At 37.4% G+C, this 72,089-nt stretch overlaps 4 protein-coding genes across 4 annotated transcripts; 1 reads left to right on the top strand and 3 right to left on the bottom strand.

Moving 5' to 3' along the window:
* Positions 1 to 274: 274 nt before the first annotated feature.
* On the bottom strand, positions 275 to 11,716 carry LOC103713947 (uncharacterized membrane protein YuiD). The gene is made up of 5 exons (XM_008801007.3): positions 11,304 to 11,716; positions 9,131 to 9,287; positions 6,045 to 6,095; positions 4,144 to 4,236; positions 275 to 633 (listed from the first exon to the last, which is right to left on the bottom strand). The coding sequence occupies exons 1-5, from the start codon at positions 11,456 to 11,458 to the stop codon at positions 574 to 576; spliced, it is 516 nt and encodes a 171-aa protein (XP_008799229.1). The 5' UTR covers positions 11,459 to 11,716; the 3' UTR covers positions 275 to 573.
* Positions 11,717 to 13,997: 2,281 nt separating this feature from the next.
* On the bottom strand, positions 13,998 to 25,321 carry LOC103713945 (glycosyltransferase BC10-like). The gene is made up of 10 exons (XM_008801005.4): positions 24,605 to 25,321; positions 24,384 to 24,500; positions 24,197 to 24,297; positions 21,218 to 21,289; positions 20,999 to 21,080; positions 20,807 to 20,887; positions 19,972 to 20,010; positions 18,267 to 18,332; positions 17,897 to 18,043; positions 13,998 to 14,779 (listed from the first exon to the last, which is right to left on the bottom strand). Exons 1-10 carry the CDS (start codon positions 24,875 to 24,877, stop codon positions 14,600 to 14,602), a joined length of 1,158 nt encoding a protein of 385 aa, XP_008799227.1. The 5' UTR covers positions 24,878 to 25,321; the 3' UTR covers positions 13,998 to 14,599.
* Positions 25,322 to 32,247: 6,926 nt separating this feature from the next.
* LOC103713944 lies at positions 32,248 to 39,068 on the top strand. The gene is made up of 4 exons (XM_008801004.3): positions 32,248 to 32,418; positions 32,595 to 32,801; positions 35,974 to 37,275; positions 38,600 to 39,068. Exons 2-4 carry the CDS (start codon positions 32,619 to 32,621, stop codon positions 38,825 to 38,827), a joined length of 1,713 nt encoding a protein of 570 aa, XP_008799226.2. The 5' UTR covers positions 32,248 to 32,418; positions 32,595 to 32,618; the 3' UTR covers positions 38,828 to 39,068.
* Positions 39,069 to 41,089: 2,021 nt separating this feature from the next.
* On the bottom strand, positions 41,090 to 62,688 carry LOC103713943 (calcium permeable stress-gated cation channel 1-like). Its single transcript, XM_008801003.4, has 13 exons — positions 62,527 to 62,688; positions 62,156 to 62,433; positions 59,549 to 59,895; positions 57,567 to 57,713; positions 55,624 to 55,759; positions 54,523 to 54,624; positions 50,572 to 50,691; positions 50,341 to 50,421; positions 49,734 to 50,074; positions 48,214 to 48,459; positions 45,910 to 46,234; positions 43,622 to 43,855; positions 41,090 to 41,620 (listed from the first exon to the last, which is right to left on the bottom strand). Exons 3-13 carry the CDS (start codon positions 59,860 to 59,862, stop codon positions 41,378 to 41,380), a joined length of 2,289 nt encoding a protein of 762 aa, XP_008799225.1. The 5' UTR covers positions 59,863 to 59,895; positions 62,156 to 62,433; positions 62,527 to 62,688; the 3' UTR covers positions 41,090 to 41,377.
* Positions 62,689 to 72,089: the final 9,401 nt, after the last annotated feature.

The following is a 72,089-nucleotide window of genomic DNA, read 5'->3' as shown; positions in this document are numbered from 1 at the left end:
ATTCTCGACAAAATACAGTGTTAACCTAAAATACCATCTGCAGTATAATCTAACAATTAAAAAAAAATCCTATTAGGATACAAAAGAAGCCATCGTCAACTAAGGCAATCAAAGCAATTTGGGTTCAAAATGCACGGTAGTAGTTGGGTCCAATGTTTCTCATTAGGGTTGGATAGTTAGGAGGCAAAACAACTTGTGTGGCTGGGAGCAAATTGGCATTTGAACTGATCCAACCCACGGAAGTTGCACTCTATAATACTCACCACCAACCAAGGGTTAGAACCAAATATTTATAAAAAAAGGGTAAGCACAAATATTGTACCATCTTTCATCATTTGGTGGCTTTGTGCTTAAATTTTTGCAGGGAGAATCAAGAGTTTTACTATCTATAACACAAGTGCAAAAGCTTATTTTACTGAACAGATTCAGGAGTTCATCAAGAATCTATGCCCACACAAAGCTAATATTAATGAGGGAAGTATCACTTGTTGGTAAGCTAGGATTGATTTCAGTTATGTAATTGACCCCCATTTCCATCAGAACCAATTATGGCAGACAAGGTCAAATTTCTTCTCATCCTGAATATCTCATCAGGTATGATACAAAGCAGCCCAGGACAGCACCTGCACAAACCTGCACAAAAAATTGGACAGGTTAGGTACTTTAATGCCGCTTATACGTCTTAGAAAGCTTGCAGTAGGCTAAGAGCACGAATTGCAGAGCAATTACAATCACCACATAATATGTTGGTTATCACCTAGTTTCAAATCCATGGTTCACACTATTAACAAGATAATATTCATGCATTTTCTTCAGGCTCTAATGAATAGTGTAAAAAAGAGGTTAGGTTTTGAAAGAATCTGCCTGATAGAGAAATTAACTGGACAAGGTCTACAATGTCATGGACATGATGTACCCTAAATTCACAAATATCTTTGTTGTGTTTTCATTCATAAATCTCAATCTGTAAACACAGAGTGGAAAGGAGGATTGTGATGTTGAAAAATTACTCACAGTGAATTTGCCTGCTTCCTCATTCGGCAAGAAGCAAAAGGTTTGATTGATTACTTGCAAGTACTTGCTGTCTATAATTGTTGCCTTGCATGGTAATGGACATCTCCAAACAAGAAACCAATGGAATTTCTATTAGGGATAAATTTGCTCATAGTAATTGATTCCTGTGGTCTCGTAACTAAAAATTTCTAAGATCTGTGGAACAATCACCTATCGAAAATTGAATTTAACACGGAAGTACAGGATTTGTAAGTTTGAAAATTCTGAGGAATCCATGTAAGCATGCTGGAAGCTTTTTGTGCTATTCAGTTAGCATTGTGAAGGCATACAGGTTTTAATTTAAATAAGCCTCTTTGTATTGATTTAAGCTGTCTCCTCAAGGACGCCAATGAAAGAATTCAAAGAGAGACCACTTAAGGGGAGGTTGATGATTATTTTTTAATTAATTTTTTTTTTGTAACTAGCGGCTGGATATGTAAAATGCAAGTTAAAAATAAACTAATAAAAAATTCAGGATATTGGGGGATAAGAGAGAAAAACACATGGATATTGGGGGATAAGAGTAATGCCGTTTTTGTTTGTTTTCAAATTTTAAAGAGTCCAATGGATTGGGGATGTGGCTGAGAGATGGATATGAGATTTTTTTAAAATATAGTCCAACTGATTTGAGATGTTTAGGAGAAACCGTCTACATTAGAGACAGAGGGGCAGAAATAAACAGAGACACTGGTGTGCAGAAATATGATTAAGATGTTAGACATATCTAACTTCTCAATCATATTTTGTTCAAATATTCATGAAAAAGGAACTAAGAGTATGGTGGTCAAAAATTTGACAGCAGAATCTAAAATAGCATATTCTTTCCTCATTTAATAATATAATATAGATAGACCAATATTCAGCCGTATTTCTTGCATATGGGCCATATTTTATTTGTTTGATGTATTATTGGGCCTTTAATTGAGCCATAATTGTGATAAATGAACCAAAGCTTATCAAGAATATTTAATTCCTTTCTTGCGCTAATTAGTAGCCAGCTTCCTTATTTTAATAAACTTGTTGCTGCAGGGACTGAGGACAATACTTGTAAATATAACCAACCATACTTTGCAGTGATATACTTTAAATAGGCCCATGCATGTAACAACCAAAACCGACTGGTTACTAAGAACATTTTGTTCCTTTTTTCCCTAGTTAGTGGCCAGCCTCTTTACTTCAATAAATTTGTTACCACATGGACTGAGGACCGGTCCTTGCAACATTCTTTTCCTAAATATCCTTCTCTCATGTCCCTCCTTTTCTCGCTTATCTTCTCCTCTGTTTGTCTCCCTCAAATTGCTCCTCTTCCTCCTATCTATTCTTTTCTTTTCAAACCTATAGTGGTATGGGTAATATCGATTAACGTTAGAATATATATTATTCGAGATACAGTTATCTATACTAAATTACTAAATGAGAGAAATATGCCACAAAAATTCAATCTATCAAAAATATTGTCCATATTGCCCTTATTTTTTATAAAAAAAATAATATATAATTTAAATTATAAAGGAATGTTTACGTATTTGAAGATCACTGCCCTTCTCTCTCTCTCTCTCTCTCTCTCTCTCTCTCTCTCTATCTCTCTCATAATACCTATGATCTCATCTATACTAACTTGCCATGCTCTCAAATTTCTATTTCTCACGTGTTTGTTTTAAATTTTATCTTTAACTAGAAATTGCTTTCTTATCTGAACAAAATTCATACCACAAAACATTGAGATATATCATCTCAATGTATCCTCTCTTTCAACTACCCTCCTCATCTCCCACACCGATAGACCTCTCTTTGTGCCCTTCCCCAACCACCAATCCCTCCTCCTTGTCACCCATCCTATTGTGCATAAGTTTTCAGTGGCTAACGCATCATATATTTTCTCATCATCATTTTGAGTACAACCTATACAGAATCTAAAGTTAGGTATTTTTTCTCATATGTTAAGGTCATATTGCCATTTAACTAAATAATATGGAAATTGAAAATTAGATTACATTATATATTTTATATGAAAACTATGTTCATTATCGCTAAGAAGGTGTCTTATATTGAGTTGCAATTGTCATAATTTAATAAATCTTAAGTCTAAATCCCAAGATAAGCAAAGCGACTACTTATAAAGTAGGTTTTAATTGGTTTCCGTCAGTTTTGGATTAACATGAACTAGGGATTTTTGGTATCAGCATTCATTGAAGCCATCTGTTTGATTTCAGCTACACATTGTGAGGCTTCATCTTTTAATTTATGTCCTTCCCATCTTCATCATCTTTTTATTTTACCTTAGTTATCTTACATGCAATAGAATTTAACATGCTCTAAAGCATGTGAGACTGTAACTTGGCCTATAATTTCATTGAAATGAAAGTGTGTAGCAAAGCTGACTTAAATGTGGAATGGGAAGCAGCAATTCTTGATAATGACAAACTTATAAGCAAATAAGCAGTTGCATGAGATGATATAGAATATATAGTATTGTTCTCACAATAAGATGCTTAAATATTTCCTTCTTTAAACAACATTTTCAAGATTGATGATGATTGTATGAGTGCTTCTTCCATGAGAAGAAAGTAGTTGGGTGTAACCCCCTAAAAAACAAACAACATTTTTGATATAGAGATTTGAAAAATGCAAATGCAAAAATTCATAATGAATCCTGAAATCTAAGAAGAAGTTTATGGATCAAATTAAGTATTTTCTTTTCAAGCAATTTTCAGCTTTTACAAAAATTACTCCTTCAATCTTACCAATGCACTCCCTGTATAAGATGAGCAACAGAGTGAACTTGAACCAAGCATGTTTACACAAAGCTATGCAAAAATCAGTGTACCAACAGCAAGAATAATGCATACAAAAGAAGTGCAAACACTAAACAGAATTTCAATATATCATAATATATGTATATTGCAACTTGATTGCTATCATCAGCATTACTCGTTTACTGCCTGTAATTGCTCATTTCTTTGACAAGGGTACAAATATAGCCCAGCGTAAAGCAAGTCTGAGAGAAAATTGCAGAACAGCACCAATAGCATGTAGAAAGAAACTGTTCATCAAATAAAACTGCAGTAATAGAATGCATCTGTCACGTACCTGAAGTGGGGTGTGTCCAAGAGGTTCACGTAAAGGCCTAACACTAGATAAAGGGTGCTCCGGTGGCAGTTCGCATACTATTTGATTCAACAACTGCAGCAATGACCACAGAATAAATTTCCTTACAAAATTATTTTACAAGTCATCTATTATTTCGGAACATGATCAGATTATGGATCTATTAAATGTTGTGTAGAAAGGATGACCTAATAGCAAACAAAATCACAAGTTTAAACTAACATAAATCAATAACACTAGGACAATCCACGAATAACCTGATGCTGAATGTTATCTTAATAGTCTCTGTTCATCTTATGAAATCAATGTGCCATGAAGCACATTACAAGAAATACTATAACTTGGAACAAAAATCATATATGAGAATTTACTTGACATGACATTTAAATTTATTTTCATATGTTTCAAACCAAAGGATTTTCAAGAATGTGAGACTAGAGTGCGATGGGCATCCACCAGTTCAGTAATTATCAGCAGTTTTCTAGTAGCAATGATGCTTCATAAGGCAAGAAGAGGAGACCACCTAAAACTACCATGGGGCTATACTGTTATAATTTGTTATCTTTTAAAATTTCTGGAAATGCAATCAAAAAGCTCACTTTATATCTGGTATGAATCTTGGAGTAAAAAAGTTAAGTTTGGTTCCAGCTGGCCAACAAAAAATATTATAATATGCTTCCCAAATGCATACTATCATAAATTCACGTATTTATGCTTCATTTTGAATGAGACATCTATTTAACACTGTAAAATATGCCTTATAAGATGTAGAAATTTTATTTTTTTAATATAAGACAGCAGATAAGGGACAAAGAGGCTACAGTTTGCAAATATCTCAGTCTGCTTCTTATGTTTAAAGGCTTTGGAGACACCCTCACTGAACCACAAGTTTTCAACTGAAACACTTTGGCTTTGGCCAAATTTAATATAAAACCACATGAGTCTAAGCAGTTTCTGGTATTTCATATCTAGTTTCATCCAATATCGAGTGATGGACTCCATGTTTGGTTATTTCAACCAATTGTGACCAAAACAACTCAAAACTACTCACAGCAGGTCATTGAGAGTAGTTATATTTTTCTTTTTATTTAAATTGATTTTTATAATCCAGCCTCTAGAGAGCATTTACCTGAGTCAGACTTCGATTTTGTATGATCATGGTTGGGGGTTCTAAGAAATGTTGGAGAACGCTAGATAGCTTCAAGTCTACTTTCCAACATTTCTCACAATACAGGTTTCACAAACTAAGATCCTGCAGATATTGTTTACAGTCTATGATGTTCCATTATACCTCATGTAAAGACATGAAGTTTTTACTATAAAGAAATACAAACAAATTCAGTATGAACATTAAGACTATTAGAACTGATACTGGAATTTCTAGCACAGCTTCTTTTGGCGACATTGGTGAACCTTAATTGGCTGAATAAACCAGAAACTTTTTAAAGAGACATTGTTGACGATTGTCAGTCGAGTCATAACATATAGTTGTTGTGGTTAATGACTTAATGTTAAGTTGTCAAGTCATGCAAGTCAATTACTTAGAACCTATATGCCATGTAGTGAATAATCCAGTAATCACGCATAAAAACCAGTGGCGCAGATATTGTTTAATGTTTATCATCAAGAATTATTGCTGATTAAATTTTTGAATCAGTAGTAACATAAACACATGACATCATTTGATGTGCATATACGAGTTCAGATTGGCCTAGCAAAGATCAGATGGAACTATGGAGATGGTAATATTCCTTGCATATTTCTGCATGCTGAGAAAACTACAAAATACCCTCCATATATTATGTATAACGACTGGAGAGTTGTTGACTATGTGTTAGAGCTAGTTCCTACTAAGAGTAGTTTTCTGTCTTAGCAGAGTTTACCTCAGCTTGCCGGCCAGCATGCAATCTAATCCCAGATGCATCATACATTACCTGCAGGAAAATGTAGATGATTGAGATTGAAAGCTAATCAAAGAAGATATTACGTAGTTTTTGCTGTTGCAGAAATTTCAGAAACAACAGGGGAAAAAGCATTTGTAAGTAGAAATTGCAAAATCACAAGGACGGACATCTTCAAACTTTATTCTATGATGATTAAATATAACAAATGGGATGTTTTTATGGAGAATTGTAGTCACAAACTGAACAAGAAATGGCAAGGTCAATTGAGGAAAGAGCATTGCAAATTACATCAAAATAAAATTATTGTCTATCAGAAAAATATGTAAATTTCTACCATTAAGCACTTCGCTGCATATAGTCCCAACAATTGCTGAAGTCACCACATTCAAGAGCTCTATAATTTTCATTCTCTTCTCTGTACTGTTACGGAGCTTGATATTAAATTCCTAAGCTTCTCCACCAAGAATTTACCCTAGCTTTGAGAGGATGCTTCTAAGTGAGTTTTGTTTATGAATGATGAGACAAAATGATTATTGTCAAGAATATATTTCTGGGTTTATCTAATATGTGTATCATCTCTAATAAACTTGAACTTTGAGACTATGAAATAAATAATATTAAAAGGTTTCTATCAAGGTCCGCCGTACCGGTACCGGTCGGCGTACCGGTGGCCAGCCGGACCGGTACGGTACCGGTCCGGTACAGTACGTACCGGCCGGTACCGGTGGTTTCAAAAACCACAGCGCGAGGCGCTGGGGTTCCAAAAAAAAAAACGTACCGGTGCAAACCGGCCGGTTCGCACCGGTACGAGGCCGGTACCGGCCGGTACGGGCTCCGAACCGGCCGGTACGGGCTCCGAACCGGCCGGTTCGGCTAAAAAATCGGAAAATACAGGTTTTTTAGTGGTTCCGGTACCGGTCTAGGACCGGACCGGTACGGGCCGGTACGACATTCCATGGTTTCTATCATAGTAATGTTCAAATTCAGGTTACTTAGGCTAGGGCCAAGAATTTAAGATAGCTTTATGCGCGATATACATTGTTGACCCATCCCTTGAAAGCTTAAGCATTTGGGATCAAGTGGTTATTTGGCATAGTGTCATACCTAAGGTTACTGGAGATCTCGGGCGCAAATCCCCTCCAAGTTGGTTATTTATTTAGTTAACCCAGTTATCATCTTGACTTAGTAGTTATCCTGGTTCGTTAACCCTTCCACATATATGCTGCTGGCTGAATGTGAAAAAGAAAGAGGCAGAGGGGGTTGTCCTATATTACTTAAACAGTCTTATACTGTTGCAGTCAAGTGGTTAGTTAATGACTTTTTTCAAATCATAATGCATATAGCTACTATGCTGCATGATGATCAATAAGTTGAATGGGGATTCATTGTGTATAATTATATGTTATAAGCATTATACAAAATTTTTCTCGTCTTAGCATATATATGTGATACACTAAGGTATGGGATTAAACATATAAGCAGAGGTGCCAAATACATAAATCAGCAATTGGAACTACCAAGCTATGCACTTCATTCAAGAAGGTCAAGTTCACATCCCTCTCCCGAAAACTCTTCCAACCTTTGTTGCAATAAAATTGAAGTTTCAATTGGTGGCAGAAGAACACCTAAATCAAGGATAAGCTCCGGACTAAAAGAAGTCAAAACAAGTTTGTCGGTGACAATGCCCCCTCAAAAACGAGGGCTGAATTATAGCTTTAAAGAGCTTATTTGATTTCATATTTATCTGATATCAATTAGGGGCTAATGCAATAATAAGTGTTCATGAGAGAGAAAAGAGAGAATAACAAAGGGAAAAAGGAGATGAAGATGGATGAGATTTTTAGAAGGAAAAGAGGACAAGAGGATGTAGAAGTTTGAAAATATAGCTATTCTCTTATTCCAAACCTCCAAAATCTCATATAATAATATTGAACACCATTTAAAGCATACCCTAAGAAATGACTAAAAAAAATATCCCTAATGTAACTACATTGGTTGCCACCCTCTCTGGTTTATAGGAGATGACAGGTTGAATGGGGCATGCAGACATCCATCTCAATGGGAATGGTCACCTGTGAATCAATAACTTTCTAAAAAGGAAGATAGGGTCTATGGCTACAATCACATTATTTAAATGATCCACCTCTAGAAATGGAATGATCTTTTTAGGAAATGTGGCTGAGAGAATATTGAATAACAGTTACCAAGGTATAGTGAGTACAAAGTATGCAGTGGAGGCCATTAAGCCCCTTCATCAATAATTCTCATGTTTTTGGCTTTTTGCAACTCTAACTAGCTTAACACTATTGAAGCTTTTCAGAGCATAAAAGAGGCTCATTGAAAGACTTTGAACATATATAAGAATCTGGTGGAGCTTTTCAGAGCATAAAAGAGGCTCATTGAAAGATTTTGAACATATATGAGAATCTAGCACCCTATATTTAAGCATTGGATCCAAAAGTGAGCAAAAACACACCAAAAAGCATAAGATAGAAAATGCAGCATATAGCAATTTCTAGTGACACTGTTATGGATGGCATCATATGCTTGTTTCCTATGGATATCTCTCTATACCTTTTCTACTTGTTTCATCCAGAAGGCTTCTCACATGCTGCCCCTTACAAAAAACAAAAGAAAGCCTTTTCAAGACAATATTTGGAGGCAAATCATATGGCATTAAACTGGGAATAGATTGCTACAAAACATGCTCATTTATTCCCATCAACAAAGTGTACATGTGTCAGTACACATTTGCAAAGCCTTAATTATGTAAACTAAATACAGCAAGAGATTCACAAGCATGAGAACAAAGTCACAAACTAATTGCCAATCTTATTCATTTCATTTACTATATAGGTGTCCATTTTGCATAATTCCAGGTTCATTAAACATGCAATGGTACGAAAGAATGTAAATGTTTGATCGAAGCTCAAATATTAATCAAAACCTAGTTTAGTATGACCACATAAATGTTATGATTGGTGTACATTAGTATTTATAAACTTATAAATACTAGCAACCATGCCCACTAGAAAAAGAAACGGCCATAGTTATAAAGTACATACAATGGATGCCAAAATCACAGCAAGAGCAAATGAAGAGCTGCCAGCTCCTTCTTGTAGACCTATAGCCACAGCAAGAGCTACAACAGTAGCTGAATGTGATGAAGGCATTCCACCTGACCCAAGCAACCTTCTAGAATCCCATCTCTTCTCCTTAAACCTGTATGTCTAGGATGAAAATACCAAAGACTTATAAATAAAACATTTACTTTCAATTTGAAGAAATCCAAGCAACCAAAAAAAAATCTACAAAGCAACTTATATTACTAGGTAAATCATCTAAAAGGATCATAAAAGAGGCTTTCCAAATTTAAATGTTAGCAATATAAATGACAAATTATGGTAAAATGATGCCTTTTTTTTTAAAAAAAAAGTGTTGCTAAAAAAAGATAGATAAAAAGATGGCTAACAACCGATGTGAAAAATGGAGACATGAGAAGTTGAATTTTTATCGCATCGGCTAATGAACACTTAGATGACACATAGCAAACTATGCTACCAAACAATTCGGAACATTCTCTCTCCTAAAATATATACAAAGATATGGATCAACAGAATGTTTTGGGAATTGTAGACCCAAAACGATCGCCTGAAATCATTGAGATTGCTCTTAAATTGCACTGTGATAGCACACTGCTGGAATATGATACCTCAGTCCTTGCATACAACATATATGCATGTACATTTGCTTCTGCAGACATCATATTGGAATGCGGAGCTCTAGAAAAGCTTGTCACACATATGAGATGGAGAGTATCAAAATATATTAGGAACTAGACATTCCCAAAGCAATGCCTCAAAGAATCACATCCTCGTACAAGCATTACTAGCTAAATTCTTCCAAGTTACTGCTGTGATAGGCCTCCAAAACTTGCTTGGAGACCTTTAAATGTCCAGAAAGAAATTGCCGAGAGAAATGAAAGAAAATACATTGAAAATGTTAAACTGTAATGTGGACTTTGTATGCCCCGTCGTCCTAGACAGAACACATTTGAAATGGCTAAGAGTTCATGAAACCACTCTAATGTCTGGTAGAATAAGGGTTACAGGGGGATGATATTAGTGCAATCAAGTTTAGTAACCATATTTGTGAACAGTTGCATGAAAATCATAAAAGAAAATTTGTATTTAAAATCTTACTAATCTGAAATAAATATTACTAAATTGAACTAGATCACACTAAAAGGCATTCAAAAGGTGAATGCAAATTTAAAATCTAGAAAAATTAAAAACATGAACAGCACATGGAGGACCCAAAGCGGTAGTCCAAATGCGTGAAACATATGTAGCTTAGATAGAAAAATAGGAAATGTTTTTTTTCTACATGAACCTCCAGACAAGCAATAAGCATTCCTGTGGTGTAATTCATTACGAATAATCATTCACAAAGGGGAGCACCCACCTATGATAATTAAGTTCTAAACTTTAGGACCTTTTAAACGATTCCTCTTGAGAAATATCCACTATGATAAGAGTTCTATGATATCATGTGAGACAACCAGGAGGGAAGCTCTGAAGTGAACAAACCCACTCATGTTGTAAAAAGCACATTAATGGAGTGAAACTTGCAACCCCTTGGATACTCCTTATAGAGACTGAATAAAGAGAGATGCATGTCAAAAGATACTTGGCGGAAGATCATCAATTACCTAATATTGGTTTAATGACCACAGACACAAATTGATGGAACGGTGAAACGAATAAAAACAACTCTTTCAGGCTTCCTGATCCATGAAATCAAAGGAAACAAATGCCCCAAGACTCATTTTTGTTAGAGGTTTTTTTATAATTTATTGGTATAAACATCTAAGGGCCCAAGAAAACGAGTCTCAAATGTTTCTTCACCCAAGAAAACTATAAATCGACCCATATATAACATTGAGTTCTGTCATTGAGAGAGCCCATGGACTAAGCTACATTCGTTGGCAACCAATCTAGCTGAATGAATCTCCCAATATAGAAGATAGAATGGGTGAGTTCGAAACATGAAATCGGCAAGGTTCGAATCAATTGGATGTCTCGCCAGATAGTCGATAGATAACGTACACTATCTACATATACGGACAAGACGACGGAATTGAATTGAAATTTTATCCAGTCATAGACGGAGAAGCATGAGAATGCAACAGAGTAGATGGATCAAGGAGAAGAAAGAACGGGAGGACGAGCGACGCACCAGGTGGTGAAGAGCTTGAGGAACTGTGCGAGAGAGAAGGCGAAGAAGGCGGAGACGAGGGGAAGATTGGAGGCCAGGGACGAGGTAGAAGAGGGCGGCGCCATCGACGTCCTCGACGACGATGCCACATCCGCCGCGGTCAACACCTCGTTCATCTTTTCCCTTCCTTTCCTTTTCCTCTTTATACTACGACGATGACGATTTTGCAAGGCTGGCCGGCGGTGGGAGACCGATCGGCGTCCGATTCCGCGCTGCCCTTTTCTCCCTTCTCGAGATCCTACAGCCACCTCGCCCTCGCTCGCTCCCTCTCTCTCCCCCTCTCTCTCTGGTCCCCCTTCTTGGCTTCACCGCGCGTACCTACCGCTGCCCACCGAAACCTCGCCCCGGCTCGTATTGGCTTCTCTGCTCGCCTCTTCTGTTGGGAAGGAACATCGCATCACTGAAGCTGTCAAGTTTTCTTATATATAATTCTTTTACTGCTCTTAAAAATCCTCTCGCTGAAATAATTTTTGTCTGAAAAATGACAAAAGTGAAAATCTCCAAAATTTATAAAAAACATGTTGCTAGAGAGCAAGCATAATGTTCACACACTATACCCTTCCTGTCATGTTATATTCACTTGGGCATTCTTATCTTAAGAATACTTGAGTTAGAAATTAACTTACTATTGACATCTAGCCCTTTATTGTATACTAGTAAAATGTTCCTGTGATGTGAGAGAAAATTTAGAAATAAAAGATTGAATAATTGATATATAAGAACTACAATAATACTAACTTTACTGGTTGTTAAAAATTAATTTTATTTAAAAATTAAAAAACATTTTTAAAATAAAAAAATTAATTTTATACTATCATTTGAGATGTGGTAAAGCGCAATATTATAGTTATAAAAATTCTAGACTAACTAAAAGAACAATGAAATCAACAAATATGATGTGTTTAAGAAAATTAAATAAAAATATAAAAAATCAAAAATAAAGGAACAAATGATTATAATCTAATCAATCCGACAAAATCTATGTTTAGTTTAAAGTTTTAATTAGGAATGGTTCGAGTTTAATTAGTTAAATTATTCAATCATGTAATTTAAGTTATGATAAGATATAGCTAAAGTTTTGAATTAGAAATCTTTCAATTTAATTAGTTAAATTATTTAATCAGGTGAATTAAGTTATGAGAGAATATTTTGTTAATTGGCTAGCTTTAGTTGATATCCTTACTTGAACTAACCTAAATTGTATCCAAGTATGCACTCAACACATCAAACGTGAATTAGTCAACCCATTTTGAATCAAATTTAGCTCTCCATCGAAGCATTCCCAATCAATTTGATCTATAGTTAGTTCATTTTCAATAGTTTCAAATTAGCTTATTATTCCGGAAGCTTCAAAACTTACCAATCAAACTTAATTTGTATTCATACCAAAAATATATATTATATATTTTGGACTCTATAAGGTATAATTCTTTTTTACAATTTAATTATTGCTTAAAATAATATAAATTAAAAATCACATATTTCGATGGTTTCTAGGTTATACATCACGTAAATATAACAATGAATGATTAAAATAATATAAAATAATTTTAAGCATTAAATAATGATTGTCAATCTATATATATTTTTACATATATAGATTATGATTAATTAGATAGGTTCTAAATTTAAAGGCTCTATCATAAATTTTAGCATACTAGCATAATAAATATTATTAACTTTTACATTCATATGATAAAGGGCTAAAGACCATCAAAATATATAATTTTTTATTCTAAATAATCATAATAATATGATCATGATTAACAATATGAATTTTGATTTAGATTTTTCATTATTGATCTGGGAGATGAGAGGACTAGATAGCCCCTTTTTACATTATAAGCGCCTCAGGCTCAGCTTAGTTGTGTCAACTTTAACATGTTGCAGGATCTATTTTAGCATTAAACAATCATTTTTGCAGTTGTCAGATGCAGGCATCATTATTAAAAAATAACAATTCATATAATAGACAAATCAAATAGATAATAGAATTGGCCAGGTGGCCTAGTCTGTCAATTATCAAATCGACAAAATAATAACAATAATATAGAATTGCAGCATTTCACTTGAAACTGCAAGTGTCACTGTAGATAAATGAAGTCACAAGTAACCAAATAAACCTGAAAAGGAATCCAACTTCCATTACAAGGAAAAGCTTGTTGGACCCAGCAAAAAATAAAATCAATACAACTTAAATAAACCTAAATAAAATTAAAACAGGTATGATAAAAATGCCGTTTTAATCATTTTTGGCCTTTCAGGTTTTCTCAAAAAAAAAAAAAAGATGCCTTCTTCTGATTGGACCTTTCCGAACTTCATAACTCAAAACATTTGCATTAGTGAAAGATTTTAGTCCTGACCTGGTCATTCAAACAGAAAACAGAGCCGCCTATACTCGTTACCAATAGAAGTGGAAAATTGCCAACAATGATAATTTACCAATAGATGTGCAGTCCAAATAACTATCCTATACTCGTTAACAAATAGAATTTAAGTATACAGGCTCAAGGTCCACCGAGACCAACAACCACGTTCTGCTCATAGAAATTTTTAATATCCTTCAAACTTGGGAAGTGGCAGAGCTGCCTCATTAGGTCAGCCCCATTTCATATACTAAGAGACGCAGCATAGTTAGGAAACTAAAGTCAAGAATTTAAAGCCGATCAATCAGTTTGTGCCCATTTACCACCAGAGGTATAGTCTCAAAACCAAGATATTAGGAAAATAAGTAACAGCAAATGCAATGTTAAACATCAAGCTGTTTGCCTTGAAGCATGATCAACTAGCTGAAGAAGAAAAAAAAAATGACTAGCGGCAGCAATGATTGAACTCATACAGCAGTCCTTGTCCTAACAGCTTGGTAGGTAGGTAGCCACAAATCCTCTCTTCATAATCTAGTAATACAATAAATCCGAGTGGTGGTTTTACTTCTGCCATGTTACACTATAAATGTTGTATACCGTGTTGTCCCGCATCATCTTGTCCAAGAACAGCTCTGATTGATAAATAACTGTTTTAGATTTTGCACCCAACTCTTCAGACTGCACGTTTCTTGCTATCCCCTGCCTGTATAGCGGAATGTGTTGCCACTTTGATGGATGTAGATTATTTGGCAATTGTAGGTCATCCCTACTTTTGCTGCTGCGATGTTAGTGTCATGTAAGTTTAAGTTGCAACGGTTGAGATGGCCCAGCTGGGTGAGTGCCATGCTACTTGCTGTATAGAATTAGATATATGGAAGAGAGAGATTATGGTCATGATGAATTAAATAACAAAGTAGAAGCATCAAAAGGCCCAACTAATCCGTCATTCAGAAGGCGCACGGCAGCACCCCGCGAGAATTTCCTTGCAAACAAGAAACATGGAACAAATGTAGCATTGCACTCGCACCATTCTATTCGGTATTCTGTCTCGTAGTATACATGGTTGATATCCTGCAAAATTGTGAAGCAAAGAATCAGTGAAGAGTGATCCTCCAAAACTTAATCGGAGTAACCATAGATTTGTATGAGTATAAAGATACAGTCTGAACAATTGCGGTGAAAATAATAAAAAAGTACATGGATAATAGCTGAACAATTGCGACAGAGATGAAGTCAACAAAAAAAACAAAAAAAAAATCAAGAATAAGAAGCATGTTCACTTCATGTACATACTTGATACATACTGAACACAAATATTTCATCGATTAGCCTCCCAATCAAGCTCATCCATGGTCATAACAGAGAGCTAAAAACACCCTCAGATATGGCCATATTGATCATTGAAATATTTGCACCACTCCTTTAAGGTACTTCGATGAAAGGAACCAACTTCACTGATTCCTAGTAATGTCAAAATCCTTGTTTGAATTACCGTTGCATGGAAAGTTTAAAACCAAAAATCCTTGCTGTGTGAGACATAAAGGTGGAAAAAATAAGCTCAGTCAAGAACAAGGAGCTTCATCACCAACCTCTTCACTACTTTGAACAAGAAGTATGGGAGAGCATGCTGGAGTTAGCATGTTTTGAGGAAACCAATTTAGGACGATGCCTCTCAACTTTTCCAAAAAACCCACATAGTTTTGAGTCTTTTGAATCTAAAATTATGACCATCTACAAGATCATATTTAATATGTTTCAAGGAAGCTGTCACAACAAAGAAGATTATGAGGATTTATAAGATCATATCTAACAATGTTTTGGGGATGGGGAAGATGTCAGAAGAAGAAACCATGGTATTTTCAAGCAAAGTCTTGATGTGGAGAGGGGCAATGCACACTGTATACACTGTTTTCTGCATATGTTTCTATTCTCAGTCGAAAGTTTTCTGCATGCAGAATTGAACCTCGTTTTTAGTATCTTTTTGCTAAGGAAGGTTTTTCCCCCTTTATTTTCTTTCATTTGATCTACTTTAGCTCATTGTCTTCTTGAGGACTATAAGTCTATTTTCTCTCTAATTTAATATCTTTTTAAACTTTAAAATGGAAAAAATAGAGATTTCAGGGTTTTTCTAACTTACCGGTGAAGTTTGCGATCCTGTTGGAATGTGGCCTCTGGACTAATCATTGATGTCTCAAAAGATAAATGCAGTTTCCTACTCCTTGCATTTTCCCTCTTACTACTCTCTTACCCGTCAAGGGAAGTTATGGAGGGTCACTCCCACATAGCATTAGCTTAAATTGCTTAAGTGAAAGGAAAGATTTCCCTTCTTGCGAACCAGTCGATGAAGATTAATGCAAAGGCCACATGCCAAAGTATGATTAGTCAAAACTCCGGCACTAAAGTCAAAAAAGTAGAGGTTATCAATTTTCAAGCTTTATTGAATCATCCTTGGATTCATTAAGCCAACACCATATAAAGTTATAAACAAGGTTAGGCTGGCAATCTAAGGCATGATGTTTGGTACAAACAACAGAAAGACAAAGATTCTGCCTGTCATCACATATGATATGTAACAAATACATTCTTAGGGCCTATATTAATATGAATGAAATTGGTATCTGCAGTTTTACACAAAAAGCCATATTTGGTTAGTTCCCACGAGCAATTAAAAAGTATGAGTCCAAAGAATGAAACAATTAAATCAGCATGCAGCATGGTAACAATATCTTATATGTGATGCCAGCTATGACTGTCTCAAATGGAGAGAAATATCATGGTCATTGAAAGTCTTATTGCACTATGATGATCATGGCTAAAATTTAGCTGATCATTAACATTCATAAAGTATAAAAATACGAGCAAACCAGCAACCATCTTCTATCCGCTTTCATCTTATACAACCATCTATTAGATTTAAGTTTTGATACCAATATTTTGTACATGTGATTTTTCCATAGTCGTTCATGCTCCAGTAAATCCATCATCAAAACAAAACTATAAATATAAAACACTATTTACAAATTTACAATTGCATGAATTTTTCTAAGATATTCATAAATTTTACTATATAAGACATTGATGTAAACATGTTAGAACATATATTGCAAATTATGCAGAAATATGCCATAAGAAGGCATCACCATAGCTTACCAAGGTCAGCCGAACCGGGCCGAACCACCCGGTTCAGGCAGTACCGAAACTAGGTCGGCTCGCTAATAGAAAACGGTTCCAGCCTGTTTATGCAGTACCGAAACCAGGTCGGTTCGCTAATAAAAAACGGTCCCCGCCCATATGGGCCGGAACCGCAATGGGACCGGTTGAAACCGATCCTTTTTGGACTGAAACCGGCCTGAACCTATCGGAACCGGCCAGAACTGGCCGCAATCGGTGCGGTGTTGGGGCATTATTCGAATGGGCCCCTTCATAGCCGTATAATCAGCCAAAGGGCACATTTCGGAGCTAGAGCTTCAGCAAGAGATCCGAGAGTGCTTATAACCCAGCGCACGTTCCTTATGGGATGAATGTACAAGACTATAATGCCGCTTGGTTAAAGGGGTGGGTTGATGTGCCTTCTGACTATGCTTATGATCTGGATATCTACGAGAGTTATTGCCACTCGACCCGATTTTAGATATCGACATATATGTTGTACTTTAAATATATATAATTGATTGTATTATTTTATATTTTTCATGTCACTACTTGAATTGAGGATATTTTATGTTGTTTATTTTATGATTTGTATCATTTTAAAGCAATAAGATGCATCATCTAGATTAAACCGGGATCATAGAAACATCAAGACAACATCATAATAGACTTAAATTTATAGAAAAAGTTCAAAAAGAGTGATTACCAATTAAATTTTTTGAAAACTGCAAAAAAATAAAAATTAGGGTATGCCGGTCCGTGAACCAGCATGCCCTACCGGTTCGGTTCCGCACCGAACCGGTGCCGGTTCGGTTCCGCACCGAACCGGTGCCGGTTCGGTGCCGAACTGGTATGGATCCCAGTATCGGTTCAACGAACGTTGTAGCTTACAAAGCATAAAGATACACATTTTAGACTAAAATATGCACCAACTAATGAAAAAAGACATTGATACAGTTATGGTAAAACATATATACACAAACGACAAAGATGAATTATGTCACAAGCAATTCAACAGCCATCGAAAATGGTATTTACCCTTATCTTCTTTATGTGCTGAGGGCTCGCATCAGCATATTCAAACGTCATAGGATGCCAATTTTGTTTTTCCTTATCGTTTGAAGATTGATTCCATGAAGTATAAGTCAAGGTTCTTCGCTCTAGTTCATCTTCAAGCCCACTCATCTAGGAAAAAACAAAAGAAGGATCTTTAGTAAAGAAATAAAAGAAAGAACCTTTTTCTGTTAATATAAATATTTGTGCTATTTATGTACCATACACCATCTAATATCCAGTATCAGTGATTACAAATTATAATCATGAGATGTAACAACAAAATGCAAATGTAATTAATAAAAAACAAGGAGTTTCTTACTAAATAAATAAAAAATGAAATATAAAAGCTTACAGATAGTAATGTCTGCACATAGTGTTCATCTGGAATACAATCATGTTGCTTCTGGGCAGCTGCTTTCTGCACACAAATAAACAAGCTTGTCAAAGATGAATCAAAAAGAACAAGACAATCAGCCCCTCAAGACACTAGAAGTTTAGTACAGAAAAATAGAGTTCAATATATAAAATAATCAAGGAAAAGGATTTAAGCCATTTCTCAGAGTGGACATACTAAAATCCAAAAAGAAAATTATAAACTAGGCAAGATAAAATTTTCCAACCAATATTAAGTTTTATCAGAAAATATGATCTGTGATACCATAGAGCAGATGTTCACAACTAGAAAGCCTCATTATGACACAAAGAACTTCAGAAACTTCTTGGAGAATGCTTTTAGGCTTGCCAGTTCGCGCTAGCATGAATTTCTTCCAAAGGCATACTAAAATTTAAGAAAGAAAATTATAAGCTGGGCAAGACATAATTCCAATCAATACAAACTTTATCAGCAAGTGTGATATCTGACACCATCAAGCACAAGTGCATCACCAGAATGCCAGGTTGTGGCTTCTTATGATACCTATGTCATCCTAGGCATCATCTTGGCTCACCTAGAATGCTTACCACTTCTTTTCCAGTCATCATCATACCTTTGTTACTTACGTACCTCTTCGACACCCCTCCCCTCTTCCTGATCAGTTTATTCTTATAAAAGTTTTCTTAACCCATCCTGGCTTTTACCATGATACCAAGCAAGACAAAATTTTCGAATCAGAGAGGTCGAAGCAAGTATTCTTATTTCTAGTAATTCGAGGAAAATATCATGTGTAAATTCAACAATTATGTAAAATTCAACAAGTAAATCCACATGCAAATAGAATGATTTTCCTGCTGGAATAAGTTCAAGAGGGTGTGGACCGATGTACTAGGAATTTCGTCATTCTACATGGTTTCTTAAATTCCAAATTCTGGATTTATACAACCAGGTGTTCATTGTGTAATTGTGAATCACAAAATGTCTGAACCATGAGCTTGGAAAGTTATAATCTGAGTAGAATTGTCCAGTTTCATATCATTCCCTCCCTATCACCTTAATAATTTATTTAAAATTCATTCTGTTACAAGCCAAACATCTGCTGAAAAAACTCAAATATCAAAACTTGATATTTTGAATTAAGAAAAAAAGTTAAAAGCATGATCTTGAAACAGGAAAAAAAAAACTCCATATGCAGCTTAAGCCATATGGCATTTTAGGATCTAAATTGTCAGATAAGCTTACCAAACTAGCATTCAAATCCATGCAAATTAATCATTTTACTTGGACACAACAAAATCATACTTTTATCATCATCTTGATCAGGAATATTTCATATAAACCTGACCCTATAAGTCTCATCAGCACAGATGCCGCATCATTAAGAAAGTACATCTTGTACTTTTGATTCTTATGATTTTACAGCATGCAACAGATGAATTCATTATGCACTCCAAAAATCCTAGTCGTTTCTCATAATAAAATTAAGAAAGATGTCAATATATTAAAGCTAGAAGGAATTTCATAGTATTATCATATTCAATGAAAACCAAAAAAGTTTTTCCAAAACATAATTATATGAATGGAATACCATATATCTACAGCTAAAAACAACCAAGAACCATATTTGTATCTCAAAAGGCCCTTTTGGGGCAACTACAACAATCAAGAAAAAGAGGTGACTCACAATATTTTGTTTTCTCCCGGGGTCTAGTGCTGTTTGTCGCTGCAAAAGGACAAGCAGGAAAGATTTAGATAATCCTAATGAGGTTCATAATCATATCAAAGCATTACATGGTACATACCAAAACCTTTTCATTCAAAAAGTTCGGAAAGTGCCATAGTGTCATATTTGCAACAAGACTGAGCAAAGGAGTAGAATAGAGTTTAGGCTATAGAAGGGCATTCTTGTCTTGTGAGCAAACCCGTCATAGACAACCTCTATAAATCAGTGAGAGGTTGAGTCCCCAGGGCAATCAATGCCAATATCTAGGTAGCAGAATGCTTTTTCTAATCCATCATATTACTGTCTAGCAGCAGATATATAAGTTCTATCTTGCAATTTTGGGAGGCAATTTTATTGCTATTTTCAGTTCGGGGTTGACTGACATACTTAGTTGAATTTAATTGCTTGGTTATATATATGTTGGCTGGACTACCTGTTTCAGAGGGAAAATACAAGCAACCTGAACTTTGATTGCCTCCATGTCATCTGAATCACATTTAAGATTCTATTCCAAAAAGACAAATTTAAGGTTGTTTACATCTGACACGTCTGGTAATTAGGTACATTATATGCATGTGGAAACGAAAAGGAGTAATGAGATGAGGCCATGGACGTGCATAAATATCTTGTTGTCATTCTTAGTTGCATCATACCATGATAATCGCATGCATAACAAATGAAGAAGAATAGTGGATATTTAATTTATGGTCAAATTTCTAAAATACATCCGATTAAATCCAAAAAAATCAGTATCACACATAGAAGAACTATCTTTGTTTATTAAACACTGCCTTACCTTGCAATATCTCTTGAATGCTGGAAAGATAACATTGTCAGCAATGACAACCTCGGCATGTTTTCTAACCAAGGTTATCCACTGAAATACAACAGCTAATGCAGTTAGAAGCACAATTTAATAGTTGAAAGAAAAAACCTAAATAATATTTGACTGCATATATTATAAGAAAAATGAAAAAAAAGGAAAAACCTGGGATCCTTTTCTCCATTTGTCTTTTGGAATCACAGGAGACATCTTGGGATTGTAGCGTCCTTCCTTTTTGTCAAGAAAGCTGGAGGGAAGCAATACAGCTTAAGAGATTTTATAAAGCTTGGTACCATCTATTTTTTCATATGTTAAAAGCTTGCCGAATCATAAGAAACAAAATTCAATATAATAAAACTATGCTCAGCCTTTGTCATTGACTACCTGTCCACGAAACTTTTGGAAGAAGACATCAAGTAGCTATATATATAGCTGAAGTTGTAAAGAGGAACACAGCTGCAATAAATAATATCATAATCAAACAACTGAATCCACAAGTATTAACTACAAAGCTTCAAGGTATCCAACTTTTAAGAACATTAAACCACAGTAGTTGGCTAAAAGGTTGGGCAAGAGGGGGGGGGGGGGGGGGGGAAATACTATTAGGAAGGTTATAAGGTTGACATGCAAAAAATATGAAAAGATGATGCAAAGAATGATAATAATTGAATCATTTCTGGAATGATTTAACTTAACTGAATCTGAGATAATTAGTTTAGAAAAATGGCATTAACCAATCAAGAATGATTCATCAGAAATTCAAGGGTAACAAGGAGGCAAAAAGAACATCTCCAGTACCTAGATAGTTTAACTTCTGTTTCTCCTTTTCCTACTTGATGAGCTGATCCTAAGTTGGGAAAGAAGTTCCTTTGTTATTATGTCTATTTGATGGCACTGATAGAACCTAAGGAGGATAGGGGTAATCACAACTGATTTGCAAGTCAATTTTCCAAAGAAACAACCTCAACCATAGCAAGATCTATCAGTGTCAAAGATCTTTCATTTTAACTTTTATGACATAAAGTAGTGAAACTAAGGCTCGCCGTCTCGGTATCGAATCCTATATGGTACCATTCTATTATAGTGTTAATATGCCCATTATGGTACCTAATTCGGCGTACTGAGTGTCAGCACGGCTTCTATACTGCATACCGATCTAGTACCGGTACGGTACGCATTGGTATCGATTAGTACAGCAAACCTTGAGCGTAACAAATCATTATATAATATCTATGATTAAAATTTAACATCACCTTCAATGTTCTAAAAAGAAGTCACAGTATGCCGGCATAATTACATACTTTGTGAAAGGCTAATGTTCAAATCCAATTATATGGCTTTAATCTTTAACCAAATAGACCAGTGTATCCATCATAGGGGTGACACCATCAAACATTGTTAGTTGGACTTAGGAAAGGACTGGACAACATCTTGTTTTTCAATCCACTAGAATATCAAGGCACTAAAATATAAGAAGGTTTAAAAAAGTTTGCTTCCTTTATATTTCTTGCGGCCAAACAACTTTGCACTCACTCAAAACTAGCAAACTTTGAGATTTATTTATCTTACAAATTTTTTCTTGAAAGGTCAATTGATCACTGGTGAGCAAACTGAACCTAAAAATAGATGGATGTAACCTACAGTTTAGACTTTTAGCCTTGTATAAGTCAATTTTAGGCTTTTAGCAGAAACAACACAGCTTAGGAAAACTGTTGAAACTGACTGAAAGCCTGAAATAGATTATTTTCGGCAATTAACAGACCAAAATTACAAAAATTATAGGTTTTAGTCAAAACTTCAATACTTATCTCACACAAGGAATGACACCATAAAAACAATAGATCACCATATTACTTCAAAAGAAAAGCAAAAAAAAAAAAGAAGTGAAGAACTGATGCTTCGTGATATGAGATTCCACAAAGAATCACCAAAGCAATGTTAATTAAGCTCCCTTAGGGGATACTTAGAGATGTCTTCTACTTTACCCATGCTATATGAAAGTATCAGCATAATTTTACTGGAGTTCTTCAACAAATTAAGCCTCATCTATCATAAATATGAATTGAGTCATGAAACCAAAGAAGCACCATTTCAGTTTAAAAAAAGAAGAAGAAAAGAAAACAAACATCAATTGGACCAAATATCAAGAGAAAAAGAGAAACAAATCTTTTTAAAAAGAGTCAATTGGAAACCAATAAAACCATTTGCAAAACAACCTTACTTTGAACGAAAGGGCAACATTTTGATTGCAGACTGCATGTTTCTAGGATAAGTTGTACATTAATTAACATACTTAATGGGAAAAAGAAAATTAACAAGGCAATATGTGGTGTAACTAAGTAGCATCCCTGCAGATTTTGACAATCTAAGTTTTTAAAAGAAAACACAAAAAAATATTGGTCCAATCCCTCTTATTGGCACTTGACTGGTGTTTGTCTGTGTATGAGTCAGCATACATGCCAGGGTATTCCTTGGCTTACGTGATACTTTGCAACTCTCACAACCTCAGTCACTGATCATAAAGTTGACGAAATCTGAGGGAGAACTTGGAACACCACACAAACACACATCCACCGCAATGTTCTTGTAAAGTTAGATGACAAAAGGCTTGTGGTTTGTCCCGCCCAGGTTCTACCTTACCTACAAAGGAAGGATTTGTTATTTTCATCTAGCCAGGTATATCAAATGATAGAATGAAATATTGAAAACCAAGTCATTGGGATAGGCATAGAAAAATGTCAAGAAAATAAAATTAAGCTTCTCTACCTCACCAAAGCATTGACGTTAAAGCTATGCACAAGAGGTTGGAAATCTAGGTGATAAACTGATTCACTAAACTTGAAAGAGTAGTAATAGGAGTTTCCCTAAATCAAAAGCTGAGGTTGAATTGCAAGTTATATCTAAAGAGATGATACTGGAAATAGAATAATGGTGGCTATGTTTTGTCAATTGCCTTTCTTGACCCATGAATCAGTTACCGGCTCAGCCATAATTCAATCTCCTGGATATTACTAGTACAAGCAGACAGCATCCTGCTTGTTTCATGCGAAGAAGAAAGTAATCCCCACCTTCTTATTGCACAAATATTCAGCTACACAATATCCTGACATGCGAATATTGATTCTATAAATATGAACAAGAAACAGAATGATCATATGGAATACCATGCCCCAAGCAAACTGCTCGAGGAAGGCAAAAGTTCACGCAGAAGTTTAAATTTTTAGAATTAAGCCTGAAAGAAGAATACGAACCTGTTATTTCAGTCTGCAACAAAGAATAAAGACTCGAATTTTAACATGATATAGCAAGAAACATGAATAATTATAGCACTAGCGCACCAAGGAATGGTGGACATAAAAGTACCTGTCAGAGATTAAAACAAAGCGTTGGTTCGCAGGATCCTCGAGGGCGGTTGCAAGCAACAAGCGCTCAGCTTCAATCATACTCGACTCTCCCCACGCCACCTGCACCAGACCACCAAACACGCCCCCCGTGTTAAAAGAGCAAAAAGAGGAAAAAAGACTCATCAAGAAAGGAGGAGGAGAGAGACCTTGACGCTGTCGTTGAGCTGACGGCCGCAGAAAATGGCGGATCTCGTGGTCGACTCATCGAAGACGAAACCTGGCTCGGAATGGATGTAAATGGAGTAATTTCCCTCCTCGGCATTCTGCAGAACACCAGCCAATCATCCATTGAAACCGAAGGAGAAAAAAAAGGAAACGGATTGAAAGAGAGAGAAAGAGAAAGGGAGAGAGAGTCGATCAACGATACCTGGAAGAACGCGTGCCAGAGGAAATCGAGGGGGAGATTGGAGCGAGCGAGGAACAGGAAGGCGATCTTGGGAGTCCCTGCGAAGGAGGAGGACCATGGAAGGGAAGAGAAGGCGGCGGCAGAGGATTGGGATTGGGAATTGAGGCGGAAGAGGGCGAGGACGCAGACAAGGACGGAGAGGGACAGCACCAGCTGCAGCCCCAGCCAGAAGTGCTGCCGGATCGACGGCGACGAAGACGGCGGCAGCCTCTTCTTCATCGTCGTCGTCATCATCGTCCCCGTCACGGCCAAGAAGAAAGAAAGAATCGATTAGGAGGAGGAGTCTTTCGCATTTATCGAAACAACGTCATCTAATTCACTTGGCCGTCATCGTCCCCGGACGTCACGTCTCTCTCTCTCTGTCTTTCTTCCCCTTTCTCCCCACGCCTCCCTGTTGCCTTCCCTTGCCGCCAAATAAACCCTTTCTACTCTTCTTTAATTCTTATACCGTTACTACTGGTAATCAACCTGGTATTGCTGGTATTGGCGTACCGTCGGCGTTGTCGCCGTATTTCTTTCTTCTTGTTTGGCGGTGATATAAACTATATAGGTTGGTGCGTGGTACTGCGGCGGAGACGCCGGTCTGGTTCTCTCTGCTTGCTCGATCCTTCGATCTTTCTTTCTCTCTCTTGTTTTTCTCGCCTCTCGCGCGTTCCACGCGGTTTCCTCGGCTCCGCGTAACTCAGCAGCAACCCTCGGTTAAACAATTTATTTATTTTACTAGTTAATAACGTCATCTTTGGTTTTTTATTAAAGAATTTATTTATTAAGCATCCGCCCAACGCACGATCACGGCCGTCTGTGCGTCTTTGACATGGGATCTTCCAACGTCCACCGCCCTTGTGGGCTGTTACGCTGCCTATCACGTGTCGGAACACGAGCATGCGATACTCCTTGCTGTAAGCCCTGTAACGACAGTCCAGGAATGGACGCTCTTGAGATGACCGCCTAGGATTGTTTTTGTCTCTTGAAAGGCCCGCTCTGGGCCGAAGTAAATTTTGATGGTAGTGCATTCGGTGATGAAGAGAGAATGAGTATTGATTTTGTGATCAAGAGTCATGATTCTAAGTTGATTACTGCTAAGAAACAAAGTGCCACTAGATTGACAACCATAAGAGCGGAGCTTAGGACATATGGAAAGATATCACCTACGCGAGACGGATATTGAGGGCTGAGCGTACCTTTTTTGAGAAGGACTCAGCGGCGATGATCGACTGGATAAAAAAGAAACGATAGAGGAGAGATGGAAATCCTCTGCTCTATAATATCCGTTGGATGATGAAGGACTGCAGCGTCTTTCAGGCTGTGTATGTGTATCGAAATACGAACATAGCCATTGATTGGGTTGCCGTCTATGCTACCCAATACTCTAAAGATCTTTTTTAGACACACCAAGGGGATACTCCCCTATCGCTTTATTATTTTCTTGCTTTTAATCCTGCTAGTTATACTTACGATAGTAATGATGATAATGACAGTGCAGCATATACTACTGTCTAGATTCATCTACGTAGGCCTGCTAATATTTTATAAGTAGTTTGAAAACATGTTAGTTACCATCAATATATTCTTTAGGAGTGGGCATGACGCAATGCCTCACAGGCGGCGTGTGGTCAAAATTAAGATATCTTCTACCAGACCATAATAACAATAATATATCAAATACTTTGAAGGAGATTGTTAAGGGGTCACGCGGCAATGCAGACTTTGAAAGGTGAAGCAGGAGTTGGGTCCATATCCGTGGTCTTGGTGACCAGACCCACGTAACCCACCGCCGGCCACGCGGCAGGCATCGCGGCTAGGCATGGAAGCAATATTGGTGGGACCCTTTGCTGGATATGCTGAAGGTGTGGTCGGCTGCGAAACCACAGATCCAGCTAGCGTGGCAGGTCACCAGTTCAAAAACAATATTTTTAAAAATAAAAATTAATTAAACATTTATATAAAAATAAAAATTATGCTACAAAATATTTTTAGGTCAATTCAAAATATATATATATATATATATATATATATATATATATATATATATACATATTAATATTTTTTGATGAAATATGCATATTAACATTAAGAAAAATATTATAGTATAAGTACCAATTCATTTTATCATACATAGCCTATTCCCAAATATCACTAGAGTTTTTTGTGCCCGTATATGAAAAAAAAATTAAGGTGGCGAAACAATCACTTCCAGCTCTTTAAAACTTTTTTGTAATTTTTTAATAAAAATAGGATAAATATTTTTCCTTTCACTTTTTTTTTCCCCTCCCTCTTAAAACAGCTCAGATGAGATCACAAAATATTCATAGGTTATACTATTGTTGGAATATTTTTTGGAAGAGCTTGTGTAAGATATGTTTGCAATAATATTGTACATGATCAAAAGTAGTTTTTCGATTTTTCTTTTACATTCTTAACGAGAAATTTTTTGAACTTTCACCTAATGAGCTGTATGTGTAAGTCTGACAAGTATGATATATATATATATACACACACATTAAGGCGGATGGATCATACTGGCGAGTACGGATACATCCAATAAAATTAAAAAATAAAATATTTTGGAGTGTCAAGAGTTATTACTGGATCTTTAAGTACGATGCTTTAACTGTTCTTGTTTTATAGTTTTGAGGGAAAAAAAAAAGAATAATATGATTTTAAACATAGTTAATAATATTTTGATCCAAATGCTAATTTTTTATTATTATATTTGACATGGACTTGGCATTATAAAATTGGCTTTCAAATAAATACAATTTTTTTATATTTTGTGGTACATGAAGAAAAGCATATTTGACGAATTGTAATTATTATTTTAAGAACACAAGGATTAAGTTGTCTACTTGGAATGCCATTATGTGCCCTACAAATAAAATGATGTGAAAGAAATTTTGACGTCGTTTTTGACCTATTATTGAAAAGAGATCACAAATACTTTGAATTACTTGCAAAAGATATGTTTACCATTCAAAGAGATGCTTGCTGATCAATAGATAAAAAAAATATTATTTATATTTTAGAGGTCACGTTTCTTCAAGGCAAAAATGTTGTATATCAAGCTTTAAAAAAAATGATTGCAAATTTTCACCTGTAATATCCAACAAATAAAGAACCAAGATGCCTTAAAATATAAAATCTTTTCTTGGGATTTGTTGTGGTTCAAATCTGGCCCGAGGGTGACCATGTCGGAAGAATCGAGGGAGCCGCCGGTCGTTGGAGGAAGAAGACGGGGGCCACCTCCTGTGCGGCGGTGGCTGTGGACCTGCACAAAGCCTCATCGATGTTTCCGGTGAGGGTCCTCCGACGATCAAGTTAGAATGGGATAAATTTAGTCCAACCAAAAAGTTCTTTAGAAGTTACATGACTGGGCTATTTGTAGTACTACCGGTGGAGAGGCCCAAGTGGCGGAAGCATTGTCCACCCTTATCATGAGAGGAGGGGTGTGGCTCTGAGTCGAATGGCACGCAGCTAAGGCTGGCCGGTGGCATATGGTGACGTCTGTTCTCGAGAACGGTAAGGTGTTGACAATCGTAGCAGGATATGGCCGAAGTAGTCATGGTGCTGTCCTTTGACTGTCGAGGGCCAGCTATCGAAGCGTAGCGCGGTGGCGTTGCAATGTATGGCCAGGTAGGAGGGTGTGGGCGCACATATGGGTGCGATTGTTCGCGAGGTCGAACCCGTTGAGAGGTCGCATCATGCATTTGGCGAGGCCGATTAGACGGGTGCTGAGAATAGCTCGGCTCTCGGGTTCCGAGGTGTGCTCAGTGGAGCGCCCCGAGCTCGAGGGTCAGGACGTACTACCGAAGTTGATTGCTCCGAGCTCGGTCGTGGCGAGTCGGTGAATATTGGAGATTGATGGAGCTTTTAGCAGAGTCCGAGGCCGGGCTGATTCTGGGCTAGATCGAAAATTCAACTGGTCGGCATTGGCGTATATCGGGCCAAAATTGGGCGGCCTTTTTGTTGTGGATTGAACGATCCATTTCGCCCCCATTAGGATTCTATGTTAAGTAGCAGGATTCCTGGGATAAGATTTTGAATTGTGAGAAGCCAAGAAGTCATTAGGGTTTACCGAAATACGAGAAATAAAAAAAAGAATTTCTAAAACATCTAATGTCAAAAATATTTAAAATTTAAAGTATGCACCTATTGTTGCTAAAAAATGCGACATTCGCATAAAAATAGATGGTGCATGAACTTATACTCCAATGATGTATGTTACTTGCCTATGAGTCATGGCATACGTCTCTCTAAGAAGATGTCTTCTAAGACATCTGAAGAAAGAAATAGAATGAATTCTATTCCCTATGTTTCGGCAGTAGGATCGATTATGTATGCTATGTACTGGCCTGATGTTGCTTATGCCTTAGGCATAACAAGCAGATTCCAGGCTGATCCAGGAGAGGATCATTGGATAGCTGTGAAAAATATTCTTAAGTACTTGAGAAGGACTAAAGATATTTTTCTAGTTTATGGAAGATCAGAGTTGAAACTAGAAGGATTTTCTGATTCTAGTTTTCAGTCAGACCCAGATGATAGCAAGTCTACTTCAGGGTATATCTTTACCCTAAATGGTGGTGCAGTGAGCTGGAAGAGTTCCAAGCAGCAAACTGTAGCTGACTCAACTACTGAGGCAGAATACATTGCTGTGAGTGAAGCCGCTAAGGAAGCTGTTTGGATGAAGAAGTTCATCACTGAGTTGGGAGTAGTTTCTGAGATTGCTGGACCAGTCTCAGTTTATTGTGACAACACTGAAGCTGTTGCTCAAGCAAAGGAACCAAGGTCTCATCACAAATCCAATCATATTCTAAGACACTTCCACCTCGTTCGAGAGATCATCGAGAGACAAGACATAGTGATTGAACGAGTAGACACAAAGAACAACCTAGCAGACCCGTTCACTAAAGCTCCACGACAATAGCAATTCGATCGCCACCTCGATTGTATGGGGATGAAATATAAGGGCGATTGGCTTTAATACAAGTGGAAGATTGAAAGAGTAGATGCCCTACAAGCCAATCGCAATATGAAAATGACCTACTTCCCTTATTCCCTTAGGAGGGATTTCCTTGTAAGACTTTTCCTGCGAAGGATTTTCTTTTGATTTTCCAAATCATGTACATGATATCTAAATATGAATAAAGGCATTGTGTTTTATCATATGCTGTGGATTATATTTGTGATAAACTCCTTAGATTAGGGCAATAGTTTTGAGGCTATGATGAGATCATACTAGTGAGACCTAAAATCCTAAAATCCTAATCTTAAATATTCTCAGTCATTGGTGCATTGAGGCGGGGATCAATATTACCGGAAAGACTGGCACATCTTATGTATGCTCGATGTAGAGGGTGATTGATCTCACAATCACTTGTCTGAGACACTAATACAAAGATGTGGGTGCTCCTTAGAGGAATGAGTTTACTGAATTGACCTACAAAGAGAAATCTTATGAATTCTTACTTATATGTCAAAAAATGATTCTCTTAGTGGGAGTTGTGCAACTGATCCTTTGACCTGAGATCACCATAGTATCTTGTGCACATAAATCCATATTTTTGGTTTCCACTCATTCATGACAATAAGTTGTGTACGAGGTCTTCTGGATATGGTGGATTGTGTACGAAGGTTATGAGTAGGTCAATAAGGAATTAATCACTTCTAGTAAGAGAAGATCGCATCCTATTTATTCTAATCATATGATAATTCAGGGAGCCTTTGATCAAAGCACAATGAAAATTAGAAAGAGTTTCTAATGTTTCATTATTCGAATTATCCTTAGAAGATTGAGAAATATATGAATATGAAATTGAGTTTGACATATATTCATACTCATATACATATTCGGAATGCAGTTTGATTAAAGGATTGAATTGCACGGTAACTTGCCACTAAAGGGTATTTTTGGTATTTCTACCAAATTTCATATTTTTCAGGTAGACATGACACGTTGCTAGACGCCTAGACGTCAATCTTGTCTTATAGCTTTGATCGAATTAAAGAGTTTAATTCGATCACCAATTAGAAAGGATTCTAATTGTTAAGTTCGGGTTCGCGCAGTTTGGACTTAAATCAATTAGAAGAGTTCTAATCAAGTTGGGTCAACTCGTACTCATACTTATTGCTGGCTAAGTATGGAACCCAATGGGTCACACATAAGAAAACTTATCAAGGGTCTAATTGGATTAGATCATGTTTGCAAGATAGACACCGTAGCAGGTGTTGCAAACCCTTAGCTCCTGATTCGAATTAGATTCGAATCTGATTCTTAATTGATCTAATTTGATTAGATCATGTTCTAATATGGGTTAGCCAAGAGTTGGCACCTAATTGGCTTGGTTTGAGTCTAATTGGATTAGATTTGATAAATCATTCAATCTAGACCGTTCGATCTTGATCTACAGTTGGATGAAGACATAATGGAGAGTTGGTTTAACCCAATTGGATTGGGTTAGAGGATGGCTATCATAATTGACCATTGGATCTTAATTTCACCATTGGATGAAGACATAATGGGTCAAGTGAATGGCGCCTTGCATTGGAGCCATTGGATCATCATCATGAAAGATCAAGAAGTGAGGCGTGATGGACATGTGATTGGCATGTGATGTTGACTTGGTCAAAATATGGCACCACATAAAGGACATATCATTTGATACACCCCTTCACTTGATCTGCGCCTCCTCTTATTTGATATGGCCCTTTAGATGATGCCCTTTCATGAGAGGATGTGTGGATGGGATGCATCCCTTGGAGATGCATCTCTACGCCTATTATAAATAGGCTAGCGCTCCATGGGTTTCATCATTTCAACTCCACCCCACTCCTCTCTTCTTTCTTTCTTACATTAGTTTCTTTCTTTCTAGCATTGCTTCTAGTGTATCCTAAGCCAAGACAAGGTGGTCTTCTTTAGGACAAAAGAATTAGAAGTGATTTTAGAAGGTTAAAAAAAATAGAAAGAAAGGAAAGCAAGCCATTAGAGTTCTTTAGAAGAATTCTGCATTAAGGATCAAAGTCTTTGGAGCTTAAGACTTGAATCAAGTTTTCGTGTGAATAAACGTTGGAGGGTGAACACTTGGGCACCTAGTAGAAATTCTGCACATCGGATTAGCGTTAAAGGTATTCTTCTATTTCTGCATTTATATTATATTATTTGATTGCTTCCATTAAGGTGATCTTGGCTTATAAGGGTTTCATGTTAAGGAACTTTATCAAGAAATTTTTAAAATTCCTACCTTCCGCTGCCCATTATAGCATGCTAGAACCCTACATACCATAGTACAATGTAATCATGATTCATAAGATAAAGATAAAAGTAATATTTCAGAAGAAAAAAATTCTCTATTATCCCTTATTTTCCTGAATTACGTTATGGTAAAATGTGTAGCTCGTGAGATGAAGTTAAAACTGTTTAAAGAAAAACTCATCAAGCATTATCCTCATCGTATTCCGGAATTTATCCATGTAGGTTGATAAAGGGTAATTATTGGTTAGATCAGCACCATCCAAATCATGTGCATTTGTGGCGATGCTTTGCGGGTTGGATGGAGTCATGGCGATGGACCTGAACCAACTAAAAATTGTCAAGAAGACCCGATCAATAAAATCCGGCTGTCGAAAGGCAAACGCGTTCATCCTTCCTCTGGAGGCTTCTTTATTTTTCCGTCGGCAGGCGGTCGGGCGGGCGGAGGAGAAAAGTGTCTGCTCCTGCTGCTTTGATTCCTTTGTCTCCACGAAATCAAACAAACCACCAGCCTCCTCCCTTCGCTGTACGGGTACGTATGAACTTGAAATAGAATTCATTCGTGCAACAAGACTGCGTACCGAGGCTGGGTTGGATTTGATTTGATTTGATTGGATTGGATTGGAGTGATCACCGGAGGAGCCTTGCGTTGCCGACCGATCTCTTTGGCTTATAAGTGTAGAAATATATATATATATTTTTTTGCAGAGGTGATTGATCGATTGATCGACGATGGATTTCGAGCTGCGGACGGCGCGGGAGAAGCTGGAGAGGGATCAGAGGGAGCGGAAGGAGAGGGCCAAGGCCCGGCTGGAGAGGGAGCGGAAGGCCAAGGCCGAAGCCGCGCGTCGGCGCGATGCCATCGAGGCTGCCCAGAGTGCCAAACGCCTCGACGCCGCCCGTGCTCGCCTCGAGGTCATCTATCTAGCTATCGATCCATCGATCTTTTCTTCTTCATTTTCCTATTCTTCTGTTTTTCTTGATCCATACGGTTTTGCTATTGCTAGAATAGAGAAAAGATTCTTCCTATTGTAGCAGGGATGCTCTCGGACGATGCCATCTTTATTTACTTCATAAACTTTGTGACCTAGGGCACTAGTTCTAAAATTATTTCTCATGGAGATGAGTTAATCGCAAGTGAGAGGATATACTTCAAATTAGGTACATTTTTTGCAGGGAAGATTCACACCACCTAGGGTTAGATCAGTGCCCGAAGAGGTTATTCGATCCAGTGTACTTTGGTCTTGATAATCTTAACATCACCTGGAATTTGCCAAGGCATCCGTAGAACCTATTTATAGCACCCCAACTGATACCTGATTGGCTCGTCCTATTCCAAAAAAGGATGGTCTGAATCTGACCTCTTGAGGTTGTTTAGCTCTTAACACCCCATCCATTCTGTTGGAAGTGGTTATCATCATATTTTTCCTGAGATTAATGCAATGAGTGCTGCTTTCATGCACACAAAAAGTCTATTCTGCCGCATGACATGGGGGGATTGATGCCTCTCACGGGAATTAGTGCGATACGTAGATGTTGGTAGAGTATGAAGTTGCCATGGCTGAGCAACTTTTCTTGTGTGCAAAATGGGTGCCCCGGAGCATTTCTATTTTATTGGTAACCAAAGGTACTGAATTAGCAAACTTTTAGGATAATTATAGGAACATGAATTCCTGTTTATGCAGATTGAGATGACTAGGATAGCCTCTTCATCAGCACCACTCTTTTCAAGCCACAGATTAGATATTCTGCCATTGCACTTTGCCTACATATTCTTTCACCTTTCCTTATTCTTACGTACCTTTTCCTTGCTTATCTATGTCAGCTAGCAAAGACATTTTTCCACACAGAGTTCTATTTTCTTGTCCACCTTTCCATCTGAAATATTGGTTTTTTTCTACTTACCTCTTGATCCTTTCCTAAGCTTTGTATCTACCTTCAAAATTCTACCTAGCCATTTAAGATCTTTCCGGAAGTATAGATCTCTATAGCATTTTTTTCCTAAGGAGGGCACAAGGCTTGATCCCAAGGTTTGCCGTCTTGGTACCAGATCTCGTACCGGTGCCATACTAGCACTGTGTTGGTACGATATGGTACAAAATTTTTTGGTGTATCGAATATTAGTACGCTATTTGTAGCGAATATTGGTACAATATCCGTACTGTGTGTTGGTACGCTATCCATACTGGGTAGTGGTATGGAATTGGAATGGTGCGCTCCATACCGCTTGGTTCTGGCTGGTATGGCGAACCATGCTTAATCCATTCTAGAATTACCTATATTGCCCACTCGTACAATTTACGCTATAATTGACTTAATGTGAGTAGTTGCAATGCTGCATAGACACAAATGCAAGAATTGGATTCAAACACATATATCTAAGTGTCTAACACGGCGAGAGGAAAAAGAGAGGTATGGTGGATATGTAGGATAACATATAAATTTGACTACATTGTATATTTATACCTTTAAATATTATTTGTTTAAACATTACAAAGAAAATATTAAAAAGATATTGTTTGTTAAGATCTTTCAATACATATGTTTCTCATTAGAACATCTCAATTAACTCAAGGATGTTGTCAAAACAATATTTTGCAAAGTTGTTTCAATACCTACATCCTTAAGAAAGCTCGAAAAAGAACAACCAATCACTCCTAATATCATATTAGACTATCTAACTCATTGTTGGAAGAGTTCAACTTACTCATTGTTGAAAGAGTTTTAACTCTCTTCCAATCTTTAAAGGTGGCTACTAAAGAGCTTCATAAGCATCCAAGTATCTGATACATATAGATTCAAATACATATCTGACACAGATTTTTGGAGATGGATTTGAATGTTTAGATAACACTGGTGAGCTGTTAATTCCCATGTTCCTGTTTCTATATAATCAAACAAACACGCAAGTCATCCATTTGTATAAATGCAATTGGAGCCACTTGCCTAGTATATAATCAATCATCAAGTTTAGCAAGATGTAGACCTATACCCAGTAAATTTAGATCCGTTGGATCTGTTTGCCTTATGAATAAATTAGAAGAGATCTAAACAAATCCCACTTATTAAGCTTCATTCTGGCAATAGCACTTTCACAACTATTCTAGGGGGCCTAGGACCAGGTTTTAGGGGCTCATCCAAACCATGGTGCCTATTGCATTAGGGTGTCAATCAAACCTGATATATCTGTAATTGGGTTCCTCTTGACTGCCCCAGACCTGACCCGATTACATGCTTTTTTGAGGGGACTCGGCTGGTTGATGAATATGGTTTAGAAATTGCGACCTCTACTTTTAGGTACTTATTCTTCTTTAACCTGGATAAAACTATTTGACCAAAATGGTTGAATAGATTATTCATCTAATTCAGCTTTATTCTTTTGTTTCTGCCACCAACTTACTCCTATTTGAATAGTCCAAATAAAACTATGCTGGAATCGTACATGGCTTTAAGGATCTGAATTTGATCCATCAAGGTTTTGGATCTGAGATAATTGATTACTGTGATCAGCAATGGTCATGTTTGGATGACATTCCACATTATTGGGATTCTGTAACCCAGTGTAGAAGCTGGCTTGTTGAACGAGCTCTTTTCATCTACTCATTCTTTCCCTCTCCAGTATGTACAATTTTCACCACTAAGAAAGACCTTCATTGTTCAAAGATTTTAATCTGGCCAAGTTTTACATCAATATGATGTGACTTGATGCTTGAGCAGGAAGGTTACTCGACGAGATGATTTAGCTCAATTATCAAATCCACTCCTTCCAGCTTAATCTTATGCTTGTGTGCTGTATCATCCTATCTCTACGTTTTGAGCGGCAATATACCAGTATCAGCATTGTCTACAATTACAAGTATGTTTTTAGGGAACTTCTGGAGCTTATAACCTTTATTACTTTCTGGAGTGGGGAAATGTTAGCCCATGCACAAGTAATTCAGTGATAATTTCTTATCAAGGTGTGGCATGTATATTACTTGTTATTCTTATTTAAATGTATCATAATATCTTGACTTGTTGTTTAGTCTTGCAAATCATTACATTGGCTATGATGTTTATTAGTCTTACTCTTTGATTATTTTTGCAGGCGGATCAACAAACTGAAGAAAGTCTGCTTCTTGGGAAAGGAATTTTGTTTTCCAGAATTCTTGAAGCTCTACCTTATGATGGCTATGGAGATAAGATCAAACTGCCATCTTCCTGCTTCACGGAATTATCTGATCGAGGAGCCCTGGATAAAGGCCCTATGTACTTCAGGCTGTCAAAAATTGATCACTCAGGTCCTCCAGGTTCAGATGCTACTGCAAAGCAAGAGCGTGAAACAACTCATTCGGGAGTTTTGGAATTTACTGCAAAAGAAGGTTCTGTCGAACTGCCACCACATGTGTGGAGCAACTTGTTCTCTGGTGACAGTCCAGATGTTCCTCTAATTGAGGTGTGCTATGTTAGCTTGCCCAAAGGAACTTATGCAAAATTACAACCAGATGGGATGGGTTTCTCTGACATTCCTAACCACAAGGCTGTTCTTGAAACAACACTCCGTAGACATGCGACCCTTTCTCAAGGTGATATTATCACAGTTAATTATGGAGAACTAAGCTACAAACTAAGGATTCTTGAACTAAAACCTTCTTCTAGTGTTTCTGTTCTAGATACAGACATTGAAGTTGATATAGAAGGGCCTGACTCTGTTTTGGACAGCAACAAGAATCAGCATGTTCTCATGCCACTTGTTTTGGGTAAGGCTGAATCAGGAACTGTTGAAGAAGGGAAATTTAATTATTACAAGTTTTCTATTGATGACACCATCAGGGAGAAAGTTGCAACTGGGATTTCGAATATCGTGGTAAAGATTGAGGCAGATGCATGCAATGGGGATACCAATATTTATGTATCTAGGCATCCATTGGTTTTCCCAACTCAGCACCATCATGAATGGTCGTCTCATGAGATGGGTTCCAAGGTTTTAATAATCAAGCCGAAGGATCCAAGCCTGGTTGGGGGTACATACAGTGTTGGTGTCTTTGGTTTCAAGGGTTTGGCGAAATATGACATTTCTGTGGCTGTGAAGGGTAATAGTAGGCAAAGGGTTGGAGAACATGCTAATTCTTCATCTCAAGTTGATGTCGATTCTGTAGAATGTCAAAACTGTAAACATTTTATATCCACCCGCAGCATCGTAATTCATGAAGCTTACTGTATCAGACACAATGTTCTTTGCAAACATGATGGCTGTGGAGTTGTCCTTAGGAAGGAAGAAGCAGCAGATCATGTACATTGCGATAAATGCGGGCAAGCCTTCCAACAGGCAGAGATGGAAAAGCACATGAAGGTGTTTCATGAGCCACTTCATTGTCCTTGTGGAGTTGTCCTAGAGAAGGAAGAAATGGTAAGGAATTGCAGCGTTGTTTTTCTTTGTGATGCTCTTCTCTGCTCTGTGTGTAACAATTTATACATGAGAATTTGTTACCTGAATTAGTTTCACATTGATTTTACTGCATGCTCAATTGCTGTATATTTATGTAGTACCCATGGTCTGCCGTACCGGTCCGTACCGGCCGGTACGGGCTGGTACGTACCGGTCCGGCCTGGGACCGGTACCGGATCAGCGTGAAATCCGGTACCGGTAATTTATTATTGAAGAACCGGTACGGGACCGGTTCGAACCGGTTCGGACCGGTACGCCACCGGTACGGACCGATACGGGACCAGTTTCGTACCGGTCCGGGACGCCACCGGTACGCCGATCGGTACCGGTACGGCGGACCTTGGTAGTAACATTCAGGTTGAACTATATTGTTGAGAAATATTCTTAGTTATGCTTAATTTTGCTGCTTTTTAGATGTTTCCAATGCATATCATGCTAGTTACTGGTCAGATATCTACTCTTGAGAGATCTGAATCTGGCATTCCACATAAATAGTGCAAGCATTTAACTATCTTCTGCTAGGCTTATTGTAATGCATTGTATTCGGAAGGGTTTTAGTAATTATCTTTGACCATTGGAAGCATGTGAGGATGTTAGTAGATTGTAAAATTTATGAGAAACCAGCAAGCCTGCCATAATGTCTGTTTGCCCAACACGTATTTGCAGACTCTCAGGATAATCTGTCACATCAGATGCTGCTTTATTTGTGGTTCTTTTTGGGAAAACTTAGTGTAATTTCTAGTCTCTAGATATGTTGGTTAGATGCCTTGGTTTCCCGTTTGGCGGGCTTGAGCCATGTCAATATTTTCTTTGAAATTATTTTGAAAAAGCATGTTTAGCTTTGTCAAAAGATGGGCATTTGATTGGGAGTTCTGAAAAGTAGGATCAGAAGTCCCCAAATTCAATTGCTAATATTCCACTGAAACTTGCATTATGTTAGGATCAGAAGTCCCCAAATTCATTTGCTAATATTCCACTGAAGCTTGCATTATGTTCTCCTGATCAAAACTATTTCGTCTTTGCTGCGAAGTAGCAAGCTTTATTTTCTTGTTTTTCTTGTATATCTGTGCTGTCTGCAGCAAAATATTTATCCCCCAATTTTTCAGCTTCACTCCGAAGTGTGCTGAACTGCTAGCTGTTCATGTTATCCTGCTTTTTTTTTTCAATAATCAGATCAGAGCTCAATAGCATTCATGGAATACAGGTGTATCATTTGTGATTCTTCAAATCTATTTGCTCTGTTACCTGAAAATTTATGCAACCATTTGCTCATTCCTTGTGGCAGATCCTGCACCAGTCCTCAAACTGTCCTCTGCGATTGATTACATGCCGTTTCTGTGGAGACATGGTTCAAGCTGGGAATGAACCAGTGGATGCCAGGGATCGGCTCAGAGGACTGTCAGAACATGAAAGTATTTGTGGATCTAGAACGGCACCATGTGATTCATGTGGCCGTTCTGTCATGCTGAAGGAGATGGACATCCATGTGATTGCTGTGCATCAGAAGAGCTGACTGCTGGGATGATTTCTTTTGCTCAACAGTCCTTTCAATTTAGTCGTCCTGGGGATTTTGGTGCTTCGAAGAACAATCTGTTTTATATTTGCTTTGTATATGTCAGGTTACCGCCTTTTCCAGCTTTGTGGTTTTATCTTGCATCCTGAGTTTTCTTTTCTTGTGTTAACTTCAATAATAGAAGAATTGACGCAATTTTTCTGCTGTTGCTCTTTTAACAATTAGAAGCCTTCTTTATATATATATATAATTAAAGTTTATAGAATAGGTTCTTCACTTGCAAAATCATGTCAAGCACACTAGGTAAAGCATATGCTGCACGTGGGTTATAATTTTATCGTCTGCAAGAAAAATTGTAAAAAATGGAGTGCTAGCTCATGAATCTTTCTCAGATTCCCACATGCAAAGAAGTTTAAGTTATGGCTCAGAGTTAATCATAAATTCTGCAGCATATGCTTGCTTAGATTTGGTATACTTGTATAGACGTTTGATATACAATTGGGATGATGTTCTTATGTTTCTTAAACTGAATAGTTTTGTTACTGAGACTAGTCAAAATTACAGATTTAATAGGCGCATAATGACTACGGTAAGAAATGTAAATATCAGGTGTGTTGATGATGTTCCATGCTTGGTCCTTCTTGATAATATCAATGACATCTCAGCCCAAGCTTTATATGCAGTTGGGATAATGTTGTTAAAGTTTCTTAAACTGAGTAGGTTATCTATTGACAATTGTCAAAATTAAAGATTTAATAGACGCATTGGTGATGATGACTACGGTAAGAAATGTAAATATCAGGTGTATTGATGATGTTCCATGCCTGGACCTTCTTGGTAATAATATTAAGACGTCTCAACCCAAGCTTTTTGGGAACTATCTCTAGAGATTTAGACGATGCATATGTAAGGAACCTGCAAAACTTGCACTCAACTGTCCTGTCAGAAATTAGTAATAACAAGTAATAACAAAGAGGTTCAAGCAAAATCCACCGTACCGAAGACGTACTGGTTGCCTATCGAATCGGTACAATTTCGTTTCGTACCAAAATCGGGAAGCTCTTCCCGCCGGAGCCGAGAAAGAAGAAGAGAACGAGAAAGGACGCGGGGAAGAGAGGGAGGGAGACCATATTTGGCCGCCATCGGAGAGCTGCGGAAGGACGTCGGAGGCCGGTGGAGGGTGGCGGAACCCGGGGGGACGGGGGAACCCGCGGGGGCGCGGCGGAGACGCGTCCCTATTTCGAAAGAAATAGGGGACGCGACCGCGGTTTTTAATTTGAAAATTTTTAAGTGAAATCGGCAAATTAAAGTCCTCAAATTAAAAATCGCAGCCGTATTTCCTTTTTCTTTTGAAACAAGGGACGCGACCGTAGACTCGGCCTCTACCGCGCCCCCACAGGTTCCTCCGCCCCCCGCCGGGCTCCGCTGCCCCCCACTAGCCTCCGACGCTCCTCTATAGTTCTCCGATGACGGCCAAAAATGGTCTCCCTCTTTCTTTTCCCGCGCTCTCTTTTTTTCTTCGTCTTCTTTGTCTCCGGCACGAAGCCGACCTGTGCTGATTTCCACGGCTTCGGTGTACCGGTAGCTGGCCGGACTGATTTGCACCGGCCCGTATCGACCGGTAGGAGCCGGTTCGGCATACCATAGGTTCAAGAGTTTCTTATGCAGCCCCGTTAATTCTTTTCTTTTTTTTTTTTGTGCTGAAAAGCCCTGTTAATTCTTCAACGGGGAAAAATGAACTTCCAATCCAAGACGGAACTAATTAAAAGCTATACAGTATTTATAGAATAGTGCTACTTAACCATAAATGATATATTGGAAATTTTTTTAAAAAGATAATCTAATTGAATATGGCCATTCATAAATCTGATCAAATCTCCAAAACACACCTCATGGTGGGTTGTTTGTCACCTTTTGCTGGAAAATCTTTGGCAGCAATTTAATGAGTTGATGACACACTGGAATACATAGGATAGAAGTGGGTCGGATGAATTAGAAAGCCTCTCGGCACTGCAAGACTTGGGGTCAGGCTCAGTGCAATAGTTTGGCTTACGATCCTACTCAGTACATGCCGGTGCCAGCCTTAGACCAGCCAAACAAAAGCTTAGAGGGTGGTATCACAACCATCCATGCATGGATTTCTTATGGTAGATGGCCTGCACGTATTTACAGAATACAGCCAGCCAGGCTACACAGTAAAATCTTCAATAACAGTGCCATGTAACATCTTCTATAAGAGAATGGCATGCAACACCAGGCAACTGAATTATCAATTCACACTAGGCGTATGATTGATTACAAATAACAGTTAATTTTTGGTGATTCCTTTCCATGTGAGACATCTCAAAGCAGTTCCATAACCTGGTATTGAAGCTACAGTTTGCATAATGCAGGACGGAAGTATACAACACCGATATAATTTGGCTCAAAGAAAACATATATAATGCACATGTAAGGCTGCGAATTTGACCCATCCCACTTTCTATTGGAATACCAATGCACATGATAATATCTCACAAATGGTATACAATGCTACATTGCCATGCACTACTATAATTGTAATTGGGAAGGTGATGATGAACCACCATATTTACTTTGGGCTGGTGTATTCTTACGAGACTGCCGCTTGGTGGGTACCAGTGTGTTGTCGTATTCTCGCTCCTCTCCCATCGAAAAATTGTCGTCATCCTCCTCATCTTTGAACACTGGGTGTATGTATGCATTTAATAGGTATGATTTCAAATCTAGGTTTGGTTCCCTGGCATGTTCTAATGTGTCTTTCATCATTGCTTCCTGCAAAGGAAAATTACAGCAATATTTCAGAATCAACAAAAGTATAAACATTATCTCGCATGTATACCATAGGAAACAACTCTGTATCTACCTAAAGACATCCTAAAGAGGAGCAAATAAAAATGATTAAACTCATATACTAGAATCCGTCAGATTGCTCTGTAGCAAGCTTTGATGTCCTTGATACACGTTATGGTGATTTAACATGGTTTCAAGGAGGCCCGTTTAAATTATAGGAGTTCCATCTGACCTGGTATTTGCCAGCAGAAGTATGGAACCTTTTTTTCTTTTGGAAGTATTGTCTGCAACGGCTGTAACCTTAAACTGAAAGGACAGGTTGTGACAAGGTCAAAACAATCCTGAGCCCTGACTTTGTGAGTCTATGAGAGGCAAACAACAGTGAACAGTCACCGGTGGCAACAAGACGGGAGAAAATGTCAAGCACTTGCACTAGTCAGTCCATGCTTTTCTCTCTTCTCTACTATCTTGCTTCCTCCTCTGCCATTTTCCCCATCCACCTTCTCCTTAACCTTCTTTGTTCTTCAGAAGTTTCAATATTTTACTACTATTTTTCTAATTAATATCTATTTATGAATTTTTATAAAATTTGCAAATACCAGTGTCTTAAGTGTCAGCTGGGCAACTACAAACTGACTAGGTGCTACACCATACTGCAACAACCCATATACCACGGCCAATATTTAGAAGCTTAGTGGCAGTGGATGACTATTATCCTTGAGTTGAGGCAAAAGCTTTTGTTCATTACATTAGTTAAACAGCTAGAGATGGGCTTGGTTTCGGTGACTCATTCACATAGCTACCAACTATGTAAGGTGACCACAAGACAGTGAAATAACCTTTCACAATTTCTGGAACAGTGACACCACATGACTACAATGTGTCATTGCATATTTTTTCACCGGATTGAGAGCATGCCCAATTAATAACCTCATTGTTAGGATAGATTTCACTATCATTATGTGAAAATCTTTGGTTTGCACTCCTGGAGAATACATGTGTATTGGTATCAAACTATCAATAATTGACACTTTGTTGACTGGTCCTATAGACCAAGTCATAAGTTTATATAAAGTGGTCTGTTTTGTGAGGGAAAAATGATTGTTAATTAGGGCATATGAGATAGAGGACAAAAGATCAACCACCTGATAAGGGAGAAAATTAATTTAGAAGGGAAGCAAGTTGATTGTATTGACTTGCTTCCGATCTGCAGTTGATCCGAAATTAATCCAGTCCAATCCAAAAGGTATTTGGGTTAGGCTTGGATTGGAAATTATAACACATTCCAAATATGGATTGGATATGGATAGCTAAGTTCCCGATACAAACTATCTATAGTATAGGCTACTATAATATTCTCAAACTTCCCTTTGTTCCTATCTTGCATCTCACAGGTCATCTAATTGTCAAAAGAACATTGAGCATTTATTGCTTGTTGCATCACATTATAAAACCCCTCCCCACCCCCATCCCCTTCTTTTTTTGGATAAAAACCATCTATATGTTTCCCTAACTAGTGTTGTTTCCGAACTCCTCATTTACATTTCCTATGTCTCATGCAAACATTTTCTGGCATGTCAACCATTTACAGGTGCATACTGTATTTGCATAAAACATGTATAGTGCATGGTGCATACAGCTACATCTGCAAGCCTTACTCTTTCAAAATGACATCTTTAATATGCTGCTATATAGGGAGGGTTAGATGTCGAGCAATAATGGGAATATAAGATGATGGTGGGTGGATGAACAAAGTCCCCTTACAATATACAAACTTCTATTTCTTCATTTTTCATATTAAGTACCTATTAGGAAGTCTATCAAACACAAAGACAGATGGTATCATAACCATATAACAGAAATGATGTCAAATTTGCATAATTTCTATGACTTAATATCACTGAAAAGCAGGAAAAAATTAAATCTAAGACAGATTTACTTGCATTATTTATGAGTAAGATAATACTGTAACAATAGAATTACCTGAAGTGGATATTTAACAAAAGCAGGTTCATAGCGGTTCTTGCAAAACCTGTGAAATGATATGGTTAATATAGGAAGTGCAATAAGCAAAGGTGTCGACTGAGCAGCTTGTTTTGTGCTTAGCAATCCAAGTAGAAGCAGCTGTGATATAATTAATGCACATATTATGCGACCATGGACAGCTGGCCAGAAGGCTGCCCCGCTCTCATATTCTTGATTGTAGACATTAATAATCTGTGACAATAGAAACTTCTATAAGAAATACTAGGATACAAAGCTCAAAATTTCAACGGACCACTAATATGCACAATCAATAGTAGGCTGGTTTCTATCTGCTGTACGAGTTATAACTGCAGAAAGAGTCCAGGCATGTCATTCTAGCTTCAGAAATAAAAGCATTATTAACAAAGCTCAAAATGTCAATGGACCACTAATATGCATATCAATAGTAGGCTGGTTTCTATCTGCTATAAGAGTTATAACTGCAGAAGGAGTCCAGACATGTCATTCTAGCTTCAGGAAAAATAACATTATTGAAGAAAGAGTGGTAGTTCAGAAATCATGATCTGGACAACAAAAACCTAAAGTTTGTTGCATTGACATTTTTCATGTGGTTTTTGTCTTACTAAAATAATAACAAAGTGAATTTTCTTGCTTAATTATTATCTCCAATAACTTATGCTAGAAGCCATTTGACACTTGAAATAGTCTGGTCTTTAGTGAGCTAGAGTGATATACAAAGATGATAAATAAGATTAGAAAGCTTGCATGAAAATGGAAAAGACCAACTCCCTCATGTAATTTGTTATTTCATAAGGGTGCTGAATACCTTGATCAAAACCTATCATGAAATGATGCATCATGGTTTGATCTTTACAGCATATATACCCTAAGATTATTATATTATATTATGTGTATTATATATAATATAATATATATGAAATATTATATAAAATATTTATAATATTATTATAAATATTATATATAGATTAAAGGGTATTATGAGAAGTATGGATAGATCTTAGCAACTTACCAAGAAAAGTAGCAATGCAAAACAAAATAGGTAACAAATTCCGGAGCCATTTTCCAACAAATAAAAATACAGATTTCCAAGTTTTTTACCTCCCAAAGAACAGAACCTAAAGGAGAATGATGTTGCTGTTGCCTTCATAAACATATGCCTCCTAATGACTATCTATAATTTCTTGTAGCAGTTAATTGAAGTTCAAAATTTTAATTTACATTATCTCACAAAAACAATATCAAAATTAACATTTGAAGTGCTAGCCATAACCAATCCTGAAACACACAAAACTGACCATGCATAATAAATTTAGTTGTTATTCATTTGTTTAGCACCTTTTAGGGTCATAAATTCATTTCTGACCAATTTACTGCTATGTGATAAAGTTTCAAATCTTGGTCTACTGCACTCAAATAATTGAACGAACTGACAGTTGGTATATTGCTTTCATGAAAGTTTCAAGGATTAGCTACTTGAAATTGGACAGAATGTTAAGAACATCCAGCATTATAGCTAATAACTTTAAGCCAAGCGTTCAGAAACATGTGCAGACATCTTTGTTAAACATATTAGGTCATTGCGATGGATGATCCAGAAATGTGAATAGCCTCATGATATGTGGGATGACTTTTTTTTGTAATCTAGCTGGCTTGTGTCATCGGCAAGAGACAAATATGCAAGTAAGGCCCTCATGGATTCTATGATTGTAACTTAAAATAGTGGGAGCAAACATAATGATATTATGCCCTCACAGCCAAGTTGGAGATTGGAGGCCATCGTGCCAAAATCCTGATGTGTATAATTACACTTAGATATTGACAGATTGGTAGAGGAGTTGTTAATCCATGATAAACAAGCCATGATTATTTCTTTGGTAATACTAGTGATTTCAGTGCCACATCCATGAAAACATTTCGCCAAGCATCATGAATGTTTGAATGTCCAAGCCATTTTATATATTGGATAATATAGATCTATTTAGGTCTGTGAAGAACATTTAATCTTAGGAAAAGGTCTGCATTCATGGTAAAACCAGGCTAAAGGGTCATCAATTCAACAACATTGGCTTGTGAATGCAATGTTTAAAACAAGATCTAACAAGATTTTCTCTAATAACATCAATAAAATTCAGGTCCAATATCACTTAGAATGAACCATAAAATTATGTGATCTATAGACTAGAAAACAATATGCATAACTAAGACATTTTTCATGTAAAAGTTTTGCGAAAGATTAAGCATGGTAATAATGGTGAGTTGCCTACCTGATGACGGAAAACAACGTATGCCAGACCAAAAAATATTATGATGAAAGGAAGTAAGAATGGCGTGACCACAGCATAGACAAGGCCAAGTAAGAAATATAGCTGTATTTGAGGCTCAGATGAACCAAAATCAATACTTCCTGGATCCATTGCTTCTTCCCTATCCTTTTCAGTCTTTACCAAGAAAAAATTCTTCAAGTGGTAAATTACTAGAGGTTTCAATCTTAAAATTTCCCCAGCAATTCCAGCCCAACCATCAACCATGATATAGGTTATGAAGAAAGTTGCTTTCATTGGAATAGATACACCTATTGTTTTTGGAATTCTGCACGAAAAGACCAAATATGAAGCATGAAGACATGGCATGATTTATGTAAATAACATGTTGAAATGAATTTTGATTGACAGATCATGATCACTTGATTTTAAAAAAGATGCAGTGAGTTTTGTTATCACATTGTTCCCTACTAATAATTGTTGTAACCAATTACCAAATCTATGAAGCACTTCAACTATTATAAGATCCATTATTACAATCCTTAGCATGGGCATTAAAACCTTAGACACAAAAATACCTAGATAAGTAAAATAATTTAGCTTGTAACTGCCACCACAAAAAAAAGCACTTATTTTTAGCACAAAACTTTCAGAAAGCCACTAAAATTGCACTATGATGAATCTAGATTTAAATTTTTTTAGGCAATTTAATAAAGTTTTCTCCATTACTCAACCTTGGAAGTCAACCCTATAAATAACATAATCTAGTTTAAAATAACATGAAAAGCCACACTTCATTCATATCAATATTAGTTGATTCAGAACTGTAGGAAGAAATAAATTCTCTAGGTCAATCCTTGCCGTGGATCCATCATAATTCAAAAGTCTGTTGTCTTCCAATGAAACATCATCCTGCCGATTCATATATCCATATCGAGATACTTCATGAGTGGAGGTTCGAGTGCATAAAAAAATATCAGTATATCACCCATTGCAGTGTATGTCACTCTGTATTTCTTGTCCTTCTATTATTATTGGTTTTATTTAATTTATTATTTTCATGAGACAGATGGTTTGACTTGCTGACTTTGCCCAAGAGGACTTTACTAGTGCACTCATTACTCCTTTGTACGTCAAAATCGTTAGGTGGTAATCCTTTGAGAAAACATTCAAGGCCATTAGGAGAATGTTGCGATAGTTATAGAAGGAAACAAGTTACAGATCACACTGCTATCAACATCCATCACAAAAACCATGTTCTCCATAATTTAAGCATGCCTATTCAGATCTGGTACAGATAGTGCCTCTTCTCCTCATATTAATTGTGCATGTATACCTATGTTGAGCCTAATAATTGATAGAAATCATCACAAGCTGCATGATCAGCATTATAATTTTTCAGTCACAGAACATATTCTAATCAATCAATGTCTTTGATTAAATTATCAATGCTTGAAGCATGACCTATTCTCCATAATCATCATTAGACAATTCTGACCACCTCTTTATATGTATGTAAAATACCTTATTTGTTTCATGAAGTAATTTCATAGCAACCTTTGTAATATAGTCACCTAGCTCCTCTAGAACCTTAAGAAAATGAACCTTGTTGTATTACTGCTGTTCTATTGTATATCATATGCCTCTCAGTTCCTCACTTATTTCTGCCTACATAGCCACTTAATTCACCACCAATAACAATCTTCCCCCTCCATAACCCCTTGTTTGGGCTCATCAATATAATCACCTACATATATCTCGATAATTTATGTTTGTTTATATAATATTAAGATGTTTTTTTGATTTTTCATCACATAACTTGCATAATACATTTGATTTACTAACACAATTATGTCATTTGCATCCACTGTCATCTAATCAGTTCCCCTGCATATCAAGCTAGAATATAAGGTTTGATTGACCAAAAATATGTTTCAGAGCATTAATGTGCATGCATGCATACATGCATGGCTGTGTGCATGAGAGAGAGAGAGAGTCAAATATTTGGAAATGGATATTTCTATTTTTATGACAATCAATGATTCTTACAAGTTGTTATCCTTGTAGAGGGGATGGGATAAAGGTCAATAAATTGTTGATATGAAACTATAAGCTAATGCAGACACTACTCTTGGTGCACAACCATCCCCCCTTCCCCCCCCCCCCCCCCCCCCCCCCCCCCCACCAAAAAAAAAGGGTGCCTCCATCATCAAGCTTTAACAAAAAGAGAACATATGTTAAAAGTATAAATTTTACAAAGTTTCATAGATCCATTTATCTAGTAAATGAAAAAGTGCAAACACATACTCATTTGCCGACTGTTTAATAAAAGTATGCAGTTGCTCAAATGCAGTTCCGGTGATTATGCTCCCTAGAAACACATTAACAATTAAGAAGAGGTAATATTTGGACGCAGATCTTCTCTCCAGAGTCGACAAGGATATAAATCCTTCAAACTTGGACATGAGCATCAGTATTGCGGGTAGAAATATAAGAAAGATCTTCAGAGCAATTCCAGGAAGAAAACCTTGGATGAATGACTTAATAACGTGCCTGTGCCAAAGTCAAATGCTGTTCAATGAAAGTGAAAGATATAGAGTAACCTCGTAATCATAAAATAGATATATGCAAGCATATTATTTAAAGCTAGATAAGTAGATATCATAATTCACATAATAATTCTTTGTTTCCATTAGTTTCCTATATGAAACTTTACATTAAGTAACAAGAAAATATGCACAGAGTTCAGAAAAATAGTTTTAACAATCATAATGATGAAAAAAGGAAAAATCAAGAACGGATGAGTGCAACAGTCTGCTAACACCCAGGGTATATATACACATATCAAGGATTTCACTGATGCTAGAACAGTAACCAGAATGACAGTGTCCATGCCAAAACTCAAAGAATTTTTTTCAAAAAAAGAAAATAAGATTTTTGTCTTGGTTTTGAGCTATCAACTCATTTTGTTTTGGCACAGGCCAGCATGGACTCGCACAGGGAAGCACCTAAAATCTTGCATATACTATAAATTACATGTTTAACATAGGCATCTAGACAATTGTGACAAGCTATTATATCTAAAATAACTCTTCAAACTCATGCAATATGATAGGCAATGACCAACTTGGTTATGGAGGTGCAACTGTTAAAAGATTCAAAATGCGATGAATAACCAACTACATTGCCCCATTAGAGTGTGTCCTTTCCTCTAGGATCTCCTATGCCAATGAACACATATTGTGCTTTTTTATTTCCATGTCCTGATTATGACTAGGAATTATAATTTAAAGAAATATTTAGAGATAGAAAATTGCAATTTTATGAGTTAAAAAATGAGAATATTCATTTAGCTTTCTAAGATTCTTGGTATTTTAGCAATGTTTTATCTTTACTTTTTTTTAGTATTGCAAAAACCCAAAAAAAAGGCATGCTTTTTGAATCAATCCAGTTTCTTTGATATTTTTTCTTAAACCCTGATTATTCCTTTTGCTTTATTCTTTAAACTTTGCATCCATCATGCAGATATCCCAACTTCAATTATCCAAACCGATAGCAGCCCGCATGTATATTGCCTAAATTTTGGAGATTCTTCATAACTTTTGCTAAAAAGGAAGGAAAAATCATTCACTAATATCACCTTCCCATAGTCGCTTATGGAAGTAAACTGTAGCAAAATTACAGGATAAGAAAGTCAACAAGGAAAATGAATATGAGATGAATTTAGGTTAGATAATGTAAATGAAAGTAAGAAAAATAACCACAAACCAAGTAAGGAACAAAAAAGAAAAAGAAGCATGAGACCTCAAAGAGTGCTATTTACTTACACTTCAATAATAGACTTTAGAAAGGGAGCAGCCTTCTCGATCCCCTCAATATTAGCAAGAGATTGCACAAATGCTATTGGAATCATGAAGAAGAAGGTAAGAAAGAAGAATGCTACTGCTATAATCAACCTTCTAACTATGAGGGAAACGAAAGGAATAGGTAGATTCTGCCAATAAATGTCACGAGGTTCTGGAGCCCACTCAGTCAACCATAGGGTTGGATTACGGGCCTGTTGTGTCTGAGCACAAACAGCTGCCCCCCATCGTGTTCGAAAAGAAACAAATGCCACTGGCATAACAGATTTAGGGTTCTTTTTAACCTTTTCACGTTCTGTGGCCTCCTGAAATAACATTGTCCATAAAAAAGCAACGATGAGTTTTCCATGAAAAAATAACAAGCATATATTTTATTATTTAAACAACATACTAGCAAGTACTGAATGAGGCCTCAATCATTCAACTATGACTGCCTTATACTATTTGCAAAACCATATGAACAAAAAATAGCATGCTATATTTTCATCTTTTCATGACAAAAAATATCTATACTTTAAATATAATGTAAACACACCTAGAGATGCAAGGAAAAAGGGATAATACTGCTTACTTCCTTAGATAACCTCTCAATCTCAGATGTGTAGAATTCTATCGCATCCACCTTCTTACCACATAGTCCAAGAAAACCTGTCTGATGAAACAAAACAAACTCAAATAAAATATGAATCTTCCAAGAGAGGTAACAAATGTTTGTTATTGTCAATGTCAACAAAAAAGGGCAATAAAATGGCACAAGATTGCAGCCAAAAATAAAGTAAATAATATCATTTGCATAAATAACCTTTCGAGTTGGCCTTTTAGATGGATTCCGATCATATTTCAATTGATAGTAATCAAGCCAATTCTGCATTTGTTTTTTCTCTTTGACCAGCTGAGCAAGTTTGTTTGCATTATACACAACCTACAAGGCCCAGTCCATACAAGAAACAACAAAAATCACAAATAACTTAAATTGTGTCTAGGAATAGAGTGTAAAACATGACAGACATATTACATGTCAAAATTTAGCAACTTACAATGGAACTCAAAACATATAGAATGAAAAGAGAGGTCAATGATCTTATATGACTAGCTATTGGAACAAATATCAATGCTCTGATCAAAAGCAAATATCCCCTACTGGGTAAGATTTCATAAAATAAGAAGATTTGAATACTATTAATAGAGTTCTTAATATCAGGACTAAGGCCTAGATAACTGAGGAAGCAAATCAAATTGGTTATGAGCATTTTGCACCAACAGAAGAATAAATATAATGCAAATCCTGGAGTGTAAAATCAGATGAAATGCCATGTAAAAACAAATTCAATATGGGCGAGAAACCCACAAAAAAGCACACATACAAATATACACACATAGATGGACATGTGATAACTTTATATACCTAAAAAAGACAATATCCTCAACACTTTCTAAAATCTATGAGAAATTGATGCAGGTATCAATCATGATAAATAATTAGTTCTCTAACATGCCATCCGCCTTGATCAAGGCAGATCACATACCTATGGTTTGCCTAATACGAAGTTAGGGCAAAAGTTAGCATGGCACCGCATCAAGAAATTGCTGTTGATCTACAGTTAAATTAACAAAAGTGCAAGGCAACAATCGCAGACAGAATAACCATCTGTCCCAATGTCATTAATTGTAACTTGCTAGCAGCCTAAATAACATCGCAAAGCAGAGTAAGTATGATATATCCAGGTCCATGAAATGACAATTGGCTTTGGCAGACTCAAAAGTTGTGAGCCATTGATTAATACTGGACCTTAGTCCTACAGCTAAGAGAAAATGATCTGCTGCTTAGTCATGTTATCATTTATTAGACAAGCACAACTGGTTGGACTAAACTTTTCCTTATGCTGTGAACAGCACCCATAAAAGAAGGCAACGGAAAAGCATAATTTGTCATAAAATGGAGGACAAAGTCATAATGAGCACATTGATTGTGAAGTACAGCAGTGTAGTTAGCAAGACAGCCACAAAACAGGTGATTTATTGGTGAGTTATAATATCTATTATTAGTCAAATAGAAATGCTTTGTTTGTAATTCCATGTTCTTTTTCTTAAGAGTGTTAAAATTCCTTGCCCTTGCACCATAATCTACCCCAACTTAAAATACAAGCTACTAAACATGAAAGCAACAATCACTAGAATAAAATTAATTCTTCTAGAAACCAAAGAGCCAAAAATACCAAAAATCTTTCAAAATGAGAGCATAAACTTTGAAAGGGATTTCATAAATTCATATGATGCGACCACTCAGAACTAAATCCCAAAAGCTTCTAATAATCATATAATATTTTTTATGCATCACCCATACTCATATTGCATAGGAAGAAAGTCTATCTTTCTGTTCTTTTGCATTTGTTTTCAGGTAGAGTATTACAGTCATTAAAACATTCTAGGTGGCTGATCCAAGTTAGGAGTCCATGATGTTCCTTGAACTTAATGATAAGCTGCATATTTATATAGGAAGTTATTCTATTAAAAAAAGAATGCAAAACTGTCCCGAACTGTCCGGTCCGGAGCGTACCGCACCATGCCGGTGGCGGACCGGGCCGGTTTCGCTATTCAAAACGAGAAATCGGCGAAGGAGGGGGAGAGAGAGAAGGAAAGAGAGGAAAATAGGGAGAGAGGGGGAAAGAGAGGAAGAAGAAGACGGAGAGAGATGGAGGCCGCCGGAGGCGCCGAAGGGCTGCGAAGGGTCGGGGAGTGGTATGAAGGGGCGGAGGAGAGGCTTCGCCCTCCGGATCCTTGTTTCGTTAGAAACAGGGATCCGTCATGGCCCCTTTTTTATTTTGAAAATTTTAAGTGAAGTCGGTGCCCCTCCATGCCACTCCTGGCCCTCTACAGGACTCGACAGCCCTCCGGTGGCCTCTGTCTCTCTCCCTCCCTCCCCACTCCTCTCTCCATCTCCCTCTCTCTCTCTCTCTCTTTTTCTCTCTCACGCTCTTCCTCTCTCCCACCCTCTATGCTATGTCAAGCCGCGCTCCGCCGACCTCCACCGGCCTTCCCTATCTCCCTCCCTCCCTTTTTTCCCTCCCCCTCCCTCCCTCCCCCCACTCTCTCTTCTCCTCTCTCCCATTCTCCCTCTCCCCTGCCCTCTGTTGTGTCGGTACAAGCCCGACACGGAACAACTAGGGGGTGCACCGAATCGTGCCGCCAGCCGACCGGTACGAGCTCCGATATTGGCACAGCAATACTTGTTATTAAATGTATTGGAGTAAGTTCCATCGCTAATATCCAAAGTGTGTCCCAATGAACCTACATTCATTATAAAGATGTCGAGGGTACTAAGTCAAGTGTACACTAATGAATGTTGAAGAATTAATAAGCTATTTGAACCAAATTAATTCTCTTTCTGGTGGAGTCCACATTTCCCTTCTCATCTCCTTCACTTTCTTTCTTCTTTTAGTTACTACCCCTGACTTGCAAAGCAATACCTATTCAACAGTTTGCATCACATATTTTTTAAACATTACAGTGCTTCTCTCCTTAGAAGGTTCTAAGATATCCTAGGAGGCTCCATGAGTTAGTAACAAAAATTCTCAACTTTAAATTAGATTGAAGGAGATTATGATAACATAATACCAGAATAGTAGTAATATCCATATATATATAAATTGCTCATGTCAATCAATATACAAGGAGATCACTCACTTAAATCTAGTATAGAAAGGGTTTTGGTATCTATTACATGTTACATAAGAGGGTCAAGTTCAGTCCAAAATCGATTAACTTAGTTCCCTACAAATCATCTATAGACTTTCAGTTATACTCTGTTAAATATCTTATGCTTACATTATGTCTCCACATATGCATGGAAAAAGGAAACATGTTAGCTTATTAATAACTTTATATCTTATTAATAACTACAGAATATCTAAAATATAGCCAATTATGGCTTTATAAGGGCACCTTCCAACAGAAATTTTATTGTTTGACAGATCCAACATAACAAACATAGGGAATAATGCACCTCCAACCAGCACATTATCTTCTATTTTACATGTTTTTAGCTGAGTACAAGTTAATAAACAATCAAATTAGTCGGTGTTGTAGGTATGGTTGACATTATTTCCCACACTTTGCATTTTGGGATTTGAAAATTGGGAAGGTGATAGACAATGAAGGTGTGATCAAAAGATTTTATTACTTGGGAACCACAATGTTGCTGGATTCTTGATCAAGGGAATGGAATGTCAACATTTTTTGTCAGTTGAAGACATTCTCACCAAGTCACCATAGAAATCCAAACATGCATATTTGTGCAACTGATAAAGGAGGCCAACATTGAGGACCTTTATTCATTCTTTCTTCATTAGTGGCCAAGTAAAACACACAGGCAAGAATGCTATGGAATGAATGTTGATTCATTTGGTATGAAGTATGAACAATTTTGCTTTTTCACTCTCTCTGTTAGCTGATTCATGTTGCTTGTTAACCTTGACTCTGCTTGGTCTTCAACATTACTTTGGATGGGAGGTGGCATTAAGTTAAGTGAAAAAGTACATTGCATCTTGGAAACATGACTATTTTATTTGAACAATATAAAATATTTCATATAAGACTGTATACTGCATTAGATTACAATTGAAAAAATAGCACAGTTAAGAAAAGCCTTCAATAAGTAAACATTATAATCTAGAGAGTCAATCACATCATTTCCTAACATCCCCATTCTAAAGCTTCAAACTATAGCAATTTGGAAACTGTGCCCAAGTATAACCTGATGAGTTAAATAATGATCACGATGATTGACAAGGAAAAAATGTTCAACTAACTCGCTAACGGACTCATCTGGGTCAGGTGGCACATTCCGTACAAGGACCTGAAACAAATTGAAATATACCATGAGTTATTCTAGAACCAAGTAATAAAGTTAAGAAAGCCAAGTTACTTGGAAAGGAAAAGAAAAAGGTAAGAACGTTAAGAAAATTTGTTGTCATGAACATCGCCACATTCATCAAATGAAACTAACACTACTACAAAATATAAATGGCCCCCCTCAACATGCACATACGTAAGTATGTGTACATAATTATTTATATAAGTATGCGTACTAAAGAAAATAGAATCTGCAAGAACATAGGCTTTTGGTATGGAATATAATTCCTCATGTTTGTTAGAAGATTTGTTGTGAATGTCCATGAACCAGTGTTGTGTAACACTGTAAATAGTATTGGAAAAATAATGCATGACACATGCATATGTATGCACATATATATCTATTAACAGCTACTTTTTTTGGTCAATGATTGATAATCCCTCCCCTAATAGTAACCAAATGCAAAAATACAAAGTGACAATGTTAAAAAAGACATAAATATTTATAGAAACAAATGGGATAAAGTCATTCCCCAAAACATTTTACTTTTCCCTCCCCTAATAGTAACCAAATGCAAGAATACAAAGTGACTATGTTAACAAAGACATAAAAATTTATGGAAACAAATGGGATAAAGTCATTCCCCAAAACATTTTACTTTTCCAACTTTTATGCCATCCACTATGCCCTATAAAAAATTCCATCAAAAAATACATTAAACATTAGCATTGTAATAAGAATGTCAGCATGTCAAACAACGAACAAGTACATGCAGACTTATACTCCATTTACAGTTCTTATTTTAAATTACAAGAGAGCAACATAAGAAAAACCTGTTGAATACAAAAGGACAAGATAACTATATTCCTTAGTTATAGAAAAATAAATTATGAGATGGACCAGAGCAACAAACTTCTTTCAAATCCACTAAAAAGGTATGGATATAAAATCGAAATTTATTTATATCAAAGAATAATTTGATAAAAATTGAGATAAGCTTACAGTAAATTGATCCGGACGGCGTTTCTCTGATGCAAGAAAATGCAACCTCATTGATGCAATTATTTCATACTCTTTACGCAACACATAGCATGTCCAGAAGGAAAAGACATATGCCATCACCAAATGGGCCCAAAATCTGCAACAAAAAGTAAACAGTTTTAACTTGTAAGATATAAGCAGAAAGATTGGTCTTCCATGGGATACATCCAACTACAAAAAGACTTGACAAATGCTATCAATCTAATATATTTGGTGTACAAATATAGCATGAGAACAAGGACTGAAAATACATAGACTAAGATAAATATACAAATAGGGTAATCAGTGTGCTGTATATTCTTCATTCCTAATCAGTATGTCTTTACCAAGAAATGCCGATCCAGGCCATACCGTCCAGTTCAGGCCGAACCGAGCCGACTGATCTCTGACCGGGTCGATTCGGGCATATAAAAAGGTTCCGGCCCCTACGGGGCTATAATCAGCCGGTACAAGATCGAATTGGACGAAACTGGTTTAGCCAAGACTCGATACGAACCGGTTGGTTCGCACCAAGTTCGATTAGATTTGCCACAGCGCGCGGTACGAACCGGTCGGTTCGTACTGAGTTCGATGAGATTTTTGGCGACCGGTTCGGTCCAGTCCGAACTGGACCGGGCGCCGACCGGTACCGAACCGGACCGGGCGCCGACCAATATGGCACCCAGTACCGGTTCGGCAATCCTTGGTCCTTACTAAGGCAATTACCATATCTCTTGTCTTCTAGGGGATGCAACACTAATAAGCAACTGTACATTTTTCCATTATGGACTCTCCTTGGGAGCATAAGCAAATTGAGCCTAATCAAGCCTGGGTCTAATTAGGCTACAAGCTTAACGTGTTATGAAGCAAGCATATGCCCTGGGGCAGAAAGGAGGAAAATGTGTGGACCAACTCACACAAGCACATGGTGTTTCATAGGGGCACCCTTGCTTATGACTAACAAGCACCCAACACATACATGCTTGTGCTCATACATTTGTGCACTTGTCACCTTGCCCACCTTGCACCCACCAACTCTTGTCATCACATGTGGCCTACGTTCATGCCCATGCTCTCATATGACCACCATGTCATCCATTCCACATGCACGCTCATGCCTGTGCCTGAGCTTACATCAGTGTGCACCCATCGTCTCGTTTACAGATCCTATTCCTACTCCTTCATGCACAATTCATAACTGTGCATATCCAAGTATCTCTACTAAATCGTTTTCCAAGTCTTGCCTCACAGTCACCATGGTATTATTCTTTTTAGTGAATTCTTATGGATGATAATTTACCAACTAACACTTCCAACACAGAGGAATATAATTAATGCTAGGTTAATAAATGTCCAAGGCAAGACCATCCAACAAAAGTAATATGTTTAATAAGCCCTAAAATAGGTGAATATTGATCAATAGATCACAACAACAAATGATACTTTGAACCAATCTTCATTTAATCAAGCAAATTCCAGTATAAACTTTTCAACTATTTTCATGTTCTTTTGCATGTAAGGAACCAAAGCTACTTAATCTCTTGCTCATTGATTTTGACTGGATTCATCCTGCATAGCTGATCACATTGTCCAAAACTCCCATAGGAGATATTACAATAGCATGTAGAGCAATTAGAAAATTAATCCAATTGTAAAATGTTCAACCTCTTAACATCCAGATACCTTGTAATCGCAAAACTTCCATGACATCAAGGAGATAGGTGGCAAAGTTAGTCATAGCAGAAACAAATTTTTAGTAATCTAACACCAAAATTACATGAAGGCCATGACAGAAAGATCAGTTAATCAGCTCAGGGAGCAGAAAACTTTTGAAAAGCAACCAGACACTGAGAACACAGGAACCAGGAATCAGCTTAACACTTTAACTAGCAACTTATCTGTTGATAAAATCATTAAATGCTCACCTCTGTGATTCGTTAGGGATATTTGATATAGAAAGCTTGTCTATATCACTGTATACTACTTTTGAATTCTCCAGAGTGGAATTGGTCCAATTGACAGGTACAAGCACAGCAAATGCCAGGATTGCGATAGGAACAAAGATTTTAAGGCTGGGAAGGGGAAGAAGAAGAAGAAGAAGAGAAAGAACAACACAAAAACGACATCAAACAGCAGTCATGATTCAAATATAATTAAGTTTCAAAACACAATCAAACAATTGATCTAAGAAGAGCAAAGAAATTTCTTCAGATGAGATAAATCATAATCTATAAGTTCAACCATGCCACCTTGGAGTCACGTGCATTGTCTAAGAACACCTGAACCAAAAACCTTTCTACGCAAAAAAAAAGTGAACAGAAAGCATGTAGTAAGGCAAAATATGGGATCAAAATGATGTTGTGTGGACTATTTATGTTTCCTATTTCACCAACCCTAGCACACTGTTCCTTGTTAAATTTTGATAACTTAAATCTTCAATAAGAAAAAGTAGCACTACAACCTTACAGATACATAGAGAACACTATGCAAAAAAATATATACAAGTCCTTTCTCTAGCAAGCAACTTGTTCTCCATCAGAACAAATATATGTGTGTTTTTATGTATAACACCCATTTCAAAATTCAATGGGCAGAGTTATAAAATAAGAATCTATAAACTATAGTATGTGATCTACAAGGACTAAAAGAAAACTTGTATATTTTGGATAGCTCTCACCTATACTTAGAATTGTAAAAACAAGCTAATAGTTGTTCTAACAAGATATAGTGTGTCCATTTTTGAAATGATTTAATTTATAGGCAAAAATCTCCAAAACATATGATGTTTTTCTTTTTCTTATTTGAGGCATTTTAGACCTTTAAATCATAACCATTGGTTTGAATTTTTCATTTTTGCAACATCAATCACTAAAATTGACCAAGAACATAGGCTCATGCACACACGCACGTGCACACACACATGTGCACATATGTACATACGTATACATGTACGTATTGGGTGTAGTTGTAACACAAACAAGGTGTAAAGAGACGACTTTGCACCTACTATGAAGTTCAAGTTACAAAATGAAAATCTAAATCATTGGATATGATTGACAAATGTCAAAAACCCCATATATCTCTTTAAAACATTAGCCTATGCATCAAGTCACCCCAAATCACCATGCTACAACATATCACTAGAATTATATATCTAGGAGGACTTGATATATATGGCAGAGGTTTTCAGAGCCTATGAAGTTTTGTACACAGACATCTTAGACGTTGTGGAACATATTTCATTGTTTAAATTTTTCATTTTGTAACTCCAGTCACTAAATCTTGTAGTTGGTATTCCTGTTATTGTCCCCTGCTGCATGTAACCATAAATGCGCCCAAACATATATATGTGTCTCTAGAGAGAGAGATGAAAGAGGGGAGAGAGAGAGAGAGAGAGAGATAGAGACAGAGAGAGATAGTTTTGTGGCCCTTTCATTTACATATAAAATTTAGGTGAACTTGTTGAAAGTGTACTTTCCCAAATCCCAACTATATATATGAATATGTGGAGCTGTTTATGTATCCACATTCATATACAGTTTAACTTCTAACATGTCGATTCATTGCATTCTGTGATTATGTACTTATGCAAATGGCTAGCCATGTCTGATGCATAGAATAGATTTTAGTGGTAGCATGCTATCCAAATCTGGTGCTACATCCATGAAACAATGGCCCTTTCATTCCTTAATGTACTTATTTTAGATGGGGCAATTTGTTGCTTTACTCATTATAATTTAATGCTTCTCAAGAACTAGCCCTTTCATTTTGCTTTCCCTTCTTTTCTATGCAATTATAACACAATGGAAAAAAATGATAAATTGAAAAAACTACAGAAAATCTAAGAAAACCAATGAAATGATAAAATAAATCAATAAACAAACTTATTAGAATATAACTAGAATACCCAATCAAGTATATCCGCAGGTAAACAGCAGAATCAAGTCCTGCATGGTCTATTAGCTCAGGTTCAGGCATTTTTAAGGCAGCCGGCATCCATCCCAAGAACCTCAAATAGGAACGCCATTCTAAATTGACAAACTTTTGCACAAATGTTCCAGAATGTGTTGGACTGCTTCTTACACCTTTAAGATACCATTTTGGAAAGTAAACCCTATCATTTATTGGCTGCAGACGTAGTATAGCAAATGCCAGAAGGAATGTGAAGGCACTTAGTATGTTGATAGCTGCAGCAACCCCTATGTCACTAAGTGTGGCCATATCCGCCTCTGAATTAAGTTATTACCAATCTCCCTGCAGATATAAACCATTATACGCATCAAATAAGGAACCAATCGTGTAATCATCGAATCAACATAAATAATAATGAAAGAAAAGCATGTCACTTCTAAAACTAGTATTACCAGATGACTACAATAGACAACGATAGTGCCTCATGACTTTTCTAATATTAATAGAATGGAAAGGGAAAATAATATCCTAATAATGAGTATGCATATTACACAAACCTCACATTATAGGTTAGCCTTATCAAGAAGAGCCTAAGTATCACCTTTAATAAAACTTATCTAAGTTATAATATCAACAAATTTCATTATCCACATAAACAACGAAGATAAACAATCATGTATTAAAAGTCAACAGCCATACCTTTTCTCTTTTTTTGCCGCATGGGGGAATATTAGCAAGAAGGTAAGATTTTCATTAAATATGTAGGCTTGTCGCCATAATCAACTAAACAAAAGGAGCAATAAGAAAGTATATATATTCATGAGGGTTAATATATGGCATCTGCCTCCAGTAGAAAAGTGTGAAATCAATGCCCATCCCACTTCTTTCTAAACTTTCAATGGTATTACAGCACCCTGTTAGAGCTTCAAATAATTTTATGGGAGACAAGCTCGTTATATAGAAAAATGTAATGACGGATTTCATCATTGCATCAAGCAAAGCATTAATACTCTTATTCTGTACATTATATACCAGAATCCTATTGTTTGTTGCCGATTCACCATTGACAAAGATCTCAAATCTCAACGAGAACTTACAGATTTAGGTCACTATCTCTATTCATCCTTCTAGAGATTTTGTTTTGCTAGATGAACTTTTTTTTTTTTTTGCCAGGGGGGCGGATATTAGCAAGAAGAAGGTAAGATTTTCATTAAATATGTAGGCTTGTCGCCGTAATCAACTAAACAAAAGGAGCAATAAGAAAGTATATATATTCATGAGGGTTAATATATGACATCTGCCTCCAATAGAAAAGTGTGAAATCAATGTCCATCCCACTTCTTTCTAAACTTTTAATGGTATTACAGCACCCTGCTAGAGCTTCAAATAATGTTATGGGAGACAAGCTCATTATATAGAAAAATGTAATGACGGATTTCATCATTGCATCAAGCAAAGCATTAATACTCTTATTCTGTACATTATATACCAGAATCCTATTGTTTGTTGTTGATTCACCATTGACAAAGATCTCAAATCTCAATGAGAACTTGCGGATTTAGGTCACTATCTCTAGGTATCCTTCTAGAGGTTTTGTTTTGCTAGATGAACTATTCCTTCAGGCGATTGAGATGGTACATCAGATTAATTCTCCAGCTTGTGTTCATCCCAACCCATTATGACTCTAGCTCCAACTTAGACTGTTGCATAAAAGCATGATTATTCATCAAAAAAGAAAAATGCAAGGCATGCCTTACACTACTTGCAAGGGACCTTCACCTTCAAGCACATGAACATAGAGCATCCCTCTATAATCTTATTTAACCTCAAATTTCTTCTAGAAAAGAAGAAGAGATCTACTTTGTCTGTCATAATGGTGTACCCTGACAAATATAATTTTTATCTTCATAGAAGCTTTTCAAATTTGATTCCCGCTTCAATTAAATTCCCTTTTTTTTTACTTATAAACCAAGATGCAGCACACTGGTGGTCCCCAGAAGTGGTAACAGATTGCAAGTTTGATTATTACTCTCAGTGGAAAACATGTCATATAGATTTTGTTCCCAGAACCGCATGATAAGGCTAAAATTGATATCAAAGTCCATGAAGTCCACCAAAAAAAAAAGAATGTTTATAAGAGAACTGGAACTCCAAGTTCTATGATTTCGTATATTGCACAAGCACAGAATAATAGTCATTAATTAGCTCTATCAGCAAATTCATCAAACAAGAAGCACGACAAGTGTCAATCATAAGTTTTTACTTCTTCTTGGCAGAAAATGAAAGATTTTATCCAAATAATAATTTATATTCTTCGAATTGACGGAAATCTTTTTTTTAAAAAAAAAAGTCAGTAACCAAGCATGGAAATCACTAGAAAGCCAAAGTGCTTATCAAGAGGAAAGAAAGCACAAGTTCGGCACATCACCAAGACCAAATCAACCAAAAGTTGGGTCGAATCTTTTTGTGACGAAATTTGTCCCCAAGCACCCAGAACAAAGAAATTCGAATAATTATATCAACGAACAACGAAGAAGTAGGGAAAAGCAAAAAAAAAAGAAGAAAGAGAGAAAACGAGAGAGAGGGATCAATATGCGTTTACCCAGAGAGGTAAATACGCAAGGGACCACGAAGAGATCTGGAAACGTCTGGGTGGAGGGCTTCCAGGCAAGGGAGAGTTAGGAATTCTTCTCTCGACAACAACAACTCCAACAACTCCGAAAAGGGCGAGGGCTCGAAATTTGTGGTAGACTCCTTTTGCTTCTTTTGCTTTTTGCCTTTTCCAGTGGGTCAGGTCTGGCGTTAATTCTTCATTTTTCTTGCAATCTTCCCAGCCGTTAACACTTCAAATCAGAAAACAGCCGCGATTGAAACGAGAATCTGTAAAGAAATAAGTAAGAAGTCGAAAGAAATCCAAGATCAAGAAAGAGAGACAGAGACTGCAAGAGGAAGTCGGAGATATCATCACCATACCAGTAAAGGAGACGAAGCGAGAGACAGCATGAATAGGGCGGGCGGACGAGCGAGCGAGCAAGAAAGCGGAGTGGCGGAGACCGTCGGCGTCGAGGAGGCTATGTAGTGCGACCCTGGAAAGACGCGAGACCACGACGGCTAGGCTGATGCGACGCTTCGTTTCTTAGATCTTATTACCGAATCTTTCTGATTTTGCAACACGTCCAGAGGATCATGTGTAACGCCACGCCGTTACTCAATCTATAATGTACCGTTATACGCTTAATAAGTTCAAAATATTATATAAAAATTAATTCTTTAGAGGGTGCCAACTGGTTAAAATCAGGTCAAATATGGAAGAAATTATTACGTGGACCTGCTCCGGTGGGTAATAATTGGTGCCACTAATTAGTTGGACCAAGTATGAACATATGGCTCCATATGGCTTGTTGTTAAGAGTTGACAATATTATATCATATAATATTTACTATTTATGGTGGCATATATACGTATAATATACTATAGTAAAGGAGTTTTGTTCATAGGCTCAGAGAATCTTTCATAGTATATCTAATAAACTTTTATCTATTAGAATTAATTTAGTTTTGAATTTAATTATTTGGATCAGTTAAATTTTAATGTAAGACTAAACCTAGCTTAATTTGATACAAACTCTCGTTGATTTCAACTTAATTTGATGTTATCAAGATGACAGATTGGGCTCATCTTGGCTCAATGGAGAATAAAACTCAACTTAAGCTCAATCAAATGATAAAAAAAATCAAGTTTGATTTGAATTTATGCTCGGCACTAATTTCAAAGTAGGTTGAAAAAAGCCTAGGTTTGATGAAGCTCAACTTAGTTACGCGCCTAGATATCACTAGCAACTTAGTTCTAGTTATTTCAATTAATATAAGTCAGTTCTTGTTTTCAACATATTGGTTGATACCAATATTTTTATTTTAATTTGTATTTGCATTGGTAACTTCTTCATGTGATATAATTCCATCATAACCTTAGCCTATAAGCCCCTTGCTTATTGATATATCTTGATACCTTGGCCAATACAATATATCAATATAATGGCTGAGATTTCCATACCGATCGCTTATAAATCTAAGCTCCTTTTTCTTTATGGATCTGCAGATTCAAAAACTATGTACTCCAACCGATCTCCTAATATGTTAATCAATTTTAATTTATTTTATTTGTTGATCCAATTACTTGCTTTATGTGATATTGTCAAAATCTTAGAAACTTCATTAAGACTTTGGATTTTTTTCTACTTTTCCGGACCAAGATAAACCGAAATATTAATAATCTCAATTTTGGCTACCTTTCAAGATTGCCGGAATTAATGATTTTGATATAGAATTGTGAAATTTGGGTCGAATTCTATTTTTTTATAATTTCATTTCTTGATCGAGACATGTTTCTGCCAGGATCAACCACTCGCCGACTTTCGCTGGCTTTATCCGCAGCCTTCGTTCACCGTTGAAGCAGCAGCTCTACGGACTAAAAACGATCCCCGGTGCGCGGGGGCGATGGTTTGTTGTTTTGAGGAGTCTTGCCTTTTTTTTCCCGCCTGCCGACATCATGAGAGGGACACCATACCAACCCGTTGAAATGGATTCGGATCTTGGTGGGCGCCGCAGCTGACTCGTCTGAAAGCGAGGTGGCCGAATCGGACGAAACACACTCGACTCTCGTCCAAAAGGCAAAAGAAATGGATGGCTACCTACGAGACACGAGGCGCATGAAAAGTAATGGTTGACTCAAAATGACTTTATTGCCCATCCAACGGTCTAATCTAGGAGAAATAATTTCTCCTGTCGGCACCCCAACGGTCTAAGAGAACGAGGATTGCCGACTGCCCACGTGGCCGGCGTGATTCTGGATATAATTTCTCCTTATCTGGACTCCACGTTCAAATTTCAAAGTTTCCGTTTGGTTGCAGATTTAAGTGCTGCTGATATGGGATCGACGGACCAGCGTACATTCGGCCAGTCATCTATTTCCACATTTTCAGATAATTGAACGGTGATTTTTAACGTTTCCCCTCTCAGGTTGGTTATTTATATAGAAATATTAGCGTTCTTCCTGTAATCTGAAATGATATGGTTTAAGATGATGATGGTGATGATGGCTTTAAAATTCCGGCATTATAGTGATTTAACAAATTATGTGAAAACGGAAAGCCAGATCTATGAAAAATATTACACGTTAGTCTGGAGACAAAAGAACCCTAGATCACTATTATATATATATATATATATATAATGGTAATCGAATCGAATTGAGTCGAGTTGCTTAAAGCTCAAGCCCAAGTTAATTTAAAATACTGAAATTCAAAATGCAATTTGAAATCGATCAAAACTTAATATCAAAGCTTGAGCTCGACTCAATAAAAAAAAACAATGCTCGAAATCCGTTTGAGTCGGCTCGAATATCAACCAAGCTACACTTGAGCTCGAGTTCAAGCTCATATTCGAGCCTCAATCATAATTAAAATATATGATTAAAATAAAATAAAATATAATATTATGTTTTAAGTTAATATATATATATATCGCATAAAAGGATTTTTCATGTATATACTCTCATAAACATTACGTGAATACCCTTCCAAAATTGTTAGCAATATATCATCTAACTAAGCAAATAAATCTATAATTATAATTAATAAAAATTCTTAAACGGAATAATATATATATATATATTCAAGGTTATAGAAAAGAGACAGATACTTGAAAGAAGGCAAAAAGTTTATATCAAAAGATTGCACTAAAATTTGTATTGAATTTTGAATGTCTAGTTGATATATCCAAAAAATAATAGCCAGATCAGCTCCAGATCGGTGGTGGAGCACTAGGCTCACTTAAGTACCAGCCTTTCTTAGGCACGTATGCATTTTTGACAAACTTTTCTTTGACACTATTAGTTAATAGATATAGTCACTAGAAATTACACAAATTCAATTTTTACAAAAGCCTAAGTGCAAACTTAAATTTGTTATTATGGATTAATCAATTTTCAAATTTTCTATTTAAATTTTTCAAATTAGAACTAATTAATTATTAATTTAGTGCTATTTAGACAATTATTGTAATTGAAATCTAATATGTCAATTCAATGAATTATATATTAGAATTGATTTATTGTCTTATTAGAATAATTGATTACTAATGTTGTGCCAACAAATCAATTATGTAATTGAGATCTAAAATGTCAATTCAATGAATTTTAAGATTTATTACCTTATTAGAATAATTAATTACTAATTATGTTCCAGCAAATCAATTATTGGAATTGAGATTTAAAATATCAATTCAATAAATTATAAGATTTATTACCTTATTAGAATAATTGATTACTAATTTTGTGGTAGCAAATCAGTTATTGTAATTAAGATCTAAAATGTTAATTTAATGAATTATATGATTTATTACCTTATTAGAATAATTGATTGAGATCTAATAAGTCAATTCAATAAATTAATTACTATATTAACTAAATTCCAAATTTTCTGTTTGAATGGGATCTATAAATTACTCCTTGAGGAGTCCAAATGGAGGTATGATAAATCTCTTAGAGGTTAAACAAATTATTACCTTTTTAGAATGATTTACTAAATTATATATTATTAAAAAAATAAACCAAACACTTTTTTAGATTGTTAGCAATATATCACTTAACTAAGCAAATAAATCTATAATTATAATTAATAGAAATTCTTAAACGGAATAATATATATATATATATTCAAGGTTATAGAAAAGAGACAGAAATCTGAATGAAGGCAAAAAGTTTATGTCAAAGATTGCACTAAAATTTGTATTAAATTTTGAATGTCTAGTTGATATATCCAAAAAATAATAACCAGATCAGCTCCAGATCGGTGGTGGAGCACTAGGCTTACTTAAGTACCAACTTTTCTTAGCCATGTATGCCTTTTTGACAAGCTTTTCTTGGACACTATTAGTTAGTGAATATAATCACTAGAAATCACATAAATTCAATTTTTATAAAAGCCTAAGTGCAAACTTAAATTTGTTATTATGGATTAATCAATTTTCAAATTTTCTGTTTAAATTTTCTGAATTAGAAATAATTAATTATTAATTTAGTGCTAGCTAGACAATTATTATAATTGAAATCTAATATGTCAATTCAATAAATTATATATTAAAATTGATTTATTGTCTTATTAGAATAATTGATTACTAATGTTGTGCCAGCAAATCAATTATTGTAATTGAGATCTAAAATGTTAATTCAATGAATTATAAGATTTGTTACCTTATTAGAATAATTGATTACTAATTTTGTGCTAGCAAATCAATTATTTTAATTGAAATCTAAAATGTCTATTCAATGAATTATAAGATTTATTATCTTATTAGAATAATTGATTACTAATTTTGTGGTAGCTGTCACGCCCCGGACCCGGATCCGTGACACGGCCGTGCTATTGCCGACTACCGCCCACAATAGCACGCAGCCTCATACCTGGGTAATAGAGTAGTCAAACCAACCAAATCTTTTCATGTGTATTCATCTAGTACGACATGCTGGTCAGTACCCAAATACAGAGCTTCTATATAGTTTATATACACAAAAGTATACTTGCTTTACCCCAAAAGAAAGAAGCGCTAATACCAAATTAACGTGTCTCTGGCAGCTATCAGTGGTGAGGATCTGAAAGAAAAAAGTAAATAAACGGATATGAGCTACACGGCTCAGTAAGTAATCCTGCATAATCCTACCGGATCAACCAGTAGACTAAACATGTAAATCAGGGTTTTGAGAAGCTGACATGCATGTTTATCTAATAATCATCATGGCATAATAAGTATGCGATTTAAACAAAGCAGTAGTGCAAATCACAACAATTTTCATAATATATGCATATGAAACCGTGCCCCGGCATGCCGTGGTCCATTCTCTCGGATGCTACTGCGAAGTCAGACTCGACCACTGGCGGGGCCAGCTCAGTTACTATTCAGCCACTGGCGGGGCAGCTCAGTTACTATTCAGCCACTGGCGGGGCAGGCCCAATTTCAATTCAGCCACTGGCGGGGCAGGCTCAGTTACTATTCAGCCACTGGCGGGGCAGCTCAGTTACTATTCAGCCACTGGCGGCTCAGTCATTCTCAGTAGCATCTTTGAGCCCATTATAGTGCCTCTGGGCTAGCTAAGACTTTATAAACTTACATGCATGATTATAATATCAGTATCATCATGTTGCATACATAGCCATAGCTTCTGGGATCATTAAAGTTACTTATGCATTGTAACATATCATGTATGAAACATATATACTTAAAATAAATGCTTAGGAAACATTAATAACATAACATGATCCACAACAGGATTAGGACAGGTTACTTACATTCTTCACTAATCATGCATACAATTCAAATTGTATAAAAAAACACTGGTTCATCTTATAAAACGTATTACAAGATCTACGATAGGATTAAGACAGATTACTTACAGTGATTCGCCTTTCTCCTAGGTCTCCTGCGTCCTGGTGACGAGTCCTAAGTCACCTACAATCATGTCATAATAACAATATATTATTTCCTTTTCTATCTGAAATTTAGCCCAAGCCTAATTCCTCTGTATTGGGGTCTTGGCTGGGCTCATAAGTCTTAATTGGCCTTCCGATTGGCCACTAAGCTTAATTCCCAGCTTAATTGGGTTTAATTTCGGGTTTAGGGTCACTGTGACCCGTTTGGGCCTGAGTCAGGGTCAATCCGGGATCAATTTGGCCCCCAAATTAATTACATTGGCTTAAATTGGGCTTTAATTTTGGTTTAATTTATAGTCTGGCTTGTCCAGACTTAGCCCAATTTGATTGGGCTCGGGTTTAGTCAAATTTGGCTAAACCCTTTCCCTTTTTTTTTTTTCTTTTTCTTTTTCTTTTTCTTTTTCTTTTTCTTTGGGCTTAACGGGTTGCGGGTTCGGATTCGGATCCGACCCGCGAACCCGTTATCGGGTTCTTTCTCCCCCCTTCCAGAGGCTTCCGCCTCTTCACCTTCTTTGTTTCTACCGAAGCCCATGCTTCCGGCCCTCTTCTCCGGCTCCCCTTCTTCTCCTCCGGCCAGATCTGTGGCCTTCTTCTTCTCCGCCGGCCGGATCTACCGCCTCCTCCTCCTTCCGACCTTCACCGAGCCCTCCCCGGCCAGATCTACCAGCCCGGAGTGGTGTTTCCCCTTCGGGGCGGCGACGGTGGGAGGCCGGCCCTTTCCCTCTCCTTCGAAGTGGTGCCGGAGGAGAGGAGAAGAGCCGGGAGGTGGGATCGAGGCCGATCTCCTTCGGGAGAACTTCTCCGGCTCCGACCACGGCGAGGTAAGGCCGTGGTCCGCGGTAAGTATCCCCCTCTTCTTCTTCTTCTTTTTTTTTTTTCTTTTCCTTGTTCTTCTTCCTCTTCCGTTTTCTTCTCTTTTTTTTTTTTTTTTTTTTTTTTTTTTTGTGGGAGTCTCGCCACCACCTCTCGGCCGGCGGAGAGGTGGGGCTCGGCTGAGGCTGGCGGCCTTGAGGCCGCGTTGGTCGCCGGCACGGCAGACCCGGCGGCCCTTGGCTGCCCCTCAGCCCTAGGGCAGCCACGGCCGGGGCCTGTCACCCGCAGGCCGAGTCCGGCTGGGCTCGGCCCGGGTGGCGTGGGCTCGGCTTGGGCCGTTCTCAGGCCGGCCCGCGGCCTGTTGGTCCGGCCCGCAGCCTGTGGGTCCGGCCCACGGCCCTCCTCCTGTTCTTCTCTCCCGTGCCGGTCTCCTTCCTCTCTGTGCCAGTCTCCTCCCCTCTGTTTCATCAGTGAAACAGAGGGGAGAATACCCTACAGAGGGGTATCTCCACTCCCTAAAACTTTATTATTTAACCTAAGGGCCACTTACCTGGATTTTTGCTGGTTACCGTTGGGCCGTTCCTCCCCCTCGTAGTCCCTCCTTCCTCTTGGAGCTTCAGGGCTCTTCCGCCTTAGGCTCCAGGGCTTCGGCTCTCTCTCTTTCAGTGTTCTTGGGGGCCTCCGACTTAGGGTTGCCGGCAGGGACTTAAATAGTGGTTTAGAAGATGAGACCCCCCTCTCTGAGAGGTCCCATCCGCTCCATGCCTCCCCTCTCCGGAAATGGCCGCCGCCCCCTCTGTCTCCGGTGCGCCGGCATCGACTGCCAGCAGGGGTGGGGGTCACCCTTCCCTGTCGGTCTTATCCCTTCGTTTTTTTTTTTTTTTATAATAATCATTATACTGGCTACAGTAAAATTTGGGCCCAACCCTTAACTGGGCCTATTTTTCTATTGGGCCTAGTAGGTTGTGGGCCCGGACATTACATTCTTCCCCCCTTAAATAAATTTCGTCCTCGAAATTAAACATACCTTGGTTCTCGAAGAGCTGAGGGTAGCGTTGTCGCATCTCTTCCTCCAATTCCCAGGTAGCTTCCCTTTCAGTGTGGTTGGTCCACTGGACTTTAACGTAGGGAATGGTGTGCCTTCGGAGGATTTGCTCTTTTCTGTCTATGATGCACAGGGGAGCCTCCTCATAGGTTAAATCTTTATTTAATTGCAGAGGTTCATGTGGTACCACATGGCTGGGATCCGGGACGTACCTCCGTAACAAGGAGACGTGAAAGACGTTGTGTACGCCTGATAGCTCTGAAGGTAGGGCCAATTTGTAGGCAACTTTGCCTATTCTAGCAAGAACCTCAGAGGACTTAATTTGCCGTGTCTTCCGAATCGGGTAATACCCTTTGATGGTGAAATTTTTAGGAAGACAAAGTTCCCCTCCAAAAATTCCGAGGCCCTTCTTCCTCTGTCAGCCCATCTTTTCTGTCTATCCTGGGCAGCCTGAAGCCTTAGCTTAATCAGGAGCCTTGGAGACTGGCCCCTCTCCTGGTGCGAGGTCGATATCAAATTCGATCTCTCGGTCTGGGGGTAATCCCGGTAATTCCTCCGGAAAAACATCCGGATATTCTCTAACTACTGGAATATCTTCCAGTTTGATCTCTTTCTGAGCATTCTTTACACAGGCCAGATAGGCCATACACCCCTTTTTCAGAGCCTTTCCAGCTTTCAAAGCGGAAATGAAGTGCAATGTGGGAGCACCCTGAAGGGGTATGTCGCCCTGAAAGAAAAATTCTTGCTCCCCAGGTATCCGAAATACCACCCTAGTCCATGCCCAAGATAATATCAAAGTCTTGCATGTCAAGCTGTAAAAGATTTGTCTCTAATTCTCTCTTCTTTTTTTTTTTTTTTCTCTATCTGAATTATGCAATCTCTATGTTTAGTGTCAACAATTGCGATTTTCTGAAGGGGTGTAGCAACATGCCATGGTTCCACTAATTTCTCAGATGTGCTATGTAATTGTCTGGAAAAGCTAACTGACACGAAAGAATGCGTAGAACCAGAATCAAATAGAATGAGGGCAGGAACCGAGTTGACCAGAAGTGTACCTGTCACCACCTGATCGCTAGCACTGGCTTCCTGTCGAGTCAGTGCGAAAACTCGAGGGTTACCCCTTGATCTCTGGTCCTCTGGTGCAGTGTGTCTGGGCTCGTCCTTCTTTCGACTCGGGCAGTTGCGGGCGATGTGTCCTATCTGCCCGCAAGAGAAACAAGCTCCGGTCTTCATTAAGCAGGGTCCGCCATGGTTCCTACCGCAGGTGGGGCAGCTTCTGTTCTGTTTCTTCTTGGGCTCCGACCCCTTGCTGCCCCCGGATCCACTACTCTGAGCTCCCGACGATCGGGTCCTCTTCATGTCTTCTCTCTCCCTCCTGGACCGTATCAGGTCAGCCTCAACCTTCAAGGCTCGGTCCAGTACATCCTTGTAGCTTGAGAACAGATGAGAGGATATTCGGGATCGAATCCCGTACCTCAATCCCTGTTCAAACCGATTCACCTTACTTCTCTCCTCCTCCATGAACTGGGGGCAAAATCGTCCCAGCTCGTTGAATTTATTGGCATACTCCAGAACAGACATCCGGTCGGTCTGGGTCAGCGCCAAGAATTCATTCTGCTTAGACTGGTTGACTGAATCCGGAAAATATTGGTTGTAAAACAACCTCTTGAAGTCTCTCCATGTAAGTCCGTCAACGGCATAAGCCGTCTCCATGGTCGTCCACCAGTATTCGGCGTTTCCTGTCAGCATAGAGGTCGCCAGCCGGACCTTCACCTCATCGGGGAAAAGAAGAGCTCGGAACATCTTCTCTATTTCCCGGATCCATGCTTCTGCTGCCATAGGGTCAGGCCCACCCTCAAAGGTCGGAGGGTTTAGTCGGCGAAACCTCTCATAGCAGGTGCCTGCCGGTGGCATAGCGGCCAGCTGCATCATCTGCTGCTGTTGCAGCACTTGTGCCATAAGCTGGTACACTCCGGCTAGGCCTGCCTGACCTGCTGCAGATCGTGGAGTATCTGGGGGAACCGACTGCTCACTAGGCTCCGGGGAGGGTGGTCTCCGGTCGTCGTCCATATCTTCCTAATGATCGCCTAACAGTCAAAAATTTTTAAAGTGAGGTTATGATAAACTAGCATATTATAACATTTTCTATGACGGTGGTATTCTTAACTACCCCTTTCCTTAGGCATTTTATGG

The sequence above is a fragment of the Phoenix dactylifera genome, chromosome 4, assembly GCF_009389715.1.
Source record: "Phoenix dactylifera cultivar Barhee BC4 chromosome 4, palm_55x_up_171113_PBpolish2nd_filt_p, whole genome shotgun sequence".
NCBI classification, from domain to species: Eukaryota; Viridiplantae; Streptophyta; class Magnoliopsida; order Arecales; family Arecaceae; genus Phoenix; species Phoenix dactylifera.
This window is presented reverse-complemented; position numbering and strand designations above follow the sequence as displayed.

What these genes read in the sequence shown, in the direction of transcription:
- LOC103713944 (XM_008801004.3), top strand. Translation starts at nt 32,619, where the DNA reads ATGGATTTCGAGCTGCGGACGGCGCGGGAGAAGCTGGAGAGGGATCAG. An exon ending in CCGCCCGTGCTCGCCTCGAG is followed by an intron (nt 32,802 to 35,973) that starts GTCATCTATCTA and finishes TTATTTTTGCAG; the next exon opens with GCGGATCAACAAACTGAAGA. An exon ending in TCCTAGAGAAGGAAGAAATG is followed by an intron (nt 37,276 to 38,599) that starts GTAAGGAATTGC and finishes TCCTTGTGGCAG; the next exon opens with ATCCTGCACCAGTCCTCAAA.
- LOC103713947 (XM_008801007.3), bottom strand. Translation starts at nt 11,458, where the DNA reads ATGAACGAGGTGTTGACCGCGGCGGATGTGGCATCGTCGTCGAGGACG. An exon ending in CTCAAGCTCTTCACCACCTG is followed by an intron (nt 9,288 to 11,303) that starts GTGCGTCGCTCG and finishes CTAGACATACAG; the next exon opens with GTTTAAGGAGAAGAGATGGG. An exon ending in TTGGACACACCCCACTTCAG is followed by an intron (nt 634 to 4,143) that starts GTACGTGACAGA and finishes TTTTTTGTGCAG; the next exon opens with GTTTGTGCAGGTGCTGTCCT.
- LOC103713943 (XM_008801003.4), bottom strand. Translation starts at nt 59,862, where the DNA reads ATGGCCACACTTAGTGACATAGGGGTTGCTGCAGCTATCAACATACTA. An exon ending in TTGAGAGGTTATCTAAGGAA is followed by an intron (nt 50,075 to 50,340) that starts GTAAGCAGTATT and finishes ATGTTATTTCAG; the next exon opens with GAGGCCACAGAACGTGAAAA. An exon ending in TTGTTAAATATCCACTTCAG is followed by an intron (nt 41,621 to 43,621) that starts GTAATTCTATTG and finishes TTTCCTTTGCAG; the next exon opens with GAAGCAATGATGAAAGACAC.
- LOC103713945 (XM_008801005.4), bottom strand. Translation starts at nt 24,877, where the DNA reads ATGATGACGACGACGATGAAGAAGAGGCTGCCGCCGTCTTCGTCGCCG. An exon ending in CCGGGAGAAAACAAAATATT is followed by an intron (nt 18,333 to 19,971) that starts GTGAGTCACCTC and finishes ATTTGTGTGCAG; the next exon opens with AAAGCAGCTGCCCAGAAGCA. An exon ending in AGCACATAAAGAAGATAAGG is followed by an intron (nt 14,780 to 17,896) that starts GTAAATACCATT and finishes ACAATTTTGCAG; the next exon opens with GATATCAACCATGTATACTA.